Raw genomic sequence first — 61,007 nt, 5'->3', positions numbered from 1 at the left:
CAGCGGGCGGTGCAGCGGGAGCAGGACGGCCGCAGGCGGGGGGGACCCGCCTGGGAGGGACCGAGCCCCGGGCCGTGCCCGGACCCGCCGAGACCCCCGCCCTTGGGGCCGCCGTGGGGGCGGGACCGGGGTCGCGAGGCCCAGAGCGGCGGAGCCTGTTAGAAGAGCTGGTCCCGGGACGAGGGGACCCGCAAATGATTTTCGGTTTGCTTTGCACTCGGTGCTTTTTTGTGGATTTTGGAAGGATCACGTGTAACGTTTTTATTAAGGTGTAAGCACAGTCTGTGAGATGTCCAGGGCCATGACCTGACGGATGCACCCCCGGGCGGCCACCGCCATCGGGTCACCATTAGGGACCAATGGGTCGCAGCAGCCACCGTAGGCGCTGGGTCCTCACCTCTTAGCTCGCCAGTGTAGGCATCTGTAAATAAACGCAGTGTGTCCTCCCAGTGGCTCACTCCGCTGGCTTAACCAAGACCCCCTGGCCGCGGGGTCGTCCCAGGCCTGGCACAGAAGGGCCACCTACCGGGTCGTCCACTCAGCCGGCGTTTGGGGACTCATCCGTGTTGTAGCAGCCGCCACTGCTCCTTTGCGTCGCTGAACAGTATTCCACTGAGTGCAGCCCCCTCGTTTGTCATTCACCTGCTGGACACTGGAGTCAGTTTTAAGTTTTCCATATTACGAATAAAGATGCTTTCAAATTCACCTACCAGCTTTTTTGAGGGCATATTTTCAATTTTTCTCGCGTAGTCCCCTAGAAGGAAAATTGCTGGGAGATGGGTGGGTGTCCTTTGAACTTTCCACAAAGTTGCCAGTCTTCTGGGTGTGTGTGTGTGCGTGTGTGTGTACCATTTATTTTTCCACCCACAGTAAGACGGTTGCTCCACTGCAGCCTCTGTGGGCCCACGGTGGGGTCGCAGCATCTCCCTTGGTTGTTGGCTGACAGCTGCCCCGGTGCTCATCCTCCCAGCACTCCCCACCTGCCTGTGCTGGCTTGAGCACCAGCACCCTCCTGCCGCCAGAGGAAACCCTCAGGAAGGAGCCAGAAGCACTCACGGGAATGACGGGAATGACGGGCACACCAGTGTCTACACAGTGGCAATACGAGACTAGATTTCAGCACAAGAGCCTGGGGTCAGCAGTGTTGCCTCCCCAGGTTCAGACAGTGAGAGCCTTGTGCTGCATTTACAGTGGCCTCCTGGAGGAGGTGGGCTCTGAAGGCTGAGCGGATGCTGGCAGAGAGGAGGGGAGGGGAGGGGAGGGGAGCGGAGGCTGTCCTGGCAACGGCACAACTGGGACCAGCACTGGGCAGCAGCCAGAGCAGACAACCAGTGGAGGCTGAATGTTCAGTTTCCTGATCACAAAGCATGAAAGTCGATCACGATCACCCACTGCCCTAGGTTCCGGGAGGTCTGGGGCGAGGTTCATCCCCAGAGCAAGGGACACGTCCCGGAGCCAAGACCAGAGGGGGGGCCTTCCAAGGATAGGGCAACACGGCAGCTCCTTCCTCCACCTCAAGGCTCTTGCAGTGTCCGGACGACAGGAGAAAGCGTTCGCTGAGCAGAGCAGAATCTGGGTGGTGAAGCTGTGAGTGCTGCAGAACGCGTAGCTACAAATTGGAAACATTCTATTACTCCATCTTTAAAATAAATTTTTTTTATTTATTCATGAGACAGGCAGAGGGAGAAGCAGGCTCCCTCTGGGGAGCCGGATGCAGGACTAGATCCCGGGACCCTGGGCTGAAGGCCGACAGACGCACACCCGCTGGGCCCCCAGGCGGCCCTTTATTACTCCACCTAAACTATTCAGACAATTTGCTTTTCTTTTAGAACCGCCGCCGGCAGTCCATTAATTTTCAGTTACAGTAATAGGATCCTGTCTGTGGTTTCCTCGGGGCAGGGAAGGCCTGGGTGTCATAGGACGACGGGAACTCCTGGGAGCGAGCTGCAGGCCCGTGGGCGCCAGCCCGGCGCACAGGGTGAGCAGGGGCAGGAGTGCAGGTGAAGCGCAGCGGGAGCCGCGTCATCCCGCTACTTCGCCCCAGCCTCCGTTTCCCCAGTGCTGAAGAGAAGTCTGCAGTTAGTTCCCTTTCAGGCCAGGAGCCCACACTTCCCGCCACTCTGCGGACGTCAGGTCCTGGGCTCGAAAGGCAGAGCCTGTTAAGCTGCACAACCACCGCGCATGCTCTGGTATGAACCCATTGCTCAGATTTTCCCGCGGTCCAAAGGGCAGTTTAGAGGGCCAAGGACCCAGCCTCTGTTACAGCCCCTCAGGGGAGAAGCCGGCGCGTGGAGCTGGGCAGCCACGCAGGCAAGCGGGCATGTGTTCGGGTCAGGACGCCCAGCACGAGTCTCAGCGGCCTTGTCTGGGCCCCAGGGCGGGGTCAGCTGGGTCCAGGGGGTCCGGCCAGCTGCCGGCAGCGGTGGCAGAGGCTGAGGAAACAGCTGGAGCTCCACCCGGCTAGTGAGGGCCGTGCGTGTGCACATGTGTAAGTGCACAGGTCTGTGAGCGTGTGTGGGTTTGCACATTTTTGCATCGTGCACTTATGTGCCTGTGATGTGTGTATTGCTGTGTGTGCTTGTGCGTGTAAGGCATGTGCCTTCAAGTGTGTGAGGTGCGTGTGCACACAGATGTGTACGCTTGTGCATATGTGTGCTTTTGGTGTCCATGTGTGCATGTGAGTGTGCACATGTGTGCACGGGTATCGCGTGTATGGGTCTGTGCCTGAAGGCTCCCTGGGCTCAGGCTCATCCGACTTAGTGTCGCGTGTGCAAAGCGGCAGCAGGTGCGGGTCTGGGGTGTCCCCGGGTAGAGCCATGACCAGCTTCCTTCAGAGGCAGGTCCTGCTGTGTCGCCTTTGCACAGCACAGAGGCTGAGACGATCCCGACCCCCGCGCCCGCCATGGCAGCAGCTCTGGGATGTGGTCCGGACAGCTCCGACCCCAGAGTCCCTGGGGGGCGGCCTCATTGGAACGTCCCCAGAGGAGCAAGGGTGCAGCCCCCACACGCGGGGGCACCCCAGCAGCGGCGCCCGGGGCTCCAGGGCGTGGGGAGAGTAAAGGCTGCGTTCCCTCCCAGCGCTTCTCCATGGCGCGTGCTTGGCCCAGACCCGGGGTCTGTGCGGCCCAAAGCCAGCACAGGCGCCAGCGGTTCCCTCGTGCTGTCGCCGGAGGTGGTATGGGGCCTTGCGTGCTCCCACTGAACGCCACATGCACCCCACGTGCTCCCCGATGCGCACTCACGCCATCCTGTGCACTCCCGTGCCAGCCCTTGGGCCGCACGCCTCCCGGGAAGCCCACTACCAGCCTCAAGGCTCAGCCAGCTTGGGGATGGCCAGGAGCCTCAGATGTCCCCGGAGCCCTCTGTCACCCTGGACTCTCGGTGTGGACTTGGCATTCCTGTCGTCCCCGGAACTTGGGCGCTGCCCTGGTGGCTGCCCTGCCCCTGCGTCCTGGGACTCAGGCCTTGCTCCCCGCGCTCCGCTCTCATTCCTCTGGGGCCTCCTCCCTGCCCTGCCCGGCTGCCTCATGGTCTGGGAAGGCCAGCCCCGGTGGCTGGGGGTGAACTCCTAAGGCCCAGCTGCTGGGTCCCACTTTGCCGCCGAGATCACAACAGGTTCAAGCCACGGTGGGCGGGAACGGGCCGAGGCTGGGAGCCCATTTGCCGTGTGGCCGGGCAGTGGCCTCGCAGGGCTGGAAGGACCCGTCCCGCTGCCCCGGGGTGCCAGGCGAGGCCTCCTGGGTCCCAGGGTAGGCCCTCCAGAGCTGGCCACGGCCGCAAGTTTGGGGTGAACCGAACCAGCCTGGTTTTCCCAAAAAGACATACATTCAGACCTGGCTCCGTGGCACTTCGTGTCCTCTGCCTTTACAGCGGGACCTCATTCCTCCTAGCTGCGCGTCCGTGTATAATTTCTCTAGTGACCCCGTATTGTGCACTGGGGTTCTCATCGCCGTTATTGCTTTGTGATTATTTTGCTTCATCTTCATGGTTTAAAGGACATCTGTGTGCAGCGACCTCCCTGCTCGCGTATGTATCGTTACGGCATCGATCCCTGGAAGTGGAAGCACTGGGTACGTTCCGATTATCCCGCCGCTCCCAGAATCTCCGTACCAAGTGCCCTGCCGTGAGCACGCCTGTGTCCCGGGGCCCCTCCCTGCCGTGTTCCTCAGGCGCTCGCCCTGTCCTGCTATAAGCACGTACGCGTGGACACTGCTGCGTTGGTCTTCATTCCGTACTGGTGGCCGGGCCGACGACCGTGAGCGTCCCCTGCTGAGGACCTCCAGGTTTGTTCTCCACCACCAGGACCTCCCTGAAACGGCTTCGTCCTGCCTGGAGAGAAGACCGCGACACTGGTTGGGGTCCGCCCAGGCCCGGGCTGGCCCACCCCGTCTGACTCCCTGGCATTGCCATGACTCGCAGGATGAGCCTAAGCCCGAGGCAGAAGGAGACAGAACACGCGGCTGTGCTAATCTGAGAGGCTGTGCAGATGCTGTTCCTGAAAACCCGGAGCTACCATCCCACTCCCCCCCCCCACAGCTGAGCCGAGCGACACCTGTCCACGCTGGCTCAGGAGACACGGCTAAGAATGTGTGGAGACTGGGCCCGCTCCTCAGGTTGCAGGCCTGATGGCTCAGATCCCGGCGGAGAGTAAGGACCCCACACCTGCCTTAGCTCCTCCCATGCTTATTGTAGGAGTATTTCTAGATGTGAGTTGACAGACACGGAAAATCCAACTCCAAATGGCTTAACAACAAAGCCAAGCTATTGATTCATGCGCTGAAAAGCCCAATCAGCCGGGAACTGGCTTTCGGGCAAGGCTCGGTCCGACGGCTCAACCGTCCTGTCGGAACCGTGTCTGCCCTGCGGTTCCTTCTTTATCCTAAGGCCCCAGGATGCAGCTGCTAAGGCTGCAAGCTCCCTGGTTCACACCCAGCTTTGTACCAGCGTCCCAGGGATGATGCTGGCCTTGCCTCTGATTGGACTAGCTCGCGTCACATGTCTAACGCAAAGCTAAGCACAGGCCCAAAGGATGCTCTGTGCCAACTGTGGCATCTGAGCGCCACGCTCCGGCCCTGGGAGCCCGGGGGAGGTGCGTTCCCTGGGACCTGAAGGACACCCAAGCAGAAGTCGGAGGAGCTGGGGAGCCAGAGGGCAAGGCTGGAGAGCGACGAGTCCATGACCCCGCACCGCCATGCAGCCCGCTTCGGTGCCCTCTGGGGCCCGGGCCAGCTTTCCCCGGGGCCGAGGCTGAGGCAGGGTGTTGTGGCCCCCTTCTGTGTGGCAGGGTGCAGCACGACGCCAGGAGGTGACAGCCAGCGTGGTACAAATGCTGGTGACGGATGGGCGGGGCTCCGCCTGTCTTCTGTTTTCTCAAGGCCAGGCTGCTGCTCGATGGAAGACGGCCGGGGCAGGGGACAGCTGCATCTCAGGAGAGGGGGGAGCTTGGCTGGGGTGGGGGAGGGGGTGTGGGTCCAGATGTGGGCGAGTCCAGTTTGGGGCACCCAGGGAGGCTGGAAGGGAGAGGACGTGCACGCTGGGGGACCCCCAGGAGACAGAGCCGCTAACTGACCCGCGCTGACCCCCAGCCAACAGGACCAGGACCAGTGAGGTGCCGATCAGCAGCACTAAATGAAGACCGGGGGCCCAGGGTGCTCCCCCCAGAGCTGCGCCAGTTGTCACAGAGGGAGCCTGCGAGGGGCAGATCCTCCTCCCGGGCACCCTGTGCCGCTCCTCCCAGCTCCTAGGTGCAGCGGTGAGGAGGCACATACAGAGCTCCTGCTGGAGCCACACCGGCCTGGAGTCAAATCCCACCTCTGCCATTTCACTCAGTTTCCCCATCTGTAAAACGGGGCACCATCTGGCCCTCCCTCTGTGGACCTTGTAGCATTAACAGAGATGGCGGAGGATGAGGGAGGGGGCAGGAGGGAGCCCCGCTGCAGCTCCTCAGTGCACGGAGGGGCCTCCCTGGGCCTCTCGTCACTCATCACCCCCGCACTGGGGGAGACAGAAGCAGGGGCTTCTCCCGGGGGCACGGGGGTTTCTTCCTTGAGTAAATAGAACTAAGGTGGGAAGAGCATGGCAGCTGCGGGGCACTCCGTGCTGCACAGTGAGGGGTGCCGGGGGTCATTCCTGTCCTCCCTGCAGCCCCTGACACTGGCTTGTGCTATTTGGGGAATCATGACCCCACGCCAGAGCCTGCTCTGCGAGAGACAGATGGAGAGACACAGACGAACGGAGACAGAGGGATAGGGGAGAAGGCCCGTGCAGAGGCAGAAGGCTGCTGACCTCAGGGGAGGACAGACAGGCCTGCAGACCTGCTTTCCTTCTCCTTGTGTTTTTCCTGTTTGTTTAATGAGCCACGTGCTTAAGAAAGAAACCCCAGCCCCCTGCCCCCGCCTTGCTTTTCCTCTTTGGTCGCTCAATGGCTGAGAGTAATGATGAGGCCCTGGGGGGACCGGCCGGCGCATCCTCTGGGCTCTCCTGGCCAGGAGGGCCTGGGAGCTGCAGGCCTGGGCTGCAGCAGCCCTGCGTCCAGGTCAGGGCACGTGAGGCCTGTGACAGCAGCCCCCCGCTCCAAACAGGCAGAGACAGCAGCTTGCTTCCTGTGCTCCCATCCGAGTGGCCGTGGGTGGCGGCTCGCCTCCCTGAGACTCCTCTTCCTCTTGTGAAACGCGAAGCATCACCTCCGGGGTTCCCGGAGAGCACGGTAGACGGAGCAGATGGTGGGGCACTGGGTCCCCAACTCATGAGTAAGTTGGTCAGTATGAGCCTATGCCAGCCCAGCTGCACCACGAGTGGCCTGTGATACTGTGACGATGGCACACAGTTGGGGGATCTGAGCTCCAGACTGGGGTTGGGTGGCCCGGAACCCACACCTGCCCGGGGGGCCAAGGGAGGAGCAACAGGAGCCCCAGCCTCTCCCGGGGCCATCGTGTGTGTCAGCAAACGCCCTCTCCAGGTTTGTTGGGAGTTTATGATCCCCCTCTTCCCAGAGGCTGAGAGCTTGCGGGGAAGGGAGGCTCTGGCCAGGCCAGGGAGAGGCTGCACCAGGACCCAGGGGACTGCAAAGCGCCAGAATCGGAGGTCCCGCAGCTCCGGTCTGCCAATAAAACTGTCAGGGACACGGGCTGGGCCAGCCTGAGGTGCAGGGGACACAGGTGGGACAACAGAAGGCTTGGCCAGGACCGGGGCCAAGTCCCCACCATGCCTGGTGCCAGGGGATTGGCCTGGGCCGCTGGGACGGGAGGGGAAGCAGGGGTTTCCAAGGCAAGAGCCCCCAGTCAGGTCAGCGCACGGGGCGGGGGGGGGGGGTGGTGGTGGAGGAGGAGGTGAGCTGAGGTGGGGGTGGGGAGCGTGTGCAAGGGCGCTTCCCAAATTAACAGCCACCCCGCTGGCGAGACGCCCCTCTGTGTGGGCTCACCTCTGTGATGCTGCCCGCCAGCGCCCGGAGCGACGCCCAGGAGCTGAGATGTGCTTCTGTCCGTGCGCCCCCATCTCTTGGGCAGAGACCCGCTGAAGGGGAGGGCAGGGGAGCCGGGCCAGCCGCAGAACCTGCCTGAAGCTCGGGGGCCGGGGGGGCAGGAAGGCCAGGGAGCCCAGGGCGCAGGCTCAGTGCACAGACCAGCACCTGCTGGCTGCGGGGGCCTCGCGGTCAGCTCAGGACCCACAGTCCCGGGTCAGCATCTGATGGGTCACGCTCGGCTGCCCCGGGTGTGAACCAGCCCAGGGGTTGGTACAAATGCTGGTGACGGCATTTGTATCAAGACTCAACCACCTGCTGGGCTGCACCGGCCCGCTGCCTGCTGCAAGCGGTTCTGGGGATCCGCCTCTGTTTCACCCAGTGTTGGTTGATAGAAATTTCTCTCAATTTCATCCAAAAACATTCGTGTGCGTGGCAATCTCCATGGCTCTGGGTGAGTGGGGACATGAAATGTTTTGACAGTGGAGAGCTTCCTCCAGCCCGGGGTGAGCTGACCCCACGCAGGCGCCCAGGGGTGGGGGCTTTCCCTGTCGTTCTGGTGCGGGAAGGGCCAGGCTCTGCTGGCCGGGAGGGGCAGGGGTCCCAGACCCTCCATCCCGCCTCTCCAAGTGGAGCAGCTGAATAGTGGTCCCCAAAACGTGTCCCTAATGCCTGCAACCTGTGGTGTGACCTTTTCAGGAAAAAAGATCTTTGTAGATATGATTGAATTAGGAACCCGGATAGGAGACTGTCTAGGGTTAGCTGGGTGGGACCTAAATGGTGTCACTAGTATTCTTATAAGGGGACACGCAGGGCGGAGACACAGAGGAATGCCACCTGAGGACAGAGGTGGAGGGATACGGCCACAAGCCCGGGGCGCCTGGAGCCACGTGAGCTGGAACTGAGGGATGGTTCCCCACCCCAAGAGGGAGCACGACCCTCCCAACACCTTGATTTTGGACTTTCAGCCCCCAGATCTGTGTGAGAATGAACGTCAGTTGCTTTAAGCCTCCAAGTCTGTACACTGTAAATTGTCACAGCTGCCACAGCAAACACCACACCGGGTCTACGCAGGAAGAGGAAGAAAGAGCGCAGGTGGTCCTGGCCGGAAGAGCTCTGGTGTCCCGCAGCCCCCACCTGAGGCCTCCCCGGAGGAAGAAACAACCCCCGGAAGCCAGGGGCATCCCCCCCACAGTGGCTCCAGCCTGCCCTGCAGCCCCCAGCGCGGGGTTCCCCGACTTCTGTTGGCTGAGCCCGTGGGCAGCGTAGACACCCGCAGCCTGGTCCGGTGACTGCGTCCTCGGCGGGGGTGTCGGGCTCCCGCCTCGTCCCCCAGCCGCCAGCCCCCTGCACGGTCTGGAGCGAGGACTGCGGACAGCCCACCTGTGCCTTGGTTACGACTCACCACACCGCACTTTCCGGGGGCCCCCCGAATGCGACTCGGGCGAGGCCCGTGGGGCCCTGACTGCCGTCTTCTCCTTCGGGCGCCTCCGCGCGGAGTGAGGCTTGGCATCCCTGCGCTTCCCAGAACCGTAGCGCTCAGCCCGAGGCACGTGAAGTGAGGTGCTCTGCAACCCGAGGTGGCCGGGTCCCAACACTGCACGGGGCTGCCCACAGTGTGACCTGGGCCTTCTTACCTCTGAAACGGGTGATTGCACCCTGGGGGTCCCACTGCCCTGCATAGCAGTGTGCACCCCACCATGGCAGGCGGCGTGGGCGTACGCACCCCACCAGTCCCTGCAGACTCCCCATGCCAGAGGTCCGCGTCGCAGCCGCTCTGGGGGCCCCCAGCCCCTCCACCAGGACTGGGACTTCTGCAGCAGGCGGTGGCCGCCAGCCCTGGCACCGCGTGGCGCCAGCAGGAGGAGCCTGGCCCGCTTCCATCCGACCTGGTGTTTGATTTCAGGAGGAAGAGCCGACCGTGGCTGTCTCGCTTCCTGTGACGTTTTCAACGTCCGCGCACGGCATGGGGCGCGTCAGAGCTGGATTCCTACTGATACCGAGGGCCACTCCGCTGTACGGATCTTTTAAAGATCTGCTCATCTGTCCGGGGGCACTTAGGTGTCTCCCCTTTGGGCCCTTGCAGATGACGCGGCTACACACAGGGTGAATGAGCGTCCTCGCGGCCACCCCTTTCCTGCTGCCGTAGGCCTCGGAGCGGAATTGCTGGTTCCTATGGTAACTTTACAGTCAACCTCGGGAGGAGCTTGCCATACGGTTTTCCACGGCATCGGGCGGCTGTTCGGCTCACAACCGCAGCGGCGTGTGCCAGGCTCTGCGCTTGGATTCCTGCCACCCTGGTGGGTGTGAAGGGGTGTCTCACGGTCGTCCTGACGCACATTTCCCTTCCCAGGTGTTTAGCTGGTCTCCTGTGTGGGCCTCGGGCTGTCGGGCCTCTGGCTGCACCTGGGACGGCGACAGCCATTGCCCACACGTCCTGCTGCAGGTGGGACAATGCATCCGGGGGAGACATTCCGAGAAGCCAAGGAACCAAGGACTTGCCTGCTGTCAGGGGGTCACCGGATCTGCCATCCGGCCCCCAGGAGCGTGCATGGAGTTTCCCTTTGATAACCTCGAGACCACATTTCACAGCCGTGACGGCTGTCCCAGGGGACATTCGTGCGTGTCTGGAAACATTCCTGATGGCCATGACTGGTGTGAACGTCGTGGCACCTAGCGGGAAGAGCCCAGGTGTGCTGCTGGACCCCCATAGTGCCCAGGACCCCCACAGCACAGAGTCACTGTCTGCGGTGCTGGTTTTGAGGGGCCCCGTTGCATATAATCTTTTCCCACCTATTCTTTTCACTGAATAATTTTGTATGAACGTCTTCCTAGAAGTCCCCTCATTCTGTGTCCTCTAAAGGTCAGGACTTGCGGGGCACCTGGGAAGCTCAGCGGGTGAGCATCTGCCTTTGGCTCAGGGCGTGATCCCAGGTCAGGGGATCGAGTCCCATGTCGGGCTCGCCGCTGGGAGCCTGCTTCTCCCTCTGCCTGTGTCTCTGCCTCGCTCTCTGTGTCTCTCAGCAATAAATAAATAAAATATTTAAAAAAATAAAGGTCAAGACTTGCAAAGAAGATCAAAGACCTTGGGTGGTGAGTCCAAGCTTCCCAGGCGTAGTCTTGCCGCCAGAGAGCCCCCCACGCAGCCCAAAGCCTGCTGAATCATCCCGTCGGGAATTGGACTTCACATGGCTGGGGGGGCTTCAGAGGCCCCTCCTGGTCCCCGAGCGCAGCCCCACGAAGACTGACCTGTGTGATCTCCAGGGGCCTCCCTGGGCCCATCCTGCATGCTCCCTCCTTCCCATCTGCAAACACCCCCCATCTGGGAATACTCTCCCTTCCACCAAACCTTTCCTCCCAACTTCTCCTGTTTACTGGGGTCTGAGAGCTGCACCCCTCAGCAGAGCCTGCTTAGAGACCTGGTGTGGCTTTCCCCTCATTTGCTGGAGACCTCAGGAGAACTTGAGCTTGCTCTTCTGTTAAGTGGACCATGGGACTTCAACCAACATCAGACAGGTAAAAACCCGGGGTGGTTTGTAAATCCCACGAGTGGGGTCAGGAGTGAGGTCACCTCCGGAAACTGATTTCAGTTCAGCACCCTACAAAGGGGCTACTGACACTGGGGTGCTCCGAGCTCCTAGGAGCCTGTGGGGTGAGTGCTCTGCAGATGCCCCTTTGGCTGGAGGAGCTGCTCAGCCGTGGAAGGCCTTTCCTGTCACTGCCATCACCACGGGGCTGGCACCTCTGGCCCTGGACTGCTGAAGCCAAGGTCAGTGGCCCAAGGCTGAAGTGTCCCTTGCTGTGCCGCCCTGGAGGCGGACCCTCGTCCCCACACCCCCTTGTGCTCTGTTCAGGGACCTCTCTAGGAGCTGACGAGGACCACTTCCCGGCTCCGAGCATGAGATTCACTTCCCGAGGACCCCTTGATCGTGGCCCCTATGACTGAGGGATAAAATCCAAGCCAGAATGTGTGCAAAGCCTCTGCATCGCACCTCACTTGCCTCCCGTCTCCCATCTGCCCCCCACCCTGCTGGGTCCCACCTGCACACCCAGGTGCAGGTCCCACCTGCATAGGGGGCTGTCCCCCAGCCCTCCCTCCAGCACAAGGGACCTAAGCCTCAAGGCTGCCTGCAATGCTGGGAGCTCCCCAGGGTCCCTACCCCTCAGGCCTGACCCTGCCCTGGCCCAGACACAGTGGGAACAGACTTGGTCTCTAAGGGTCCCCACATTCCCTGGGCTGGTGAGCTCTTGACAGACTATCCCATCTGTGCTCCTACCCCTGAGTCCTCCAACCGGGGAGGAGGACCTCTGCATGCCTGGGGGATGGGGTGCCCCTGGGGCTCCAGGAGGGAGGATGCTGATGGGGGACACACTGAGGACCGGGCGCGGGGGGGGGGGGGGGGCGGCGGGGGGCAGGCCCTGGAGGTGCCCAGCGGGAGGTTGTAGGCAGGGAGGGGGCTGCGGATTGTCTTCCGGCCGGTGGGCGAGCAGGCTCCCGGCGCCCGCTGTCCTGGGGCCCCTGCGTGGCCGGCGCAGCTCCAAGCCCCGCCATCGCCCCTTTAAGAAGGGGTCCCGCGTCCCTGCCCAACCGGCACGAAACCCCCAGACGGAGGGAGGGCGGGGCGGCGCTGGGCCGGGGCGGGGCGGGGGACCCGGGGCCGGGGGCGGGGCTGCGCGGGTGGGATGCTGGGCGGCGGCCCAGCATGCGGGGCGGGGATGGGGCGGGGGGCGGGGGTGGGGTGGGGGCGGGGCGGGGCCGGGGCGGGGATGGGGGCGGGGCGGGGCCGGGGGGGCGGGGATGGGGTGGGGTGGGGGCGGGGCGGGGATGGGGCCGGGGGCGGGGCCGGGGGCGGGGATGGGGTGGGGACGGGGATGGGGCCGGGGTCGGGACCGGGGTGGGGATGGGGCCGGGGCGGGGCCGGGGGCGGGGATGGGGCCGGGCCGGGCCGGGGCCTGCGCGGGTGGGATCTGCAGGAGGGCTGCCCTGTATGCGGGGCGGGTCCGGGGACGGGGCCGGCGGCCGCGGGGCGCGGGCACCATGGGCTGCTGCTCGGGCCGCTGCGCGCTCCTCTTTCTCTGCTCCTTCCAGCTGGTGAGTGGCGGCTCGTCCTCGGGCCCGCGGGGGATCCGGCCCGTCGGCTCCAGCCTCGGCGGGGCCCCGCGGGCACGTCCGGAGCCAGCCAGTCGGGTGCCCGGGGTGCGTGCGCTCGTGGGCGAGGGCGCAGCGGCGGGCACCGGGCGGGGGACAGGTGCGGGGCGCGGCTGGAAGGGGCGCGCGAGGAGCGAAGGGCTCGGGCCGGGCGTGGACGGTGCCCTCGCGGCGTCGGGCGGGGGAGGCGCGGGGGCCGGTGTGCGCCGGGGCCGTGTGCGTGTCGTCTGCGCGCTCCTTCCCCAGGGCAGCCTCGGGTGGGGTGTGCCCTGAGGGTGCGGGACTGTGAGGTGCAGTCGGGTGTGCATCTGGGGGCAGGGCCCCCTCGCCCTCCCCAGTCCGGGAGAGATGCGGGGGAGAGAAGAGGGCGCGAGCTGGCGCCCGGACTTGCACTTGGGCCCTTTTGCGTTGCGGATTAACTGGTGCCCTGGACCCAGAACTTTGTCAGAGAACTTGGGCATCTCCCCGCCAAGCTTCCACTTAGCCCTCGGAGCTCCAGGCCGCCTGGCGGTTCCCACGTTCCCGGAGCCCAGAGGCCCTGGGTGGGGGTGGGGAGTGCTAAGCCGAGGTCTGGCCGCAGGGCTGGGGAGGGGATGCTGGTGGGTCCCTGGGCTCCCATCTTAAAAAGGAAATCCTGCTTTGAGACCAGGCCAGGTGCGCTTCCAGCTCAGCGGGGCAGGGGCCTTTCTCCCTCTGAAGCCTGGAGGCCCAGGGAAGACGAAGTTTTAAGCAGAAGCCCTCCCAGGCCTCTGGCCTCCTGTCCTTCGCTTGCCCTCTGTGTGGGGGTGAGGGTTGCTGTCGGTTGGCAGGGGGCTGAGATACCAGGCTGCTGTGTCCCACGTGGAGGAAGGAGGGAGCTTCCAGGGGTTCCCTGTGGGTGCACACCCAGTGCTTTGGGAGCCCGAGGGGGTGGGGTGAAGGGCAGAATGGAGGAGGTGCGGCGTCTGCAGGGTCTGGCTGCACAGGTGAGGCGGGGAGATAGCTCAGGGCTGTGCAGGAGGCTCGGGCTCAAGAGCTCTTCCAGGGGCAACAGGGAGCTCCCGCCACCGTGCAGCGGAGGCGTCCCCGGCTACATTTTGGTAGGAGGCTCCCTCAGTGGAAGCCCCGGGGAGGTGCCTGGGGGTAGGGTGGGGAAGCAGGAAACGGGAAGGGAAGGTCTGAGGGAGAAGGACGCTGAGGAGCCCAGGCTGGTCTGAAGCTCTCCAGCCTGCTGGCGCCTGGAGATCCTAGGGCAGAGTGGCCTTTGGCGGTGGTGGGACTTTGGTTTTCATGTGTTAAGCTTGGTGTGTGGGACGTACTCAGGGTTGACTTGTGACCTGAGGTTCAGGGCCCCAGAAATAGATGTCCCGGGTGAGGGATGTGGCCTCGGGTCTGGAAGGCTCAGGTAGGGTCATGCTGCGTGTTTCACCGCTGCAGCGGACAGTGGACCGTGCGCAGGGGGCACCCCCACAGCCCCTGGAGAAGTTGCTGCGACCAAGGGTGAAGGGTGACCCAGGCAAGTTCCAGAGCCAGGACAGAGCTGTGTCCCGACATGGCCAGCGGGGCCCAGCGGAAGAGCAGCAGAGAGCTTTGAAAGGCCTTTTGTCCTGGGCCCCCAGTGCTTCCTCTGCTGGGGGGAGGGGGCGGCAGAAGGGAGAGCTCTGGTCACCGCGTGTAGGGTGGGGGGGCCGTGGGGGGAGTCCTGGGACTTTTCTTTTGTTGCCGAGCGTGAGAGTTTTCTCGTTATCAAGCTACTGGACAAAGGCCTGAGCACCTCTTCTGGGAGCCTTGTCCCTGGAGAATAGCGTGAACTTGGCCCGCCCTGAGCCAGCGGAGCGTGCTGTGGGGGTTCCCGGGCTGTGCCACGACGTGGACAAGAGGGAAGCCTGCGCTCAGTAGCCGCTCATGTGGGGTGGGCGGGCCCTGCAGCGAAATCTCTCCCTTTTCCCTGCTCGAGCTCTGCCGGGGCGTGCTAAGCCTTCTGGTGCGTGGCTCAGACACGAAAAGGATGCCCCTGCAGCCCAGCACCTGCGCTGGACACTGTGGCCAAGCTGTAGGGTCCCTGGGGAGCACAGCCGTTAGCGGGACGCTCCTCCAGTCCTGGCATGAGCCTGGACCTCGGAGAACGGTGCCAGCGGCGACATGGTGCCGGGAGTGGGGGGAGGTGGCAGGGGAGTCGGGGCCGGCTCATTCCGTCTCCCCTGAGTGCCTGGCACTGGCGGGGGGTGCTGAGGCAGGGCACATACCCCAGCCCCTTGATTAGGGTCATCGGTGCAAAACAGGCGGCCCAGGGCTCACAATGTAACTTCAGTCTGTGTCTAGAACAGGTGGCGCTGGCCAGCTGTGCCCGTGAAGCCTGTGAGGCGCACATGCCTGTGTGCGTGTGGGCGTGTGGGCGTGTGTGCACGTGTGCATTTCTCTTTCTCCTTGCCCCGCAGGGACACCCGTCACCATGTAGGCCTGTCCTGCGTGGGGACCCCCCTCCCCCAGAGCTTTGCCCCTCATGCCAATCCCTCCACTCACCCCCACCACCCCCATCTGAGCTGGGCCAGGGCTTCCTCTGCCCTCCTGGGCGGGAACACCCAGCCCCTGACCCCTCAGTGGCTGGGGGTCCGTGGGGCTGTCCTCCGCCGGGTTGGCCAAGAGCTGCCGATCCTCGGCTGTCCCTTCAGCCTGGGCTCTCCTCCTAGGACAGAGGTAGGGGGAGGCAGGATCTCTGCCCTCTGACGCCGGTCTCTTTCTCCCACATCTCTAACTAAGGAACTAATGTCTGGGGGCCTCCTCTGGGCACCGGGACCCACGCTGGGATGGGGCCTCTGCCCCCTGACCAGCAATGAGGCACATTAAGGGCCGGGCAGTGGGCCCTGCACAGAGACAGACCTGTCCCTGCCGCGGGTCAGCTCCGCTAGCACCTCAGGGGACCCTGGGGAGTGGGCTGCCTGCAGGGGATGTACCCCAGCCCCTTGATTAGGGTCATCGGTGCAAAAGAGGCGGCCCGGGGTCTTTTGGGTGCAGAGCAGGGGCGTAGGCCTGAGGGACAGAGGAGTTGGCCCCGGGACTTCCATCACGCACGCACAGCCATGTGCGGGGTCCCCGTGGGGCAGCAGTGACACGTCTGCAGGGCTTGGGTGGCCGGGCCGCGTGAGTCAGGGGCATCCCTGAAATGGGGCCAGAGAAACACGCGTCCCTCAAGGGGGGGGTGGGGGGCGGTGGTGCCACCTTCTCTGGGACAGAGGCTGCCCTGGCCACAGGCCGGAACGGACTGGAGGGGGCTTGATTTCGGCTTGTGCTCGCCTCGGTCTCCGTTCTCTACCGCGATTCGTAGCCCTACCGCACGCTTCCTTCCGCGAGGGAGCTCAGGAGCCTCCTCCTGTGGGCTCCTCGCCTTGGAAGAGAACGTGGGTGGGAGGAGGGGCAGAGGGAGAGTCTCCCGCAGACTCCGACGCGGGGCTCCATCCCGGGACCCTGAGATCACTGCCTGAGCTGAAGCCAAGCCCCTGGTCCTCCTGCCGGGCGTTGGGAGCAAAGTAGGAAACAGCAGTGAGGGGCTGGGCTGGCCTGGTTCTCCTCGGAGACTGTCCGCCTCTTCGGAGACGATGCCCAGCACCGAGCTGCCCGGCCTCGGGGGGCTGGTCTGGAGCAGGCCACCACGCCGGGCCTGCAGGGTGGGGGGCTGTGGCGTGCAGGAAAGCGGCCCAGAGCCTGGCGAGTGCCCGCTGGACGCTTCCTGGGCCCTGCCCTCGGGCCCGCTCCCGCTCCCCACGCCGCACTCCCAGCTGTCTCCTAGGACGGACCCCGGCCTCTGCAGGGCATACTTGGAATGTCCCCCTGCCAGAGATGTCCTGGAAATAGCTGCCACTCCTCTGGGGCCAAACACAGCAGCTGGCAGTGCCCGGGATGCCCCCACAGCAGCTGTTCCTGGGGCCTGGTCAGGCTCCTGCCAGGAGCCAGCGTGGAGGAAGGACCAGGCGCTCCTGCTGGGGTCGGGGCGTCTGTGAGGTCCACGAAGGCCCGCCCTGCTGGGCACTGGGCTCGTCCATCCCTCTCTGCGGTGCATGCCCAGCTTGCTCGCTCATGGTTCCAGCCCGTGGGAGGGACCCGAGGGGGGCTTGCTTGGAGGGGCTTTCCTTCCTCTTCCACCCTTCAGAGTCCTTCCAAGGCTCAACACAGCTGAGGTTGCTCTGGGTTGGGAACCGGTTCTCAGTGCCAGTGGCGCACTGGTGCGTAGTGGGCCCGCGGTGGAATTGTGGAATGCACCCACGAGCTCCGCCAGGGTGCTGTCCCTTCCCTGCCGGTCTCCCTTCAACCCTTGCTGGACTCGCCTTGTCTCGAACATGGACGGGAAGGTGTCCGGTGCAGCGGATTTGGCCCTATTTTCTCCTGGTATGTGCTCCTGGTTTCTGGGGATGGGCCAGGTCCGCAGAAAGAATGAACGCGTGAGCGCGTGTGTGTGTTCTGGAGTCGAGCTTGAGCTCAGAGCCGGTAGGTTCCCCCACAGACGAAATATCAAGTTCCCGGGGCGCCCAGCTGGCCCAGTCAGTAGAGCGTGTGACTGTTGATCTCAGGGTTGTGAGCCCCACGTTGGGTGTAGAGATTACGGAGGAAGGAAGGAAGGAAGAAGGGAGACCTAAAAAAAATCGGGCCCCTACATGTGCCTGATTGCTCTGGTTGGTTCTCGTCGGCCAAGCCTGCGGGCGAGAGGGCAGGAATGTCCTCCAGGTGGAGAAGCTGCTTTGCCGCCACCAGTCCATGGAGGAGGGGGAGCCCAGTAGACGGGGAGGGTGCTGACCTGCAGGCCACAGAGCCCCAGCCCCACCTCCTGCGGAGAGCACCCCAGAGCCCCGTGACTCGGCCTCGTGCGTCCTGCCCCGTGCGTCCTGCCCCGGGGGTTTGTTGTCGGGCCTTGACCCTGTGCGTCAGGAATGCAGCCCTGGTTCCCACTCTCGGGTTGAGGGAATGGAGGATGGAGGGGCCGCTGCTCGCCCACAGAGAGCCTTTCGACCTTTCGAGGTAGAGGGAGCACCCCAAGGTGAGGTCTGAGGGCCGGGCAGACTCACGTGGAGATTTTGGTCGGAAGATCCAAGACGGTGGCAGATGCTGGACGGTGATGATGAGGCAGGAGAGGCCGGCCTCGGGGGTCTGCTGGCCCTCAGGTGCCCACGCTGCTCCTAGGTCACTGCCCTGGAGCGGCAGGTGTTCGACTTCCTGGGCTACCAGTGGGCACCCATCCTGGCCACCTTTGTCCACATCGTCATGGTCATCCTGGGGCTCTTGGGCACCATCCAGTACCGGCCTCGCTACGTTGTGGTGGTGAGTTCATTCTGCTCCCACACCCTTCCCACGGGCAGGTGGGGGGATGACCGGCTGGGGCCTCCAAGGGCCGAGTGTCCCAGAAACCAGCAGAACCCAGGAATCCAGGGCCCGCGGCTGCACTCCGAGACCTGTCCCTGGGTGGGCTCGGGGGAGCCTCCCTCCAGTGGAGCGTCCTGGCTGCCAGACCCGGGAGCAGACGTCTCCTCCAAGGCGCTACGCGGAAGCAGGTTGCTGAGTTGGCCTCGTCCACCATCCCCCCGCCCCGGCTTTCTAGTACGCTGTGTGGGAGGCCGTCTGGGTCACCTGGAACGTCTTCATTATCTGCTTCTACCTGGAAGTGGGTGGACTCTCAAAGGTGAGTAGAGTCAGTCCAGGGGTTGCGGCCAGGCCACAGTGAGCATTGTACGGCCTGCTTGTCACCATGTACCCCCCCCATGGTCTGTTGCGGCTCTGGCCCTGGCACCCAGAACAGCCCTGGCCCACAGGGGTGACTCAGTAAAGGTCTGGGGAGGACTAGTGACCTGGAGAGGGGCGGTGAGCACTGGCAGGCAGGTGGCCTTGGAGGATGGGCCTGGGAACCAGGGTAGCACCTGGAAGGGGAGGCAGGGCTGGGCGCCAGGGGCAGAGGGACCGGGGCTGCAAGGGGGTGCAGCTGGGAACACCTCTCAGGGGCGCCAGGCGGTCCCCTGAGCCACTCTTTCAAATGCTGGTGAAACCCGCTGGTCTCTCCCGGGGAGGAGGGGACACCACACCCAAGCCGTGTTTGGTTAGGAGCATCGGTGCCATCAAATCCTGAGCGGCTGTTGTGGGCACTTTGGAATGTTTTATTTCAGCGTCGCCTGAAGCGCGGAGCCGGGAATGGGGTCGGGCTTGACTCCAGGCGGGCGCGGGGCGGACTGGCCATTGCCTGGTGGGGCCGCATCTGGGGCTGCAGGGGGCGAGACCTCAAGCAGCAGTGATGGCCAAAGACGTGAAAGAGGGGCCCGGAGCACTGTGAGGACACACCCCAGGGTCTGACCTGGGCACGGAGGCCTTCCTGGAGGAGGGGGTGTGAGCAGGCTCCGGGGCCCGGGCAAGCAGAGGGAGGCCTTCTTGCAGGGCAGTGACTGAGAAGGCCTTGGGGTCCCTGCCTCCCCTGGCTGGAGGGCAGGGCGCCCCTCACCCTTGTCGGGGCCCACACTGGACTGTGGTGGGTGGGTGGGCAGTGTCCCTGTGGCTCACCAGGTCCCGCCCTCCTCCCCAGGACAGCGAGCTCCTGACCTTCAACCTCTCCCCGCACCGCTCCTGGTGGCGTGAGCACGGCCCGGGCTGCCTGCACGATGAGCCAGAGGCTGGCCTTGGGCCCCTGGGTGGCCAGGCCTTGGTGGCAGGCGTCGGCTGTGCCCTGGAGCATGGCTACACCGAGGCCCTGCACAGCGCCCTGCAGATCCTCCTGGCGGTGAGCTGGGGCCTGGGGGAGGGACCGGGCAGGGGTTACCCCGTGGCTGGGCCAGGTCTCCGCCTCCCAGGTCTCAGGGGTCCCCGCCCTGCCTGGCAGGTAAGGACTCCCACCCCGCCCCCACCTGTGCACTTGGGCCACAGGAGCCTCGGTGTCCTGCTGTGTAGAGGGGGCTCGAGCCGGCTCCAGCCCCGGGGTGCGCATGAGGAGCCCGAGGCTCTGCTGATGCTGTGGGGCAGGGGCTGGGGGACAGAAGGAAGGCAGCCCGGAGGCGGGTGGGCAGGGCACAGCCCAGAGCCCCACCACGGCCTCCTCCGAGCAGTGTCCCCCGAGGCTTGTGGTCCCGTGAGCAAGGCCACAGGGCCCCGGCACACCTGAATTTCAGATAAAGGACCAGCGTTAGCGCAGGGTCCCTGCGGCATTTGCGACGCGCTTCTGCCCAGAAACGCTTCCTGTGCGTCCAGACCTCCGCTTTCCGCGCGGCCGTGGACTTGTCCTGCGAGCCCAGGGGAGAGGAGCGATCTGCCGTCGGGCCTGTCTGCAGGCCCCGGGGGCTGCCCTGCACGGGCTGTGGGAGCTGTTCTCCCGGGGACCCACCCGGGGAACCCCGCGGGGACCCAGGACGCTGCCGGCACTGGCTCGGGGAAGCCTGTGAGCCGCTGTGAGCCAACGGTTAGCTTCCTGCGCCCCTGCTCCCTGCCCCGACTCCCACGGGGGCTCTGGGGCCCGATGGGTGGCCAGGAGGGCGGGGGATTGAACCAACAACTGTGTGGGACGGCGGGGGCGAGGGGCGCGCTCTGCTGGGCCCCCCCAGCTCGCAGCTGGACAGGCTCCGCCGTCCGCACTCAGCTCGGAAGCGACTTCCACCCACGTTCACCAAGCCTGTTCTAGGCGGAGAGTGAAACCCGCGGGAGAGCGGTGCCCGGGCCTTGGCGGGTGGGGGCGGCCGTGGGGGGACGCGGGGTGCTGACACATGGTGCGGTTGGCATCACTCACTCGCTCTCCTGTGCCTGCCTTGTGTCCCCAGAGTGTGGACGGGAAAACCAAAGCCCAGGGAGGGAGGCCCACGGAGCCGCAGAGCTGGTGGGCAGCCGTAGCAGCTACATAATATCCTAAAATGTCCCCGCTTGAAACAGTAAAGCTTTGTGCAGGGTGGCAGCGTGGGGGGCTTAGATGGCTGGTTCCGGCTTGAGGTCATGCACGAAGCTACAGTCGGGCCCGACTGGGGCTCCGGGGCCCTGAGGGCCGGTCCGGGCTGCAGGTGCTGCTTCCAAGGAGGCCCCTCCCGTGGTCCTCGCCACATGGACTCTCCCCAGGGCTGCTTGGGTGACCTCACCGCAGGGCAGCTGGTCCTGCAGGGCCAGCAGGTGGGAGGCAGGGGGGCACCCTGCCTTGGACATCACACTTGGTCATTCCTGGAGACTCTCAGCGTTTGCCCAGGTCAAGCCCTAGTCAGGGTGGGAGACGGCCCCCCGGGGCGTGGGGTCAGGGGGAGGCCCCCCAGGACCGCCCGGAGGCTTCTGCAGGGGCACAGGCTCTCCCCGCTGTTGGTCTTTTGCGATGACCAGGCAGGTGGGGCCCAGGTTCCCATCGTCCACCGAGGCCCACTGTCTCTGGACCTGAGCCCTCGGGAGACCCTTCCTCCCCACTGGAGGGGGCTGGCCTGCAGGCTCCCGACCGCCCGCTGCACGCAGCGCGGTCAGCATGAACGTGTCTGGCGGATAATGTGCTTATAGGACGGAGGTTCTGCACCCCGCTGCTGACGCTGGCAAACAGATTCCAGATCTAGGGCCATCCATGGCATGGGGCATCCGCGGCTGCCCACGGCCGACCACGGCATGAGAAACCACAGCAGTTCAGGCGGCCTGCACGCTTCCAGGGTCCCTCCTCTCCAGGGCTACGGACAGTCGGACTTTGGCGCACTTGGGGTGCTGCCCCCATAGCCGGGAGTCAGGGCTGCCCTTCCCTCGGGTCTGAGGACCTAATCCTCCACAGCTCACGACGCAAAATGGGGGCCACAGGCGGTGGGTGCCTTCCTTGAAAGGAGAGAGAACCCACTTGCCGAGGAGACCCCTCGGTGCTTCTGAAGGCATCTACAGAATGTGTAAAAAATGCAACGAAAAGGAAACTGCAAAGGAACAAATTCTTGGTGGGAGTTTCCGACGCGCAGCAGCTGGTTCTGGTGCCGGAGGGGCGCCCCCGGTGTGGAAGGGAGAGGCGGAGCCCCTGGGTTGCCGTCCTCCTTCACCCCCAGGGATGGACATTTCGATCACGAAATGCGCGTCTCTGAATACCCGCCAGCGGGCACCTGCTTTGCCTCCCAGGAGCCCACCCTCTGCTGCTTGTTCTGGGGGCTTGGACGGGCTTAGCGGGCCCTGCAGCCCCGCTGGCGAGGAGAGAACCAGCCGAAGGAGGCAGGGCCGCATGGCTGGTGGGGCGGGGTCTGCAGATCCTGTGGGCCTCTGGGAGCTTCAGGGGGGAGCTGGGGGGAGCCCAGAGGGCCCGTGAGAGGTGGAAGGAGGGGTGAGGCTGTGGGGCGGCCCCCACCCCAGGACCCAGTGGAGAAGGAGCAGTGGGGCGGGGTCAGCACCACGGCCAGCTCAGGGCCCGGCTCCACCCCGCCCTGGGAGGCCCACCGGGGACCACCGAGGACCACTGGGGACCACTGGGGCCACCGGGGGGGGGGGGCAATAGCACAGCAGTGCCCGCCCAGAGGACTGGCCCAGGCTTGCCTTTCCTTCGGGAGGAGGGGTCGGCATAGAGGAGGCCCACCACCTGCTCCCTGGAGGATAGGGGCTTTCAGAGCAGGGCGCAGCACCCTGTGGTCTGTCCCCCGCCACTGGGCCTGATCTGTGGGTGAAGGAACCAAGCCCCAGAGCTTAAGTGAAGGCCTCAGGTCTCCCCGTTGCCGGTGGAGGGCCGGCCACGCCAGGAAGGCTGCTGGGAGCACTCTCCTCCCCGAGGCCCCTCGCTTCCAAGACCACGCTGCTGGCCACCGTCCTACCCCCGTCCCATGTCTCACCCCATCCTGGCCTGTGCTTGCCTCAGGGACGGACCCCACCACCGTCGCTCAGAAGAGCTGCTGTAGCTTCTCCAGAGCAGGTGCCGCTGTGAGGCATCTTTTCTGTTTGTCCCCTGACCCATCAGGGTCCAGCAAGACAGAGATGGTGCACTTAGGTTAAATCCTGGGGGCCGTGGGGTGGCCGTTCCAAGTGGGTGCCCTGCCGGGGACCACACGGTATCCCGTTCCCTGGGCGTAGCCACTGAGCTGCTGCCCTCCCCCACCCCCACCCTCGGCCTGCAGGGGTGTGGGGAGGAGTTACCCCAGGCAGAGTTCTTCCTCCCGCCCCTGGGGGGGCAGCCCTGCAGAGGGGGATACATGCTCTGTTTCCCTCCTTCCCATCTCCTGCTGGGCTCCCCACCGGCAACCCGAGCAGGAGGGTGCTGGAGTCTGGACACCATCCACACTGCAAGGGGTGGAGAATGTGGAGGAGGGTCATGCGGGGCCCCTCCAAGCCCCGCCATCAGACTCTTGCTCCAAGCTGCGTCCGTGGGGTTGAGGCCATGGCTGCCTACGGGAGATGCTCAAAGAGCACCTGGTCCTGAGGACGCAGGTCTGACCTACGGAGCCCGGAGGCCGGAGAGCGTGGTCTCCCCATCCTCGCCGCCTCCCAGGTTCCCAGCATCTGTAGAGGCTGACTTTGCTTCCGTGTGCAAAGCCTCCTGATGAGCTGGGGCTGCCGGCCCCTCCCGAGACCCCGGGAGCACACAGAGCTGAGGGCCTTTCCCGGGAATCTGTGCTGCCCTGTGCCGCCCAGATGTGCTTCGCTGCCAAGTTACAAACTAGCAGTTCTGCTCAGGGACCGCTCTGGCTCTGTGGTCTGGCTGGGAGTCGGGGCTGTTCTCATTCAGGGATGGGGCAGCTCCCCCGTGGCATTGAATGCCGCCCTCAGGAGGTGCTCATCCTCGGTTGGCACTGCCTGGGCCGCGTGAGTGTGGAGAGACTGGGCCACGGGCAGCGCCAGCCCTCACGTCTCAGCTGGAGCCCTTTGTCCCACCATGGCCCTGGTGCGTGGCTGTCCCTGGGCACTTAATGGCAGCCTGCCCTCTCCCCTGAAGCTGAGCGGCCTCCTGTGAGCCTGGCGGGGAGCCTCTGCCCAGCCAGGCCCCTGGCTCCCAGGGCGGCGGCCAGCCCCGTCCGCTCTGCTCTCTGGCTGGGTCCTTGGCACTTGCAGCCGAACCATCCAGCGAGGCTGGCTCCAGCTTCTCCAGCCGGGGCTGCCATCCTAAATCTCCCCAAGGAGGAGAGACCCGGTGGTGGGCTGGTTAACAAGAGGCCCCGGGGGACGTGGTTTGGCTGGACCTGGAGGGGGTTCAGCCTGGGGGTCCCTCGGGCTGAGGGCTTCTCTCTGCATCTCACCCTCCCCTTAAAGCAGGGACTCGGTCATCTTCCCGACTCACTGGTCCATTGGCCAGCCCTTCCCCCTCTCACCCCTCACCCCCGGGGGCCGGGCCAGCCCCACGGAGGAAGCCAGACGCCGTCTGGAACCTCGAAGCTAAAAACGTCACACGAGATCCACTCTCCTTGTTCATTTTACAGACAAGGAAACCGAGGCCGAGGAGGGGCCGTGGCCCACGGGCCTCAAGCTTGCCTGGGTCCTCATCCCGACCTCTCGGTGTCTTTCAGCTCGTGGGCTTCGTCTGTGCCTGCTGTGTGGTCAGCGTTTTCACCGAGGAGGAGGACAGCTGTGAGTGTGCGGCTGCCTGTGAGCGCCCGGCCTGGACGCTCCAGGCAGAGACGGAGGGACAGGGAAGCAGAGGGCTGGCGGGGGTGACTCTGCGTCCTCCCGGCCTGTCGTTGGCAAAGCCTGAGACCTCGCCTCTTGGGTCCCCATGCCCTTGGGGTCCTTGCCTGAGCAGAGGGCTGGATGGGCCCAGCCACCTGAGAAGAGATGAGGAGGGGACGCGGGCTGTGGCACCAGGGGTCGTCTGGCCCCCAAGCCCCCAGGCTCGAGGGCTCCCGTGCTGCAGGGCTGGCCCCTCACAGCAGCTGCGGGTGCAAGGCTGAGCCCTCAGACCTCCAGAGGGATGGGCGCCTCTGCCTCCTGGCAGCTGAGGACCAGGCCCTACTGGCTGTGGTGTCCCCATCTCTGGACCCATCTGAGCGGCATCTTTGTTTTCCGCTCCCAGAGGTGGGTCCCCTTGACCTTCCTCTGTTTTGCAACGTCAATGTTGAGACGCCTCGCCGGCCCTGGCTGCCCCTGGCTCTGACGCGCTTTCCTGGGAAGACCCTGCAGAGGACAAGGCTGGGTGGGTGGGGACCGGGTGCATGCACCTAGGGGGCCACGGCTCCAGTGGACAGAGCTCCCCCTGGGGTCAGAATGGGGATTCAGAGCCTCTGTCTCCGGGAATCAGGTGGCTGTGGGGTTGGGAGTGCACGTGTCCGAATGGCACGCTGTCCTCGGCCCCCTGGCGCCCCGGCTCCTGTGCCGCATGACCCCGACACCGTCTCCCAGACCGCTGTGGCTGGGAGAGAACGAAGCGGAGCTCACCTGCTGGTGAGGATGTTTTAGGAGGGGAGCCAGCCCGGGGGTTGGAGATGCGTTGCTCTGCCCAGCAAGCCCTGCTACCCACTGGCCGTGCAGACACACGGGGGGCAGGTGATTGAGGTTCGTGGATGTGGGGGGCCAGGGGTTGGGTCACAGTGAAGCTCCCTGCAGCTCTGAGGATCCAGGCTGTCCGGGCGTGCTCTGTCCCCCCAGGCCACCCCCCGCCCCACCGCTGAGCTCGTCGGTGTCCACCGGGGAGTCCCACTGTTCGTGCCCTGGAGGGACACGGCCAGCTCTGACCTGGGCCTGGGCTGGTGCCTGCCCTCCCCAGGCCCTCAGGCTCGCGCCGGCCTCTGCCATCACCGCACCAGCGCTCGGGCTTCGGCGTGTGCTCATCTGCCCTCGTTTCCATTGTTTGGGTTTTGTTTTATTTGGGTCTCGATTTCTTTCAGTTGATTTCATTGGTGGATTTGACCCATTTCCTCGCTACCACGTCAGTGAAAAGCCTTCCAACCTCTTGCTCAAGCAGGTGTACGTGTAAGTATGGCCAGCAGAGCATGCCCCGGCTCGGCCTCGCCAGTCGGATTAGCTTCTCTCCCTGTGGAGGCCTCACCAGGCAGCCATCTGTCCGTCCGTCCGTCCACCCGCATCTGTTCGTCCACCCACTCCTTCCTTCTCCAAGATCAGCTCCGTGCGGGCTCTGGGCTTGGCCCCCACCCCCTGGAGCTCCATGCCCAGCAGTATATGGAGTCGGGTCTAAGACAGTTTTGTTCTGGGGGCTGAGGGGGCATGGGGAGGCCACCTCCCAGGAGGGCGGCGTGGCTGTTTTTAGGGGCCTCACTGTGCCAGGAAATTTGGGGTGTTGGCTTCCTATCTTTGGAAAAATCAGACTTTTCTCTTAAAAAGCAGTATCCACGACCCCAGGCTCAGGGTGACAGTGCCTGGGCCGCCAGCCCACCTCTCAAGCAGCCAGCTTTGCCAGGTCCCACACCTAAGCCTGAAGTCTGGGGGGCCCCAGAGGCAGCTGGTGGTCCTCCTCCCGGTAGAGCTGCGCTTCCTTCATCCCACCCAGGCCGTCAGACAGGATCCTGCCCCCGGGCCACACCCATGGCATCCCCTGGGGACCCTGGCCCTCTTGGCAGCCACACCTTTTCCACCCCATAAGAGAAGGCCCACCTCAGCCTAGGGCCGTCTGGGGGAGCAAGCCTGTCCGTCCCGTGACCGGAGGGCGCTCACTCGGGCCCTGCGCCAGGGCGGGGGGTGAGAGCCGACCACCCGGAGCACCACCCAGAGCACGTGCCTCTGAAGGAGTTGGCCAGGCTGGAAGGGCCTCTGGGGGTCTCCCTCCAGCCCTTGGAGCTTGGGTGGCCAGAAGGACCACGGTGGGCCCCTCACCGCCCCCAGCTGCCGGCCCAACGCCTGGGGAGGTGTCTGCAGACACGGGGCTGCGCCCGCCCGGAAACCCTCCCCGCCGCCCACGGGGATGCTGCCCCTTTTGCATCCGGAGCTCTCTGAGGCGAGGGCATGGCAGCTCCTGTCGACTGCTGCCGGGCCCCCCCCCACCCCGCCCCACCAAGGGCTGCTCCCCAGGGGTGCCCTGACCTCTGCCTGCCCCCACCTTCCCCGCAGGCCTGCGTAAGGGAAGAAGCGCCAGTCAGTCCCGCCTGCGCGGCCCCAGATGACCATGACCAGCGAGCCTCCCTGCCCTCGGGGCGTCCCAGGCTGGAGATGCTGCAACTTCTCTCTCTCCCTCACACACACACACACACACACAAAAGAGGAAGGGAAAGAACAGACTGATCTCTGTCACCCGCAGCCGGCCTGGGACTGCTGCACACCCGCTGCTGGGGGAGGGTCGTTGAGATGGGAAAGTGTGAGCTCACCACGAGGGGCGTGTAAACCCACGGTGACAACCCGGCCCCTGAGCAGCACCTGCCACCGGGAGGGGTCTCCGGGCAAGTCCCCGCCCACCCAGCGCCCTGCTGACGGAGCCCCTGGCGGCTCCTGGTCCTGAGTCAGGGGCGCTGTTGTTCACCGAAGGGATTTAAGCCCCGCGAACCACCCCCCACACCAGTGGAAAGTAGAAGGACGCTGCCCCCTGGGCCTCCTTCCTGAGAGGCGGGGGTTTGCTGGGGAGTCCGAGCCCAGTCCCAGAAGGCCTGAGGCTAGGTGGGCGGGGGGGGGGGGGCAGGTGGGGAGCGGCGGCCCTGCTGCCCTGGGGTGAGCCGGCCGCCCATCCTGGCACAGAGGCTGCTGGGCACCGTCCAGGGAAAGCCCAGCACTTTATTGTGAATCTCCAAAAGCACTCAAGCGTCAGTAAAAGCGCCTTTACACCCGCTTCCTTCCACCATGCGCCGTGTCTGGGCACTTGGGACGGCCGGTTCGGGGGCCTGCGCGTGGCCGCAGGGACAGGCTGAGATGGATGGGCGCCCGCGTGACAGCCAGCACTGGAAGCGCCTGGGGGAGGGAGGGATGAGCAGGCTGCTCCCAGTGGGCTTGTCCACCGGCCAGGGACCTCAGCCTGCAGGGAGTCCCCCACCCCCGCCCCGGCCACTTGACCCCCCGGGAGATTCTCAGAGAGATGGTGGGGCACAGAATCCTTTGACAGCCAGGAGGAGGTTCCTGCCATCCGCAAAAATCTAAGTTCACGCTCCCCTCCCTCACCCGCCTGGCCCTGGCTGCCAGGCCAAGGTCCGGCCCAGGCCGGTCCTCATAACAACGCACCTCCGGAGCCATCCTGCCCTGGGCCTGGCTGCAGCCCACGCACCCGGCCGGACAGGGGGCACTATCCCCCCCCATCACTGGGGAAATCAGGGCAGAGATGGCCCCGGTGGGTTAAGGTGCCCGAGCAGAGTGGTAGTGGCCACCAGGGCACAGCGTTGGGAAGGACCCAGAGCCAGTATCTAAGCGTCCAGGGAAGGTAATGGGGTTGATTAGCAACGTCTGCCGGGACCAGGGAGGTGGAGAAGTCAGAAATGCCGCGTCCCGCCGGCCCTGCAGCGCCAGGCAGCCCCACCGGTAAGACGCGGTGACCTGGGCTCACAGCCAGGGCCGTCCTGAGGTCCCTGAGGCCCGGGTGGGGGTTGCCCAGGCCAGGCCAGGCTGGGACATGCCTGTGGGTAGCTCCGAGCACTCACCTGGCTAGGGCAGGAAGGTACGCACACAGCTGCGGATGGGGGCTCTGCAGACGGGGCACAGCTGCAGGGCTGGCGCGCACTCGGCACAGACCAAGTGGCCGCAGGGCACGAAGACGGTGCACACGGTGCGGTCCAGGCACACCTTGCAGACGCGCTCCTCCCGCAGGCGCTGCAGCTGCTCCTCTGCATCCCGGGCTCCTGGGGGTTCAAGAACCCAGCAGCACCCTCTGGGCCTGGGCTCCACCCCCTTGCCTGGACACACGTCCCCCACCACCCCCCGGACCTCCACCTTGTGTACTGGGCTAATGGAAGAGGAGGAGGGCTGGGGCCAGGCCAGGAGCGCCCCCCCAGGATCCGGGGGAGCCGGCCCTGCCCCCGAGTGGGTCCCGCCCTCACCTGGCTCCCTGGCCCCTTCGGACTGGACCTCTCTTCTGGGCGTGGGCAGCTCAGGACTCATGTGGACAGGAGCTGTAGGTGGTGAGAACAGACCAGAGGCCCCAGGGGAAGTGAAACCCCACCCAGAGGGGGCCGCAGGCGGGGTCCCCTCCCGCCCCTCCCACAGCATGCCTGAACCCCCGAGCCCGCTTCCCCGGGACATGCCCCTGCGGCCCCTGAGCAGTGGCCGTGGGAGCTGTGTGCCGGGCACTGGGGGGCAGCGAGGGAGGGCCGGGGGCAGGGGCGCACCTCTGGCCTCCGCGGGGCAGCCCCCGTCCTCTTCCTGGAGCAGGTCAGCCACCAGCTGGGACGCGGATACACTGGCCGGCACCGCCCAGCGGTACTTCTGCTGCACCAGCTGCTGCACCTGACTCCGCCCGAAGCCCATGCGGAGCGCAGCCCGCACCGCCGGGCACTGGCTCCACGCGGACCACTCCTGGCTGCCCCTGGCATCTGCAAGGCAGGGTGAGGGGCGGCCGGCTGGTCCCTGTGGCCCGCCACCAGGGCCACCTCCACACGGGGGCCTCCGCGGCCACTCGGCGGCGCTCCCGTGAGGGCTGTCCCCCGAGCCTTTGTTCAGGGGTGTCATCAACAGCAAAGTGAGCAGAGCCTCATCAGCAAGGCCCTGGAGACGGCCCCCCACCGGGTGCCCGGCGCTGCTCACGTAGACCCGGCTTAGTTCTAAACGGGGTTGGCACCATCGGCTTTCGGGGCTCGGGGAGCAGATGTCCCTCGCCACGCAGTTACAAGAGCCAGGGTCTGAACCCGAACCTGACCGCCCTCAGTGCTGGGCACGGGGTCAGGCGGCACCTCTCCTCTTCGTGCTTCCACTGCCAGCCCTGGGATTGGCGACGCCCACGGTGGCCTCCTCGGAGGTAGCAGGGGACTGCTTTGGCCTCCCCTGAGCACCAGACCCACCGCAGCCCCCTGGGCCCCAAAGCAAGCCCACCCTCACACCTGGCCCCACTGTCCCTATCCCAGGACACGTCACGCATCACAGCTCACCTGACGGGGTGGCAGGGGCCGTGTCTTCTGGTTCTTCTGATGGGTCCTGAAAGGAGCCAGAGGACATCTGTGCCCTGAGTAGACACAGGAGTAGGGGAGGGGGGACCCGCCCGGCCCGAGCCCTGCGGAGAGAGGCAGGACTCACCCAGGAGCCTAGCAGGTGGCAACAAGCCTCCTGGACGCTGCAGACGAAGTCCCGTCCCTTTGTCTGGAGCAGGAATTCGCACCTGGAGAAAGCCAGGGGCGGGGGGCGGTGAGGGGGGAGGCGTCAGGGCAGTGGGCCCGGGCTGCTTTGTGCCCGCGCAGTGCCCCGCAGAGGGCAGCCGGGGCAGCGACGTCAGCACCTGCTGGGGGCCATCCTGGAGACAGCCTCTGCCGAGCATCGAGCATCGGGAAGAGACAGGGAGGAGGCTGTTCCCAGAGGGGCCCCATCCCCAGGAACCACCCCCAGGGAGAGGGAAGCTGGCCGTGCCCAGCGCCAGGAGCGGCCTGCGGGGTCTTTACCTGGGGAACCACTTGGCATGCTCCGTCCAGGGGTCATCCCCTTGCTCCCAGCTCTGCAGACCCCCGTAGCAGAAGAAGCACCTCACTTTGTCTTGCTGGCCTAGGTGGAGCGTGGACGCTGGCCTTGCCCACGCCCAGCCTCCTGGCACCCACCCACTGGGCCAGGCGTGCCCCCGAGGCTGGTTGTGGGGCCCCCTGGTCTCTGCCCCCTTTGCCCTGTATTCTCCTTGGATCTCACAGAAACCCCACTTTCTCCAGGTGAAGTGGGGAGCGTGGAGCCCGGGGAGTGGTGCATGGTTCACTCACAGGAAGGCAGGCGGACAGTTAGGGGTGGGGGCCTGGAGCCCCGAACATTCTGTCCCCAGGATGGATTCCCAGTGATGGAGACGGGTGCCTGCCGGGCTCCTGCCTCCATCGGGACGCGGCGCCTCCCGTCTCTGTCCCCGTAGCCCTCACCCCGGCCTCGCCCTGAGCCTTCAACAGAGGCTGCAGGTCGGGGCTGCTCCAGTAGACCCCGAGAGCCTGTCCTCGGGCCCCGGGGACCCCGTGGGCGCCCGCGCACCCCCCCTTCCCCTGTCACTTGCCACTGTCTGAGGCGCCCGAGGAGGTGGCGGGAGACAGGCCCGGGAAGGCTGCAAGACCCCTGCCCCCGCCCCCTCACGTGGGGCCAGACCCGCCGTGTGGGGTGCAGGGGCTCCCGGGGGCTGCAGAGCTCCATCCAGAAGCCCCCTGAGCGGCGCCCAGGCCCCCGAACTCACCCGTGTGGAAGAAGCCCGCCGCGGCCAGCAGCTCAGGCTGCACCACGGCGGTCAGCGGCCAGGCGGAGAAGGAGGCCAGCCGCAGCTGCTCCGAGCCCATCCCGGGGAAGGCTGGCCTCGGGGGGCCAGCCCGGGGCTCCCCTGCCTCCTCCTCCTCTGCGAGGGGGCGCAGCTGGCCCAGGATCTGCCCGTCCACCCGGTCCCGGCCTCCCCAGCACCGGGCGCAGCGGCCGTCCCGGCCCTCGGTGTGGCCACACGGAGAGAGGCGTCCGCGGCCCAGCTCGGGGCCACGGCACCAGCACTTGGCCCTGTCCTCGGGCCCCATGGAGCCCACACCGGCCCTGGCCAGGCCCGCGGCAGTGACGGGACCCACGGGAGCCAGTCCTAGAATGTGCCCAGCCGGCCCGCCTCACGCCTCCTGACTCCTGGGCCCTGCCTGGGGACGGCAGTGGCCGTTGCCTCCCGCAGCTGGCACAGTCCTGCCCCCGATGCCCCAGGTGGGGGAGCGGCCGGGGGGCCCACTGCCTTCTGGAAGGGGCCAGCGTGGCAGCCAGCATCACGCGCTCTCTGCAGCAGGGCTGTGTCATGGGGCTCCCAGGCAGGGGCCGCGGTGCTGTGAGCCTTGCTCCACGCACAGGCTGCACAGGGGTGGGGGGTGACTCTCGGTGACTCTCAGGAAGGAGAGGGCGGGGCGGGAGCCCGGACACCCCTCCCGAGGCAGCAGGGGCTAGCGTAGGGGGAGGGGGAGAAGGGGCAGGCCATGCCGTGGGTCAGCTCCGCGTTCCTGGGCCAGATGCCAGTGCCAGCCCCTGAGGGCAGAAGGTTCCAGGGGCTCTGACCTGTGCAGCTATGCCCCCCAGGGGGGAGGGCAGCCCCTCCCACAGGGACGACACTGGGCTCCCATGGACGGGGACACCTAGGGAGGGGCAGGCCCCTGGGGCACGTTACCTGCCATCCTGCTCTGAAGCCTGAGCAGAAGGGGGCGTGAGACACGCGTGTGGCTGCTGGGCCAGAGCAGGAGGACCTCCGCGGGTCGCTGTGCAGCTCTGGGCCGTAAGCCATGGAGATCAGGGACACCTGGGCTTGTGCCTCTGCTCTGGGGAAGGGGCTGGGCTCACCTCTGTGACCTCTGTGACCTCCCTGCCCAGCTGGGACGAGGCTGGAGGTGAAGCCACACAGCACAGGCTCAGTTTCCCCATTGGAATTAGAGCCCCCGCGTCCCGGTGACCCAGACAGCAGGGACCTTTGGGGAGGGGTCACAATTCCCACCGCCCGTGCCGGCTGCATCGGGCCAGTCCCGCTGCTGGGCCGACCAGACCAGCCAGCCCACTGCCCGGCCCGGGGCCCCCTGCTCTGCCGCAGAACCGGCCTGCCTCCCCGGGCCTGGCTGGGGCACCCGCCCTGCTGGGTAGGCCTGGGGTGGCCCCACTGCCGGCCAGGGGTCCCAGGCTCCAATACCGCACTCGCCCAGGCCCAGATCAGAACCACTGGCCACGTGGGACCACGTGGGACATGCTCAGAGCTAGTCATGCCACGCGGTCTCCACCAGCCGCTCAAGCCCAGGGCCCCGGGTGCCCCCACCCCAACAGTTAGGGAACGTAAGAGGATGGCTGCACCCCGTTGAGCTGCAGCGCCCAGGTGGGCAGAGCAGGCTCTGATGCGGATGGAGGGACAGAAAGGCTGGATGGGGGGTGGGGGCCGTGTGCCTGCCCCCCACCCCGGCCCTGCGGCCCCAAGCTACTGCCTGCTTCCCGGAGCCAACCTGGCCCTTCTGCCCACCCAGGCCCTAAGCCCTCTCTCATCCCTAACACGCTTTCCCTGGCAGCGCCCAGCTGGTGTCAGCACGTCCGCCCACAGTGCAGCAGCGCTTGCAAAACAACTGTGTGAACAAAGTGAGGAGGGGCACCCGGGGGCTCAGCGGTGAAGCGTCTGCCCTCGGCTCAGGTCATGATCCCGGGGTCCTGGGGTCGAGCCCCATGTCAGGCGCCCTGCTCTGCGGGGCGTCTGCTGCCCCTGCCTCTGCCCCTCCCCTGCTCATGCTCACTCTCTCTCTCCTTCAAATGAATAAATACATTAAAAAAAAGAGTAAAATGAGGAACCAGGCCCTACTGACAGGTGGTAGGGGCTGTAGGGGCTGATCGGGGGCAGGGGGGACTAATGAGGGGCCGGGGGTGCTGACAGTGAGGAGGGAGGGCAGGATGGGGGCGCAGAAGGGGCTGACGGGGGGGGCTGACGGTCGGGGATAGGGCTGCCGGCAGGGAGGGCCATGCCCCAGGGGGGGTCACAGAGGATTGTGAGGAGGTGGAGGGGTCTGGGGTGTAACCCAGGTCAGACCTGGCCAGGTGCCCGTCCCAGGTGCCCTCACTCCCTTCCAAGTAGGGGTGCGTGAACTGGGCCTTGGACCTAGCCCGGGCTCCTATATGCCAGCCTATGCCCCCGTGCCGGGGGTGGGCGCTGGCCCCTCGCCCTTGAGGAAACCCATCACTGTCCTGGCTACACCCGCTGCTCAGCCCCGATGCTGCCAGGGTCCCAGAGTCCCTGAAACCTTCTCCTACCAGAGGCCCAAAGCCACCGGGTTCCCTGCAGGAGATCCCGGGAAAGGGTGTGGCTGGAAACCAGGCAGCAGTGACCAGGGCAGCCGCACCCCCTTCTCTGCGCACCCCATGCCCGCTCCCGAGGGCAGGGTGCCCAGTGGACAGTGGAGAGAGGGACAGGGGGACACCTCAGGGGCAGGGGGGCTGGGCCCATGGGCTGGTCCCAGGATGTCTAGGCCCTTGTCCCTGTCCGTGCCCCACTGCCCAGAATACAGAAGGGTCCTTACCTTTGGCCCCTTCAGCAAACCCCAAGGGCACCTGCCCCAGGGTCCGTCTGGGAGGTTTCCTCAGGGGCGACCCCCCTGCCCCGCGGCACCCCCAGGCTCAGATGGACAGAGAGGTGGGTAGCGAGTCTCTAGCCCGTCCAGCCCCCAGGCCTGCTGTGGGCCCTCTGGACCTGGGGCCGGCCGGGGGCTCCGGGGGTCCCTGGCAGTGGAGGCGGCTCCCCCTGGGGCCTATTCCCTCCCATCCTGCTGCTGGGCGCTGGGACGGAGAGACGGCGGGTCCCTCCCTCATTACAAAGTGGGGGGAAGGCGGCGTCTCCCGATGTGGAATCTCCCCCGAAAGGCAGGTTTGCTGCCCAGGCCGAGGGAGACCCTCCCCTCCGCACCTGGGGCAGGTGTGCCACAGGCCTCCCAGCGCTCATCCGTGCAGAGCTGCCTGCGGGAGCAGAAGCCTGGGCCCTGGGGCGGGGGGGCGGGGGGGGGGGTGGCGGAGCAGGCTGGAGACCGGGCGCCCCTGCGGTGCATCAGAGGGTGGGCGGCCCCAGGGGGAGGAGGGGGAGGCCTGGCGCTCACGGCCTTGCTCATCCGCACCCACATTTGAAATTCTTGAAACGAATTATCTGCGAGTTGCTTATATAATTAAAGAGCAACGGGGACGTCGCAAGGTGTCATCCTGGGACGGGGGGGACCCCTGCTTGCTTCTTTGAACCTCCCTGTGAACCTGTGTTTCAGAACGAGCCGCTCAGGCGCCCAGAGCCTTGCCCACTGAGACAAGCTCGGCCACCACCGCTGCCACCGCCCCGCCACCCACTCCCGGGCCGCCCGGCTTCTCTGCTAACCGGGCAGGTCTCACACACGGAGGGACGTGTGCCGACGCCCCGATGGCTCCCCTCGTTGACTCGGGGCTGCTGTGTCCTTACAGCGAAGTCTTCCCAGATAGGACGATGCCAGACGGGACATGAGCAGACACCCGGGTCACCCCAATCACCTACGGCTGGGGTCTGAAGGGCACTCCGGACCCACGCGATTTGCTCCTGGAGCCCGATGAGACTCCCGCCCTGCCTGAGACATTCAGAGCCAGCTGGGGTTGGACGGGAAGGTCCTGGGGAGGGGGGGGGCTTCTCCCCACCACAGTGAGGGGCTGGCCTGTCGGGTAGGAGAGGGGCCAGCTCAGCATCACCACCCACAGTCCCCCTTCCCGAGCCACACGCCCACCTGAGAAGGTTCTCACACATTAGCTGTGTGACGTGCCCTTCACACAGCGCCGGCTTTCCTTGCAGATGATTGGGGCCAGGCCGGCTGCGGGGTCGGGGCGGGGGGTGTCGACCCACTGGACACACTCCCCGCGGTGAGGCTTCTGAGTCCACAAAAGGGGGGGAATGGAAGTGGAAGGTCAGCCCCTGGCTCTTGGGCGCCCGGGGTTGGGCCTGTTGCCCAGGCCTGGAGGCATCCCACAGACCGCCCTGAGAGGGGCAGGAGGCCCCCCTCCTTGCTGGGAACAGGCTCCGTGAACTCTCCACCCAGGAGCCCCCCCACTGCGGCCACGGAGCGAGGACTCCAGGCGACCACAGGGCAGCAGGCAAGCGCACGAGAGGCCCAGAGAGGCTTTGGGCTTCGGAGGGGCCAAGAGGAGGTGGGTGAGGATGGGGGCTGAGCCCTGGCGCTGGGAGCCTGCGCACACTCCCCCCGCCGTGTCCTCACTGCCGCCCTCCTCACCTCACGGCCCCTGCCCAGTGGCCCGCGCTCCATCTAAGGCCCCCCACGGACCCAGTGCTACAGCCGGGCCCTTTGCTGATGGTGACGGGGACTCTGTCCTCGCAGCTGCCGCCAGCAGAAGTCCCAGCCTCAGCACAGGGAGGCCAAGGCACGGTGGAAGCCAAGGCAGCCTGCACGGGAGGGCGAGAACCACGTCTGGGTGGTTCTCTGTGGGCTCCTCCTGGCCCGGAAGGGTGCCTGGCCAGGGTGCCACGAGGACCTGCGGGAGGAAGGCCAGCCGGGGGTGGGTGGGGAGGGAAGGGAGCCAGGCGGCTGGATTCCACTGTGTCGTCCCCCCAGAGGATGCCTCTGTGTAGCCAACCTCCTTTTTGCTTTTTTAAAGATTTTATTTATTTATTCATGAGAGACACACAGAGGCAGAGACCCAGGCAGAGGGAGAAGCAGGCTCCCTGCAGGGAGCCCGATGCAGGACTCGATCCCAGGACCCCGGGGTCATACCCTGAACCAACGGCAGACGGTCACCCCTAAGCCAGCCCCTGTGCCCCGCCTTCTTCACCCCTGCATCCTGCCTTCGCTCTCCAGTGGACCCTGGGGTATAAGTGCTGGTTGGGGTCACAGCAGGAAGCATAAGGAGGGAGAGGGCAAGTCCTTGATCCTGGGGGTGTTCCTTGGGGGTCACTGCAGCCCTGCTGGGGGCCTTGGGACCTGTGGACCCCATGGCGGGCATGGAGACGAGGGAGTGCGGGGGCGAGGGGCCGCGGGCAGAGCCGCCAGAGGCCAGCAGGTGGCGCGTGGGGAAGCTGAGCCCGGGCCGGCGCCTCCAGCCTCTCCCCGCCTGCCCCGCCGAATCCACTGGACCCACGGGGCTGCCTTGCTGGTGGGGCCCGAATCCCCTCAGGCCCATGGAATCAGATTCTTTCCTGGGCTGCGCGGGCCTGGGCGGGCCGACGGGCTTCAGCACCGCTGAGCCTGGCTTCCTGCTGCTCCCTCCCCAAGCACAGGTGCTCCCCAAAGCTGAGCCCCGAGGATGGGGGACGGACAACGGTGCGCACGAGGCTTGAAGGGGAAGGAGGGATGCGAGCAGCCCGCTGTCCTACCGCAAAGCCTGGGAGGCCCACCGGCCAGACGTCCTCGGGCCAGCTCTGCTCTCGGCAGCCCACTGGCATCATCCGGAACCCTGAGCGGCCCGTATCTGGGCCCAGATCCCAGCCTAGGGGCCCGGAGAATTGTGGGTTCAGCTTCAGGGAGCTCAACCCAGCTTGGGCAGGTAGGGGGCTCCAGGGAAAGCAGAGCTGACAGGTCGCACCAGTAAACGAGCCCCAAATTCCCCAACCCCATGCGGGCAGAGTTCGCGGGCTGAGTGGACCATAGGCCCTCCAGACCTCTTCTGTCTCTCCCTCGCTTTGGATTATCAAACTCACGAGACGCCGAGTCCTGCTTGGGTTGCCCGGTGGCTCAGCGGTTGGGCGTCTGCCTTCAGTCCTGGGCATGACCACGGGGTCCTGGAATCGAGTCCCGCATCGGGCTCCCCGCAGAGAGCCTGCTTCTCCCCCTGCCTGTCTCTGCCTCTCTCTCTGGGTCCCATGGGTAAATAAATAAAATCTTAAAAAAAAAAAAAAAAAAAAAGGTATAGGTCCTGCAGACGAGGGATGACTCGGCTGGGCCCCAAGATCCCCCAGAGTGAGCCTGAGGATCAGACCACCCAGGAGGCCCGGGCAGGCTTGGGAGGGAAGGCGAAGCAGGGCTGAGTGTGCCGGTCAGAGAGCGGGAGGGCATCACGGCAGAGGGCACGAGCCCGCGGCTGGTTGTCGCGAGGACCGGAGGCGCTGGACAGCACAGGACGTGGTGCGGCAGGTCGTGGGTGCCACCGGAGCAGTTAGGCTGACGATGGTAGCCCAGGCTCCGCAGATGCCCTCGTCGGGAGTCTGAGGTCTGGGCCTCGCGTGCTGTGCACGGTCACTGTGGTCAGAGCTCTCCGGGGCAAGTGAGGGAAAGTCAAAGCTTCACAGAAGGGAAATGTATGGGATCCTACGGCCCAAAGCCCAGGGCTGGCCTGCTTCTCCCCTCTGGCTCTGGCCTCGGCGTCGCGTTCCGTCCTGGCCAGCGAGGCCCTGACTCCTGCGCTGCCCGCCTCACACCAGGGGAAGCGTCTCGTCTCCACACCCAGGCCCCACCCTGGGGCTCCCTGGCTCCCGCCGGCAGGCCAGGTGAGGGGCCCACTTCCAAACCCCAGGGACCGAGGTGAGCGTCCGGGAAAGAAGCGCGGACTGCCCTGCTCCACGGGGACGACGCTGGCACGAGAGGAGCCGGCCCGGGGCGCTCCAGGGCCCAGTTCTCTGGCCGCTGGCTCCTGCGGTCCCCCCCCGCCCCCCCCCCCCCCCGCCCCGCTTCCTGAGCCCCTGGCACGTAGTCTTCATGGTACCCTGCGGCCCTGTGACCCGGGCCTGGCCTCAGGGCATTCCACACACTCCACGGGCTGGCACCTGGGGTTTCAAGCTCCGCGGTCACCATCTCGACCTTCTCAATGCTTTTGTCCTCGGACTTGTGAAGTGACATCTGGGGGGATGATGTGGCAAGTGCTGGGGACCCGGGGGTCTCCTTGCTCCCTGCCCCCAGAAGGGACCCTCAGCTGCCCACCGCACGGTCCTCTGCCAGGTGACTGCCACTGCCCCTCACCCCGCGGGGGCCTGGGTGTGAAGGTGGAGGGGCGGCCAGCCACAGGCACGGGCTTGGGGAGCCCAGGAGGGCCTGTGTGCCCCCTCGGAGCATGCTGTGCCCCCGGGAGTGTGACATTACGCAGCCTGCCACGGTGGGCCCACAGAGGGTTCTGAGTGAGCCGGGCATTCACCTGGCGTAGGGCCTGCTGGGCAGAGCGCTGCCCCCCCAGATATCAGGGGCCGTGAGCCCCTCCCTTTGTCACAGCCTTGCATGGCCCCATTGCCAAGGTCAGTGCCCCTTGACACCCCCGTGGCACAGGCCGCCAGCAGGGCGCATCTCTATCCTGCCCCATACCTGGGAGACACCTGCAGAGATGTGTTGGCAAAGTGTGGTTAAGATTCTAAAGGCACAGGGACGGCCCAATGGCTTAGCGGTTTAGCGCCGCCTTCAGCCCAGGGCGTGATCCTGGGGTCCCGGCATCGAGTCCCACGTCGGGCTCCCGGCATGGAGCCTGCTTCTCCCTCGCCTGGGTCTCTGCCTCTCTCTCTCTCTGTGTATCTCTCATGAATAAATAAAATCTTAAAAAAAAAATTCTAAAGGCACAGCTCCCGGAAGAGCCGGGTGCAGCCGACGGGCACAGACGGCCTGGGGGGTGCTGCTGGGCCCTGCGGGGCCGTCACGCAGAGCGGGTGGAGCAAGGGCGCCCGCTGCGGACAGGACCGGCCGCTGGGAGCCAGGGGCTGGTTACAGTCCTCCGGCTGGCCTGGCCGTGGATCCGCTGTGCGGCCTGGCGAGCTCTCTAACTGCGGAGGCTCCGCCGCCCCGGGGGCCCAGACCTGCCGGCCGCACCCCACGTGCTCCCCACTGTCCCCAGGCGCCTCCGCAGCTCAGCTGCCTGGCAGGCAGTGGACGCAGGCCCGGCCCGGCCGCGGGGAGCTGCCCTGTCAGCGGCACGCAGCTCGCGTTGTGCCCCGGCTCCTCGGCCTCCGGGTGAGCAGCTGCCCGCCGGAGCTCAGGGCCGGACGGGCCCCAGAGGCCTTCCTGAGGCCAGACCAGCACCCTGCCTGCTGGCCCTGCTCTAATCCGAGGTGACCTGTTTACGCCCATCGGGTCCCTTCTGGGTCCCAGGGCAGCATCTGGCTCGCTCCGTCCCTGTCCCTGGTTCCCGGGACACAGCAGGTGCTCAATAAAGAAGCTGAGCCACTGTTCAGGCTGTGTCAGTGCTCCCCGCTCCCCTCGCCAGCTCCACAGGGCCGCCCGCTGCGCACCCTCAGCACCCCGCCTAAGCAGGGCGTGCAGCAGGTGCTCAATGAGCATCATGGAACGAGTGGCCCGATGAAATATTTAAAAAGAGGAGGTTTCAGAACGGTAAAATGCTGTGAATCACAGGAGGCGTGCAAGGTTCCTTCCGGGGGTGGGGGCGCCGCATGTCTGGAGAAATGAGCAGGTTTTGTCCCAGACGAAGCAGCCCCCCGGAAGGCAGAGGAGGGGGTCCCAGAAGGAGGTCCCTGATCAGGGATAAACTCCGGGTGTGGCTGAGCAGGTGACCAGGGAGCAACCGGACGCCGGCTGGGCGCTTTCATTACTCCTTGGGTGGACGGGGGTCTTTGTTTGTAGGCCCCCAAGGCCAGCTGTCGGGTGAGCTATGTACCCATGGGTCTGTCTGTCTGTCCCTCACCCCACCGCTCAGCCTGCACACAGCTCTGCACCACACTGATGGTGACAATACCCACCAACGGCTCCCCTCGTCCCGCCCAAGGTCACTCCTGGGCTGTCCAGGCTCTGGTGTCGCTGCAGTGAGCATCCCAGCTCGGGGAGTCGTGTCGGAGGGCACTCAGTGGCCGGGCCGTGACGTCGGGTGTGGGAGATCGCCCCAAGAGGCTGCACAGGTTCATCCCAGTGGGGGAGCGGGGCCTAACGGCAGGCGGCCCTGAGTCCAGGTGACCACTCAGCTGGAGCAAACACTCCCCTGGGTGTTGGACACAGCTCACACCTGTGTGCCATTGAGATAACAGAACAAAAAAAAAAGAACAAAAAAACAAACAAACAAAAAAAGAGATAACAGAACATCGCAACAAGCCTCGAGTAGTGGCGGGGTTTAGAAGACCCCATTCTAGGAGGCACCCGTCTAAGGGCAGTGGACCCAGGATGGGGTGCACGCTCTCTGCCACGGGACACGCACGCAGTGAGGAGCCTGAGCCAACTGCCAGCGTGGACTCGGCTCTTCCCTAAGGCGGAAGGGTGAGCGGGGCCCAGGTGGGGAGGGCAGGAGCAGAGTGTCCCAGGCCATGGGGAGACCCCGTAGCTTGTAGCACGGACCCTGGGGCAGGGCCACCCCTGCTCCGGAGTTTCCTGCACTGCTCCGAAGCCTAAGCTAGTCACTGCCATCAAGGGCCTAAGCCCACCGTGCCAGGGGCTGCCCTGTCCCCAGCCTGCAGGGCCCAAGCCTCTTTGGCCTGAGGAGCTGGTGCGGGAGGGCACAACGGGGGCAGGTTCTCCAACCGCCCTCAGGGTTGGCCCTGGCAGTGGTTCAGCTCCAGACTGTGTCCCGCCACCCCTCCTGGGTCCTCAGGCCTGGCAGAGGGAAAGGCTGGGGTGGCCTAGGGGGCCTCAGCCTTCTGTGCTGGCTGCAGATTCAAGCTGCTCTGGGGCCCACGCTCTGCCCCCCGTCCCCTGTCCCGGGCAGCCATCGCTCCCCCCCCTCACCGAGCCTGGCATGGAACACTTCCAGCGGCCGGGGGCGGGCCTGTGTGGTGGCTGTCAAACCTGTCGCCCCTTTCCTGACCAGCAAGCTGGCACGACTGCGCCTCCTCTAGCCTTCATTCCAGGGCCAGTCCTTCCCCTTTGTGGAGGTAACTCAGCTCAGCCCCTGGACGCTCTTCTCCAAATTTTCCAGTTGATACCAGCTGTGTCCTAAGCTGAAAAGTGCTCCCCCAAATTCGCATCTACCTGGTACCTGTGAATGTGGCCTTATTTGAAAGTAGGATCTTTACAGACAGAATGAACTTGGGAGGACAACTTACTGGATCAAGGTGGGCCCTAAATCCAATGACAGGTGTTCTTTTAAGAGGGAGCCTCAGAGACAAACAAAGGATAAGGCCGTGTGACCCTGGAGGCAGAGAGCTGGGGAAGGCCTCGGGCTGCCAAAGCTGCCAGAGGCGGGAAGGGTCTTCCCCTGGAGGGACTGCGGGCCTGATGACACCGGGAGATAATCAATCTCCTGTGCCGGAAGCCACCCAGTTTGTGGTCCTTCATTACAGCAGCCACGGAAACTCACACGGTCCCCCGGGGGCTTCATCCAAGGCCAGCCGAGCTCCAGCAGCCACTTCCTCCGGAGCCTGTGGCCTCCCACGGCTCCTTAGGCAGATGTGGGGGAGGACGGGGCATAACGGCCAGCTTTTATGGGCCTGCCCTGGCGCTGAAGCTGTGCATCCCTCATCTACTCCTCGTGCTTTACCTGGAAGAGGAGAGTTGTCCTGCCCCAAACAAGGGAGGAATGGAGCATAGGACAGGGAAGGGGCTGGAACTGGCTGTGTGGCCCTACGACGCTGTTGTGACCACCATGCTGTCCTGCCTGAGGGTTGCCAGCTGGAGAAGCAAGGAGCAGGGGCTCCAACAGAGCTGAGCACTGGATTCTCCTGGCTCTGGTCACAGGCGCCCTGCTGTTCTGGGCCCCAGGGAGGAGGATGCTCCAAGTGGTAAGTCCTCACCTACGCAGAGGCAGACAGCAGCAGCAAGACAGCACTAGGTGCCCTGCGCCTCCACGACCTTGCTGGCAACCACAATCTCAATGTGGCTTCCCTGCATCTACCACCTTTCTGGACAGGACTCACCCCAAATGTGTGACTTCACGTTACCATGAGCTGCCCGTGGCCCAAGTGAACCAAAGTCCTGCTGGACCCAGATTCACCTGCAGGGCATCAGATGTTCCTCTGGGTTGTGCCCAGCCTGCCTTTCCCATCCTTACGTCAGGCAGGGCCCCAGGGAGACCTAGTGATGAGCAATTTGGAGCAGTGGATGCCCCCATGGCCCACCCACCTGCCACTGTCAATTCTACCTCCTCCTGCAGCCGTTACAGATGCTGCCTGGTACCCCGCTGCTCCTGTCTCCCCAGTGCGGGTGCCGGCTCTAAGCTGGTCTTGGCGTCCCACCACGATCCTAGCGGTCCCCGTCCCCCTGCTTAGAGCATGGCCCGCCTGCTGGCATCTGCCTTGGCCCTGTTTCGGGGAGTGCTCTTCTTGATGCCCCCCTGCCTGATGCCCCACCCGGAGCCAGCACTCAGCCTCTCCCCTTCCTTCCGCGGAACAAGCGCCCAGACCTGGGGCTTGTGAAGATGTTACAAGAGTGGGCCGCAACGGGCTGGGAAGGGGGAAAAGATTCCCCCGCACCTGGGAGCCAGGGTGGGAAGTGGCTGCAGGGGCTCTGGAGCTGGGAGCAGGGTCCAGGGTGAGCGTGGAATAGAACCGCACTCCTTCCAGGAGGTCACGCTCAAGAAGCGGCTGTCCATCCTTAAACAGAGACCAAAAGGCCCCTTGCCCTGCCGGACTAGGGGGACTAGGGGGACTAGGGCACAGGCCGGGCTGACCTCTCTGCCCCCCCGCGGTGAAATCTGCAGCGGACGCCGTCACGTGCAATCTGGTGCTGAACTGGGGGGCGGCCCTGGAGGCCCAGGACAGCGCTGGACAAGCAGGACGCTCAGCGAGGCCGCAGATCAGGGCTCCCCGGGACGGCGGCTGCAGAAGGCGAGCGCAGACAAAGCCTAGGACCCCGCAGGTGCGGCCCCAGCGACCGCGGCGCTCGCACCCAGGCCGCCCCTCGGAGGGCCGGGGGACGTCTGCGGGCGGGGGTCCGGCCTGCTCTCGGTGGCTTAGCTGGGGGCCGCACGCGCCGGCTGACCTCCAGACCTCGGGGCTGCGCCCGGGCGCCCCGGGCCGAGGCCGGGCAGGTGCGCGTCCCAGCAGGCCCGCCGCAGCCCCGCCGCTCGGCCGCCGCCGCCCACGTGACTTCCCGGGCGCGCTCCGCCCCCGCCGCGCGATACCGGGACCCGCGGCGCGAGATCCGTCCCGCCCGGCGGAGGCGCGCAGGCGCGGCGCGTGGCGGCCCGTCGGCGCTCCCGGCCTGCCCCGCGCGCGCTGACGTCGCGCAGCCTCGTCCCCGCCGTCGCCGCCGCCGCCGCCGCCATTGGAGTCGGCGCCTCGTCCGTGCGTCCCGTCCAGGCTCGTCGCCCCGCGAGCGCCCCGCGCGCCCGGTAGTCGCCGCCGCCGCCGCCGCCCGGCCGGCGCCCGGGGAGGAGGCGGCGGGCCCGGGGCCGCGAGAGCGCGGGGGACAGGCCCGGCCTCGCGGGGAGGCCCGAGCCGGCGGGCGCCCCGGCCCCGCGCCGCGCCGCGCCGTTCATGAAGCATGTCGGCCACCAGCGTGGACCCCCAGGTGGCTGCCGGGGCGGGCGCGGGCGCGGGCGCGGGGGCGGGCGCGGGGGGAGGGCGCCGGCGGGGGGCGGGGCGGCCGGGCCGGGCCGGGCGGGGGGCGGGGGGCGGGGCGGGGCCGCGCGCCCGGGACCGGTCCTCGTGGGTAACTCTGTGTCTCCCTCCCGCCCGCCCGGCTGCGCGCCCTCCCGGCCCCTGCGGCCACGCAGAGAACAAAAGGACAAGACACTAAAGGTGAGCCGCGTGGGCCCGGGCTGCGCGGGGCCCCCGACCGGCGGCGGGCCGTGGGGCGGGGGCGGGGGGGCAGGTCCAGGAAGGGCATCTGGAACCGGAAACTTTGCTCCCGTGTGCTTCCGGGAGATAACCCCGAGGCTGCGGGAGCCGAGGTCGGGCGGCGGAGCGCGGGGCTCCTGCGGGTGCTCAGGGACCCTCGGCCGGATGGGGACGGGGACGGGGAGGGAGGGGAGGAGAGGAGGGGAGGGGAGGGGCCGCCCGCCCGCCGCCCGCCCGCCCGCTCCCCACCCCCCACCCCTCGGCCCCCTGCATCGCCCGGGATGTTGTGGCTCCGGACAAACCCCCAGAACGCGATCTGGGGAGAACCCGTAAGTGACACTTGCTTGTTTACTTGGAAGACGCTTTTTTTTTTTTTTTTTTTTTTTTAAACTCGGGTGTAACCAAATATGGTTCATCACGTTTTAAGATTGGAAGAGGCTCAACGCTTTATTTACCTTTTCTTTCTTTCTTTCTTTTTTTTTTTTTTTCTTGGCTGAGCCATGGTAACAGTGGGAAGTAAGTGGAGAGCCGGACAACGGCGAGCTCAGAGCTCAGAAGCTTCCCCGGCTGCCCTGCGCTGAAAGCCGCGGCGGGGGTCCCCGGCCTGCACGCACCCTGGGCCCGCTGACCTCCGCTTGGTCGTCTTAACCAGGACCCAGTTACTAGTTCCTTGTGTTACTCTGTCTGCACCTGCGTCTTGCCGACTTCTATCGAATTATGATTAGCTTTGCGTCAAAAACGTAAAGTTACTGGAAGTTGCGCATCACCGCGTTAATTACTTGTGTACCTATTAGTTGGATGCTGGTTGTCTTCCTTTTTAAATAAAGGCAGGTTCTAGGAGTTGATGGGTGTAGACTTTATTTTTTTTAAAGATTTTATGTATTTACGAGAGACACACAGAGGGAGAGAGAGGCAGAGACACGGGCAGAGGGAGAAGCAGGCTCCATGCAGGGAGCCCGACGCAGGACTCGATCCGGGTCTCCAGGATCACGCCCTTGGCTGAAGGCGGTGCCAAACCGCTGAGCCACCTGGGCTGCCCTAGACTTGACTACTTTTGATCTTAGTGCATCAAAGCAACTTTTTAAGATTCAAAAATTATATTTTTCCTTTTTTTTTTTTTTTTTTGTTCTAGTACAAAATGGTTCTTTGCATCAGAAGGATACAGTCCATGACAATGACTTTGAGCCCTACCTTTCTGGACAGTCAAATCAGGTGAGTTTATTTTATGGCCTATATCTTTATGTTCATTTTTGTTGAGTTTTGTAACACATTTTTGTTGTTAACAGTTTTTCACCTTATTCTCCTGAACGATCAAGAAGCGCAGTATAAAGTACTAGCAGTAGAGAGCGTACTGACCACTTGCTTGGTTGACTGTCCTTGAGTTACACGTAGGGCATGAGCGCAGTGTAGCGGGTGTGCTCTCGGAGGAAGTGGTGTCCCACGGGGGCTGCATGCAGGTGGGCTTCTGCTGGCCTCACATGGATGGCTCAGTGATGCACTGTTTTTGATGGAGTGGAAATGTGTGCGGTTTTCTGAAATTTTCTGGTGATTTATTTTACCTCTGGGCAATTAGAATAGGTGGCCTAGGAGAGCATCTAAGAACTGAGCTCTGGAGCCAGACTTTGGTCTCATGTTTGAATCTTCACTCTACCACTGACTCCCTGCCCCTTCCTTAGAGGACTTGCCTTCTCTCTACCTCTCTTCCTGTTCGGTAGACCCGGTTGTAGTGACTGCCCACAGAATTGTGGGGATGGTAACAGCAGGTGGCTCACGTGAAGCTCAAACTGGTACCTGTGCAGGGCCAGAAAGGTCACAGCTGCCCATTTTTCTTGGGTGCTTCAGAGTTTGTCAACCTTGGCACTATAGATGTTTTGCACTGAAACATTCTTTGGGGGGCTGCGCTGTATGTTGTAGGATGTTTAGCAGCTTCTCTGGCCTTTATCCATGAGATGCCAGTAGTAACGGACTCCCCTGCACACACACCAGTGTGACAACAAAAAATGTGTTGGTGGTGTCTCCTGGGGGCCAGCTTGCCCTGGTTCAGTCCGCTGGGCTAGTGCAGTATAGGCTTAAGCATGATGTCTACCAGGTTTTAAATGTATTACATATGTTTGCTTTAGGATAAAACCAAGCTTTGCCTTTTTTTTTTTTTTTTTAATTTTTATTTATTTATGATGGTCACACAGAGAGAGAGACAGAGAGAGGCAGAGACACAGGCAGAGGGAGAAGCAGGCTCCATGCACCGGGAGCCTGACGTGGGATTCGATCCCGGGTCTCCAGGATCGCGCCCTGGGCCAAAGGCAGGCGCTAAACCGCTGCGCCACCCAGGGATCCCAACTTTGCCTTTTCTTGCAGTGGAGTAAAGTTAGTTTGTTCCTTTTCTTCCTAGTCTGCTCTTGTCTAAAGAGTCTTAAAGTTTCTTAGAACTTTTCTCCAGTTTTCTCCTTTTTATTGCATTGAGCAGCTCAGCAGCAGAGGCACCAAGGAGACCCTTTATAGAGCCTCCCTGGACCCAGCCCCAGCCCTCCTCTGCACAGGACCTGGAGCTGCAGAGTAGAACTGGCCTGGCTGCAGTGATGCATTGTTAGAGCTAATGGCAAGAAGTGAAACAGACTTAATTTCATTTTGGTATTTTGTTTTTTCCTTATGTGACTTGAATATAGCAGAAGTGTATTCTAAATTTCAACCAGAGAAAATTGGAGGGGGTTGCTTCACTACTCTTGAAATACGTTTTTATAAGGCAGGAGCTTTCATGTTATTTGGGAGGACTGCTTTGGAAGTGGAGCAGATGATTTTCTGTCAGGAGGGTAGTTACAGCTGTTTCTCCCTGGGGAAGCTGGCTGTGAAGACCATTGTAGGTTGACATTCCCATGAACAGCCTTAAAACAGCTGCGTTATCTTGGCCGTTAGGGTGTGTGCTTTTCAGCAAGATGGTTAATCAGCACGCTCCTTAAGAGTAAATGCATGCTCTTGATTGAGAACAGATTTTCCAGAAACACCTAACTGTTGGGAGTGTAGGAAGCAGGTAACAGGAGAGCTTTTAGATCCTCATGTTCCTGGTCCTCTTGTTTTGTGGATGAAAAAGTGGGACTGGAGAGGCCTGGTTGCCCAGGTGGTGGAGCCAGTTTGGCAGCTGGTTCCCCACTGATTGGGGGGAGGGGGCCGGGGATGCGTGTCCATGGCAAGGGCTCCTATTGTGCTTGTGTTTGTCACTTCTTTATTCAATGGGGAGTGGGGGCACCATGCAGTGTGGCCTCCTTGCTGATAAGCCCCTGGGAATTGATGACACCCCTGGTTTTGGACTCTGCTGGCGAAGATCCCTGTTGAGGAAAGCTCTTGTGTCTTGGTCCTCCAGGTCTCAGGCTGAGGGTACACCATGGTGTCCAGGCAGCCAGAGTGCTGGTGAGTCAGTGAGAGAGTGGTTTGTGTGGCCTGGAGCAGCACTTCCAGTTGTCAGTTGAGGTATTGTTGACGTGCCGGGCTGCACGTGTGTGAAGGGTGCAGCCTCATGAGTGACTCTGTGTGCCTGTGTTTGGCCACAGAGAGGGTGGGGGTAGAGCTGTCAGCCCCGTGGTTGCTACTTTGTGGCTGTTTTAGCCCACATGTTCCTAGTAGCAAGCTCTTTCTGTTTCTGTGTTTGAGGTTCTCATACCTGGGATGATTAGGAAACTGTTTCAAAGCAGGACTTTCAAGTTAATGTAACTTGTAACATGCTGTGAAGGAACTGTTGTCCTTGGGGTAGGTGATTTTTTTTCCCCCCAGAAAGGTCTCGGGACACTGCTTCTCGGGTGCATTTTTTCCTTCCTAGTCTCCCCCCACCCCCCCACCCCCCCCCAGGACCATCTTGATGGTCTGGGCCCCTTGTGTGACTTGGAATACATGTTAGCTTTAGGGAATGGGGCAGGCGGGAGGGGGGGAGCGCTGGGGAGCAGAGGGGCTCTGGGTGAGGGGCTCTGGAGGGGTTCTAGGTAAGGGGCTCCCTGGGGATTTTGGATGAGGGTCTCTTAGGTTCTGAGTGGGGTTCTGGAGGGGCTCTAGATGGGGATTCTGGGTGGGGTTCTGGGTGAGGGGCCGGCCAGTGCGGGCAGCTACGACCATACTCAGAATACATTCAGTTATCGACACACTTGTTTTCCTGGTCACATCTGATGGGACAGGAAGGAACAGGAATAAACTTTCCTAGTTTCTTTTCAATCCTTCAGTCTGTGTAATAGGGCACGTTCACTTTATGGGAATGATGTGTAAACTCTTCAGTTCCGAGATTCAGTGCTGATTTGTCGTAGTCTCTTCTGTAGCCTAATCTTGCCCTGAAGATGTGTCCGTCTTCCTTTCTTGAGGTCCTGTGTCTCCCACAGGCTGTGATTAGAAGTCTGTGTATGTGAGAGCATCAGTCAGGGTGGTGGTTTTACCTGCATTGTCCTTAAGGGGATTTGTCGTGTGCTATGCCTTGTGTGGCCAACATGCTGAGGGAAAGCTCAGCATGTGTGTCCACCACCCAGCATACGCACCTGTGTCCCAGGTATGTTGGCTGCTCGTTGGTGGCCCTGGGTGCACAATGGGCTGAAGAGTGGTCAGGTGGCAGTACATCCGTTGGCAGCAAGTGCTCCAGGCAGGCTGCGTCTGGCTTTGTCCAGGATGAGGCATGTCAGTGGGGTCACATTCCAGTTCACCCTTAAGTGAGTAGAATGTCAGTTTTGCTGGAAGATCAGGCCACAGCAGTCAGCCCCTACACACTGTAGATGGGTGGACAGACGGACTGGGGGGTTTCACTCCCAGCACAGCCGGGGGAGGAGGGCGTGGGTCCCAGTAGCAAGTGAGGGGTAAACGCACCCTTGTCTCTTTACAGGACAAATGACCCACTTCACAAGTTTTGCAGACTGATTTGTTGCTTGGCTTTTGGAGCTTTGAAAGAAAGGTGGCTGACGTAGCAGGAAAAAGCTGCCAGTGAGATATTGGGGTAAAGACGTAAGGTAGACTCGCGGCACACAGCCTGGCAGGCAGCAGGGTGCCCCTCGTGCCCCAGTGAAGAGGGATGGCAGTGGGAGGAGTGTGCAGGGCTGGCCTGGAGCCCGGCTCCTGGGTGTAGGTAGTGGGCTGGTTGGGGGGGTGGGGGGGTTCCAGGCCCTGTGTGGAGGAGGACAGCGTGAATGATAGTGCAGGGTGGGGCACAGTGCACAGTGGGACAGCTGCTGGGGGACCTGTAGCCACTGGTCAGGACACTCACTGACGGACAGCTCCATTTGGGAGCTGGAAGTGAGGAGTCTTCGCTTCTTTTATTGTGAGAATTTAGTGCCCAAGGAACAGCTGTAGTCAAAATTGTTTTGTGACTTGTCAGCAAGCTGCAGCTCCACCAGTGCTCGCTGTACCGTGACCCGCCTACATTGGCAGACCACAGGAAGAGAGGGTTAAGTCCTCTCAGGGCTACCACCGGGGCTGACCCTCCTCTTCCAGATGCCCCCCGACTAGGTCTGCTTTCTGAGCAGAGATGCGGGGTTCAGGAGATGTCAGCTGGGTTGCTTCATCATTGCACAGGATAGTCCTGATTGGAGGCAGCGGAGAGTTGCGTGTCTGCATGGTGGGGTCCGCGGGACTGGAATGCTAGGTTTGTAAGTGGTGAACGTGATGGGTGTCATCTTGTGTCTTAAATTATTTCCTGTTATGGTTAAGATTTAAGTGTAAGTCACAAGTGAGGTCCTGGCCTCGTGGGAGTCCGGTGCACCAGAGCACCTGGTGTCTTATCGAACCATCTTTGGGTGCTGAGGTCAGGCACCGGGGGTGGGGGGATGGCTGCCCTTTGCCTTGCAGAGCACGTCCCCTGCCCAGACCTAGTGATGGGCTCTCCCCTTTTGACTGGTGCCCTGAAGAGGCTCTTCTGAGGGCTGAGGTTGGGTGCAGGCGGGCTGAGGGAGAGGTTACAAGAAAGGGGCCGGAGTCGTGGACGTCTTTTCAAGGGAGGGTAGTGCTAGCTGTTTCCAGGCTTGTAGAACATGGATGGTGGCTGTTTGTTGTCTGGGTTTGATTGTTTCGTTTAATTAATTAATTAATTAATTTTACTTCCTGAGCATTCAAGGATTTTTTGCAATAGGGAAATAGTATTGCATTTAAAAACGTGATTCTGGAATAGTTTGCCATCAACGGGAAGAGCACATAGGAACTGTGATGCCTGAAACCCCATGAATCTTAGACGGGACAGGGAGGCAGGATGTGGCTCTGGAGCCTGGCAGCCAGGAGGCTGGGTCACCATAGCTATGTGTTGGGCAGGGACTGCTGAGGGAGCAGCCCGTTCTCCTTAGGGTCCTCTGGAGAGTTATTCTGCATTCTCATTGTAGGGAGGCAGAGATGCTTGCATGTCTGGTACTCTAGCCCTCCCTGGCTGCCACCTTGGCAGGTCCTGGGCCTGAAGGTGGCACCGAGGGCACCAGACACCCTGTGCAGCCAGGGTAGCTGGTCTTCTCACCTGAAGATAGGTGTGGGGTTGGAGGAGGAAGTCTCTAGCCAGTGTTCTCCATATAGAACTTCTTGGTTATTTGAGGTGGAAGGTAGGGGAAAGGATGAGGACCGCTGAGTAGTCAGAAGATGGTGTCACAGACTTAAAAGCTTGCTGTTGCTCCCTATTCTTGTTTTCCTTACAGCCTTTTTCACTCTTAGGTCAGCTGCCCTGGGCGGGGAAAGCCTCTACCCCTTTTCTGTATCCCTCAACACCCCCCAGCACTCACGCTCCCTACAATACCATTTAAGTCACCCAACAGTGGCATGGCCTCTGGGGCCCAGATCTGGCCAGATTCCTGGTGACTCTTTCCCCAGGGAGACCCTTTGCCAGAACTGCTGATCCCAGGTATAAATCTGCACCCTGGGCTGACTTCTAGAGTCTCCTGAGATGAGTTCCTGCCTCGACGGGCGGTACAGCCACTGAAAACCCCTTTCTGAGGGTTTGGCTGCCACACAGGTATTTTCTCAGTGATATACTCAGTTGAGGCTGGAGCCCGTTGTGAGGGCTTCTCTACCCCAGAGAGCAGGCAGGACAAGGAGTCTTGGTGAAGGAGCTGGTCTGACCCTCCATGCTGCCAGAGCCACTGTGAGAGCCCAAGGCAATGCCCAGGACAGGGTGGATGTGGGCTGCGAAGCCCCTTTGGACTCAGAAGAGGGTGTGGGCTATCAGGAGAGGTGTGGGGAAGGGCACTCTGAAGTGGCCCTTGCTGGGTGGGGAGGAGTCTGGTGGGAAAGGGTGTTGCAGATGAGGTGGGACGCCCAGGCATGTTGAGCCATCAGACAGCTTGACACCAGATTGCGGGGCAAGCTGCCCCGTCACCCTGAGCGCCCCAGTTTGTCCTGTGGCTCGAAACCTCTCCTTGCCTTTTTAAGATGTTTTCACCTGCTGCCATGCTGCCTGTGCTGTTGGTGTGCAGATGAGCAGCACTGCCAGTTTGATGGGTTCAAACAGTCTGCTCCATGAGGGGAGAGAGGGAGCTGCCAGGTAGATTGCTGATGGCCTGGTTGTGTCACCCAGGTCCAGGACATTGCAGGTGGCCACCTGCCTTCTCTCAGTCCTTGCTTTGTTGCCGCTCGGTGCTCTTTGCCTTCCCGTGAGCAGTGATGGCGCTCTGTGGTCAGCCTCTACCTAATAAGCAGGAAGTTCCTCCAGCTTGTGTCTTGGAAGCAGTCTAACTCATCCGTGCTTGTTTCCCCAGAGTAACAGTTATCCCTCCATGGCGGATCCTTACCTGTCCAGCTATTACCCACCGTCCATCGGATTTCCTTACTCCCTCAATGAGGCACCCTGGTCTACCGGAGGGGACCCTCCGATCCCATACCTCACCACTTACGGACAGCTCAGTAACGGAGACCATCATTTTATGCATGATGCTGTGTTTGGGCAGCCCGGGGGTCTGGGGAACAACATCTATCAGCACAGGTTTAATTTCTTCCCTGAAAACCCTGCCTTCTCAGCCTGGGGGACGAGTGGGTCTCAGGGGCAGCAGGCTCAGAGCTCGGCATATGGGAGCAGCTACACTTACCCACCAAGCTCCCTGGGTGGCACAATTGTGGACGGGCAGACAGGCTTTCACAGCGAGACTCTCAACAAGGCCCCTGGGATGAACAGCCTGGAGCAGGGCATGGTGGGTCTGAAGATTGGGGACGTCACCACCTCTGCCGTCAAAACTGTGGGGTCGGTCGTTAGCAGTGTGGCGATGACTGGTGTCCTTTCTGGCAACGGTGGGACAAACGTCAATATGCCAGTTTCAAAGCCAACCTCGTGGGCTGCCATTGCCAGCAAGCCAGCAAAACCACAGCCGAAAATGAAAGCAAAAAGCGGACCTGTAATTGGGGCCGCCCTGCCCCCTCCACCGATAAAGCATAACATGGACATTGGCACGTGGGACAACCAGGGGCCCGTGCCCAAGGCTCCGGCCCCGCAGCAGGCTCCGGCCCCCCAGTCTGCCCCACAGCCTCAGCCAGTTGTGCAGCCTCTTCCTACTCAGCCTCCCCCTTTGGCCCAACCACAGTATCCAAGCCCTCAGCAGCCACCCCAAACCCGCTGGGTCGCCCCTCGTAATAGAAATGCGGCATTTGGGCAGAGCGGAGGGACCAGCAGTGATGGTAACTCGCCTGGAAATACCCAGCCTAGTTCTGCCCCCACCGTGGAGTCCCACCCGGTTCTTGAAAAACTGAAAGCTGCCCACAGCTATAACCCTAAAGAGTTTGATTGGAATCTTAAAAGTGGACGCGTGTTCATAATAAAAAGCTACTCTGAGGACGACATCCACCGCTCCATTAAGTACTCCATCTGGTGCAGCACAGAGCACGGCAACAAGCGCCTGGATGGGGCATTTCGCGCTGCGAGCAGCAAGGGGCCTGTGTACCTGCTCTTCAGCGTCAACGGGAGTGGGCACTTCTGCGGGGTGGCTGAGATGAAGTCACCCGTGGACTACGGCACAAGCGCTGGCGTCTGGTCTCAGGACAAGTGGAAAGGCAAGTTTGACGTGAAGTGGATTTTTGTGAAGGACGTGCCCAATAACCAGCTCCGGCACATCAGGCTGGAGAATAATGACAACAAGCCGGTCACCAACTCCCGCGACACCCAGGAGGTGCCCTTAGAAAAAGCAAAGCAAGTGCTGAAAATTATCGCTTCCTACAAGCACACAACCTCCATCTTTGACGACTTTTCTCACTATGAGAAGCGCCAGGAGGAGGAGGAGGTGGTGCGCAAGGTGAGTGACTCTCAGACCCGTGCTGTAGATGGGTCCGGGCAGGGCTGAGGCTGAAAGCCGCGGTCCTGGGAGGGTGTGGGCCGTATCACCTGGGCTTTACCAAGCGTGGTCATTAGGGCAATGATGAAGTGGATGTCACTACGTAACTTTTCCATTTTGGGCGGCCCGGGTGGCTCAGTGGTTTAGCATCTGCCTTCGGCCCAGGGCCTGATCCTGGGGCCCCAGGATTGAGTCCCACATCAGGCTCCCTGCATGGAGCCTGCGTCTCCCTCTGCCTGTGTCTCTCCTCTCTCTCTCTTTCCCTGTGTCTCTCGTGGATAAATAAAATCTTTAAAAAAAAAAAAAAAACCCAACTTTTCCATTTTTAAGGAATGTAATGATTGGGACCACTGTGCAGAAATTCTATCAGGAACACTCAGAAGTGACACTCTGGCAGTGGGGTAGACCAGCGAGGCCGCGGGGGCTGCAGGCCCTGCCCTCAGCACGTGGGAAGCCCCAGTCTAGAGGCCCCTTGAAAACCCAATGTATTCAACTTGAACTCTGCACCGGTGGTAAAGAGGAGCTGGGCCTGGGGCAGGGCTGGAGTGCAGACATTTGAACCCAGAGTGCAAGCCTCGAGGTGGGCTGTGAGGTCATCTCCGTTTCCTGTCCCACTACCGGGAGCGTCCCGAGCCAGAGCTGGCACAGCCCCTGGAGTGAAGTGCGTGCAGAGCCTGTGACCTGGCCCAGAAATGGAAAGATAGGACAGCGTAACACACTTCTTTAAGCTGGTATGTCTGGGAGACTTCATCCCGAGATTTGTTCTGCTGATATTAAAACATCCTTTTTATTTTTATTTTTTTAAAGATTTTATTTATTCATGAGAGACACAGAGGGGGAGAGAGAGAGAGAGGGGCAGAGACCCAGGCAGAGGGAGAAGCAGGCTCCATGCAGGGAGCCCGATGTGGGACTCGATCCCGGGTCTCCAGGATCAGGCCCTGGATTGAAGGCGGCACTAAACCACTGAGCCACCCGGGCTGCCCCTTTTTTACTTTCTTAAAGTTTTATTTATCATGAGAGGCAGAGAGACAGGTCGAGGGAGAAGCAGGCTCCCTGTGGGGAGCCTGATGGGGGACTCGATCCCAGGACCCCGGGGTCATGTGCTGAGCCAAAGGGAGATGCTCAGAGGTTGAGCCACCCAGGTGCCCCAAAAACATCCTTTTTAAATTAAATGTTAGTTGGCAATACGTGGGTTTGCAGCCCTTTTTAGCTTCCCATGTTGAGAAAAGCGTTACCCATCTGTGAATGGCAAATGTCCTAAAGAATTTTTAGCTGAAAGGCATGTAACGGGGCACGTAGATGATAGTGCTGTTGGCAGTTTAGAAGCTACACCTGTTCTAACAGCCCAGCTTGTCACGCTGAGAATGAGCTGGTCCCTCTTTCATCTGTGTGGGAAAGAGAGGGGCTTGTCATTTCAGTTACTGAAATTCTGTGTTTGAACTCTTCTAGGTATAAAATAAAGTACTGAATTGTTGACTTCACAGGGATAAAGCAGAGGTCATAGGTCATGAAGCTGAAGGCCCTTGGTGGGTTTCAGGCTGGCAGCTGGCTGTGCATGTGGCTATGGTTTATTTTAGTTCCGTGGCACTTGGGTCTTTTCTTGAAGCTCACTAGGTTCTGGAAGTTGTGGGGAGGTTAGGGACAAATTTCTGCCCGTGACTCAGTTGGTGTTTAAGGTTCCTGAGTCCTAAACGTAGTTAGCAAGTGGGGCTTGGGAAGAGAGACCCTTGAGTCGGTCCAGGGGGTACCTGCCTGCAGGCCAATGGGGGCTGCTCGTGGCTTGGAGCTGTCCTCCGTGAGCCCGAGAGATTGGAAATGCGGCCAGAACACAGCGGTGGGCCGCTGCTTGGACTGTCCCCGCGTCTCGGGCTGCGTTTAGCTGCCCCGTGGTAAGGACGGACTGACGTGGCTTCTGAGCCTGTTGACGAGAAGCCAGCCAGGTAGACGTGGGGAGAGGTGGGAGCCACCCCTGGCCAGAAGCCTTGCCTGGAGCAGGGGGTGCTTGGCTGGGTGGTGCTCAGGCCCGGGCCGCGTGCCGGCCGGGTGCACAGGCCAGGGCGGGCCTCGGTCTTGACGGGTGTGTGGGGCAGGTTCACCCGGTTTGTTAGACTCTGTCCCTTCTCTTTTTCAGGAACGGCAGAATCGAAACAAACCATAAGGACGAACCAGTTTCCTCGATGTGCTGACGTTTGAAAAGGTTTAAGAGAACATGTGCTTGGTGCTGTTGTCTTGTGCAGGGCCCGACTCGTTGCATCTTACGCTCTTTGTCTTTTATTTTTGCCCAGATGGATCTGCGTTCATTTGTATTTTTCTATGTATTCTAGGGTTACAGAGCTCACTAATAAAGAAGTGTGTTTTGTCCACTCATAAGTCAGACGTAACGTGAAACACAAGTACCCTCACGACAGAACAGAAAACCTAATACACCCCGAAGCTTCCGTTGTGGTGGTTTGGCAGAGGTTATGTTCTTACTCAGAGTCACTGTCCTTTAACATCTTTACGTGGGACTTATTTTTCACCCTTTTATTGCTTTATTAGCGACACGAGAAACCATGACTTCTTTTGTCATTTACTGTGTTCTGTTAAGTACTTTTCAAAATGCTGAAATCAACAGGTTAATGATCACCTCGTTCAGCCGGTTTGTCATTTTGATTGCCCGTTATCTGTCTAAAATACTTGTCTGTCCACTTGATTTTTCTACTAGACAGATTTGAGTTTTTCAGATTCGGGAGCATGCTGTGTTGGTGCAGAGCGTCAGGCCCCACAGCGGCCGCCGCGGCCCTCGCAGCTCCTCCACCCAGCGGGGCGGATGCAGGGCTGCTGGCGGAGGGCTGGGCTCAGCGGTCAGCCGTGCTCACCTGCGTGCAGATCATCCTAAATACCGCCCCCCTTCACTTGTGAGTCCCAGTGCCGTTCTGAGTTGTTTGCCCGCGATGCTGAGCTTCACACGTAGGGTCTGCTCGTACAGATGGTGCCACAATTGTTACTTCCACCGTGTGCGTCGGATTTCATTTTCCTGTCGAATGGGTTAAAAAAAAAAAAAAAAAGCAAACCTTTTAGAAACTGAATCTGCTGTCCTGTGTTGTGGAATGGGGGACCTGGAGGAACTCGCTGCCACCCGGAGTCTGAGTCTCAGCATGAAAATGGTGCTCACGCCTGTCGCTCTGGCACAGTCTGCACGCGCCCATTGTAGGGGATCTTACTGTTTAGAGAGCAAATACTTTCCAAAAACTATTTACTCCAAAAGACCCTCTGAGTTTAAGCTGTATTATTTAGACTTGTATTGAGAACGTGTCACTCTCTGAACTGTTACTGCCTGTATGGAGTCACGGACAACATCGGATAAATTTTCCTCTGGAGAATACAAGCCTTAATAAACAATACTATTTAGCAAATCTGGCATCCTGTCATTATTCACCCCTGTTCTACGGGTGATGGCATTTTTAGCTGCACAGCCCGTTGGGGGTGTCCCTGCCCCAAAGCTGTTGTGTGTTTATCGTCTGCCCCACGGAGCCAGTGATCCGAGACAGTATCCTAACTTCACTCACCCTGCATTATGGTTTGTGGAAAAGATCGGAGGGGTCTTTTTCTTTTTCTTTTTCTTTTATTCTTCTTCAGTTTCCTCCAGTCCAACATGGGGCTTGAATTCAGGACCTTGAGATTGAGTTGCATCCTTGGGATGCCTGGGTGGCTCAGTGGTTAAGCCGCCTTTGGCTCAGGGCATGCCCCCAGGGTCCTGGGGTCGAGCTCCCTGCATGGAGCCTGCTTCTCCCGCTGCCTATGTCTCTGCCTGTCTCTGTGTGTCTCATGAATAAATAAATAAAATCTTTAAAAAAAAAAAATTGGGTGCTCTACTGACTGGGGAGCCAGCACTGCCTAGAGGAACTTTTTAAAGATCAGTTGTAACTCAGTTTGTAGGGATCCCTGGGTGGCGTAGCGGTTTAGCGCCTGCCTTTGGCCCAGGGCGCGATCCTGGAGACCCAGGATCGAATCCCACGTCGGGCTCCTGGTGCATGGAGCCTGCTTCTCCCTCTGCCTGTGTCTCTGCCTCTCTCTCTCTCACTGTGTGCCTATCATAAGTAAATTAAAAAAAAAACAAAAACAAAACAAAAAAAAAAGTAACTCAGTTTGTAGTTCCCCCAACATAATGCAGGCCTTTCAGCTGTGAATATACTGTGTGTGGGCGTCCTGCATCCACTGCCCGGATGCCAGCACCGCTTGCTTATCAGCCACAGATTCCCTCATGCTCTCCCTAAGTCCGCATGGGCATCAGAAGTCTCATGTCTCATGGGGGGCCTGGATGGCTCAGGGTCCCTGTGTTGGAGCTGCTCAGCAGGGACACCCCTCCCCCTGCTTGTGCTTGCTCTCGCACTCTCGGTGGCTATCTCTGTCTCAAGTAGAATCTTTAAAAAAAAAAAAAAAAAGTTTAATGCTTGTTGAGTTTTACTGTTGGAGTAAAATTTACAGACCTGCACAAACCTTAAGAGTTTTAAAGTTTGAGATAAAGACACAGGACATCAGCACCCCAGCAGGTTTGCTCACGTGCAGGTTTCCTGGGCGTGTGTCCCGCCAGGACCCAGTTATCTGAGGGCACTTGAACACAGGAAGCCCAGCCCTGCCCCCAACTGGTCCAACTGGGGATTTTGCACTCCCCACCCGGTGAGTATTCTGGCCAGAAGATGTAGCTCAGAATGATTTCTCTGATTTTATTTTGGAAGGTGCTCATGAGGCCGTGGGTGTGGGTTCCTGCAGTGCCATTCGCTTCCCTGTGCTTGCTCACCCGGCTTCCTTAGAGATTAAATGATCCCTAGCTTGCAAAATGGCTGGCTCAGCGGTGCCCCCACCTTGGGTTGGGGCCGAAGCAAGAGGGCCCTGGGCTTTCATAGGCTTGTGGGGAGGGGCCGGGTGTTGGTTACCAAGGAGCAGAGGCCGGGCGACCAGTCGGGTGGTGTACCAGTTCCCATCTGGCGGGTGCCTAGTCCTTCGATGTCTCCTTGTCTGAGGCTCGCTCCACACCCCGCCAGCCGGGCCAGCCCCTGGGAGCAGAGGTCAGGGGTTGGCTTGCGCACTGGCACTTGAGGCTAACCCCATCCGAGGAAGGAAAGACCATATGTGTTGGAAAGGATTATAGGGATGCTTGCAGTTCAGAACAGGACAGGTTTTGTGTATAAAGGGCTGCATGACACCAGTATCTGCCTCCCCAGTAGCCAACCAAGTCAGCTCTGGTTGTTACCCAAAAGCATGACACTCACAGGTGGCTCTTGTGTGTGGGCATTTCGCTGAGGGAGTCCCGGAGACGTTGCTGGCTGGACCTGCCTGTGCCGCCTCGGGCTCCTCATGGCCTGCCATGGGTCGTGCAGATTCACTTCCACCACCCCCAACCCCATTGGGCTCTCCCTGCCTGTGCCCACGTGGCCCATCACCTCTCGCTCAGCTTGGAGTTAAGATTTGGGGTGTTCAGGTGTTTTTCCCAAAACCAATGTTAGAAAACGAACAGTTGTCCTGCGTTGGCATTTCTACTACTCTGTGGATGAGAGTCACAGTGAATTTTTTTGGAGCTAAGAACACGCAGAGGACTGAGAGTCCATCTTTGTTTACTGGGAAGCGCCCCCCACCCCTGGAAGAGGATCCGGGTAAAGGTATGACCGAAGTAGCCACACGCTGGGAGGTAACTGTTCAGAACCCTCCTTCCTCAGCTGCCGGGGACAGGCTTTGGTGCCTGCCAGATGTGCACCCAGATGAGGGCTCCCTCTTGCACCACCTGCCCTTGTCCGAGAGGAGCCAGTAACAGGCTTTACCCCTGCCAAGTGGCCTTCCTGCAGGACAGCTCTGGGAGTGACCCAGGAAGTGCCCCTACCTGCCAGCACCCGTTGCAGCACAGGGTTCTCCAGGCCATGCGAGGCCACGGTCTTGATCGCCTGCAGGATGTTGGTGGCCTCCCTCCGAGAGTGCAGTCTGCTCGGAGTCAGTGACCCACCTCTGCCACCAGCTGGATGCAGCTCAAGGCTCATGGGTGATGTCACATGTCTTCTGGATACATGCCAAGTGCCACTGTTGTGCAGCCGTGACCCTGCCACCTCGTCCCCTTCCTGCCAGCTCCAGGACAGACTTAGGCTGTCCAAGATTGACCTGTGAGCTGTAAGTGGACATGGAGATGGATAGGGCACCCCGAGGCTGTGGTGTCCATGCAAGGGTTAACCCGAACACCCAGGTGCCATGCCCCTGGGAGAGGGCATTCCTGCCAAGTAGAGGGCGCCCGTACCGAAGGCCTGGCCAGCTGAGTGTGGGTGCAGAAGCTGGGGAGCCAGTTGTTTTCAAAAAAATTTTTTTTAAAGATTTTATTTATTCATGAGAGACACAGAGAGAGACAGAGGCAGAGGGAGAAGCAGGCTCCCTGTGGGGACCCCGATGCAGGACTCAATCCCAGGACCCCGGGGTCACGCCCTGAGCCAAAGGCAGATGCTCAACCACTGAGCCACCCAGGTGCCCCGGATTTTCTCTTTGGAATAACAAGGTTACAGAAGAGTTGCAAGAGCAACTTTTTAAAAATCTGGATTTGCCTGTTAACACTTTGCCCCATTTCCTTGGTCCTGTGCTTGCTGTGTACATGCATGTGGGTATGTGTGTGTGTGTGTGTGTGTGGTTTGTATCGTACATGTGACTATGCATGTTTATGTGTGTATATGTGAGTTGTGTATGTATATGTGTGTGCATGTGTGGTACACGTCTGTATGCAGGGTTCTGTGTATACAAATGTGTGTGCAAATGTTCGTGTGTGTATGCAGGTGTGTGTGCATGCAGGAGTACGAGTGTGTAGAGTTGTGTGCAGGTGTGCATGTGTGCAGTGTGTAGGCATTGTGTGCAGATGTGCGTGCAGGGTTATGTGGGTATACTGCAGGGTTGTGTGTGTGAAGTGAATGCAGGTGTGTATATATGCAGGCATATTTGCAGGGTGTGTGCTGGTCTGCATGATTGTGCATGCAGGTGTGTGCAGATGTGCGTGTGTGCGTGTTTCGTGCACTACTTGAGGTCTGCAGTGCATCTTTCACCCACATACTCCAGGGTGTTTTTGACCGCAGGGGGTCAGGCTCTTCAGTGAGGGGGACAGGGCCGTGACCCGAGGCACCCCCTGATTCCAGTTTGATCGTTAGCAGTGTCCTTTGGAGCGTTCTGGGGAGGTGAGAAGGCTTTCTCGCCCAGGTCTTACCCCGTGTCTGGAGGAAGCCTCAAGGCCGACACTCCACGGACCATCCCCGCCCCTCTGGCAGGCCTAACTGACAGGCCCAAGGGACGGGCCACCCTTCGCAGTGTCCCTTGGGTGGGCTTCTCGGCCGATGGAGGTAGGGGCTGCTGGTGACTGCTGAGTATGTCTCTGGCCAGGGAAGCCCTACACAGTAGCCTCTGGAAGTGGAAGTGGGTTTAGCCTGGGGGCCGGCACAGAGAGGCGGCGCGTGCCAGCAGAGGTAGGTGTCAGGGGCCCCAGGGCTGGGCTGCCTCGGTGCTGATGCCCCCTCCTTTTGACCTGGGCACTCAGGAGGTTGCTGCTTCCCTGGCAGCTGCAGCACCATAGGCCCTTCCTGCCGCTGGGGGTGGTTAACGCAGAGGTCCCCTAGCTCACCGTGACACCAACCACCAGCTCATGGGAGCCATCACCCGAGTGGTGTCCTGAGTGACGGCGGACATCTGCACCCCCCCGCCCCACTGTGGGTTTCAGTGATGCAGCGTGGACAGAATGGCTCCTTCCCGCCCTGTGTCCAGGTGGGTGCCAGTGAAGGTTCTCATGCGGCCCTGGCAGGAGGAGGTCCCTGTGCTTCATGCCCGAGTCCTGTGATAGTCCCGCCAAGGCCAGAGGCACTGGTGCCTGTGGTGCATCCCTTTTGGTCGGCTGAGTGGCACCCTTTGCCCTGGGCTGGTGTCTGGGTTTCCTTCCTGCGCAGGCACCTGAATCCTGTCACTATTCCTTCCTGCAGCGCTTCCCACTCCCCCACCCCCCAAGCCCTAAAGTCACTGGAAACTGGAACTCAGCCTCTGCGACTCTGGTCCTTGGCTACCTTGAAGGGAACAGAGCTTGGTGACACAGTCCCTTGCCACCGAGGGCCCCTGGGCCAGCTGGGGGGTGAGCCACTCCCAGGGATCACTGTGTGT

At 62.3% G+C, this 61,007-nt stretch overlaps 5 protein-coding genes across 11 annotated transcripts in view; 2 read left to right on the top strand and 3 right to left on the bottom strand.

Annotated features, from left to right (window-relative positions):
- Window positions 1–12,463: 12,463 nt before the first annotated feature.
- On the top strand, window positions 12,464–27,225 carry NKAIN4 (sodium/potassium transporting ATPase interacting 4). 2 transcript variants are annotated; one of them, XM_025470665.3, is made up of 7 exons: window positions 12,464–12,551; window positions 17,760–17,897; window positions 18,175–18,255; window positions 19,144–19,338; window positions 24,026–24,086; window positions 25,340–25,424; window positions 26,517–27,225. In XM_025470665.3, exons 1-7 carry the CDS (start codon window positions 12,498–12,500, stop codon window positions 26,524–26,526), a joined length of 624 nt encoding a protein of 207 aa, XP_025326450.3. In that variant the 5' UTR covers window positions 12,464–12,497; the 3' UTR covers window positions 26,527–27,225. The 2 variants fall into 2 exon arrangements, with proteins under 2 accessions (XP_025326450.3, XP_035561503.2); XM_035705610.2 differs by lacking the exons at window positions 25,340–25,424; window positions 26,517–27,225 and having other exon boundaries at window positions 24,026–25,293.
- BIRC7 (baculoviral IAP repeat containing 7) lies at window positions 27,135–33,949 on the bottom strand. Of its 3 annotated transcripts, none has more exons than XM_049100402.1 (8): window positions 30,275–33,949; window positions 29,969–30,068; window positions 29,610–29,691; window positions 29,465–29,531; window positions 28,709–28,912; window positions 28,421–28,492; window positions 28,025–28,222; window positions 27,135–27,344 (listed from the first exon to the last, which is right to left on the bottom strand). In XM_049100402.1, exons 1-7 carry the CDS (start codon window positions 30,684–30,686, stop codon window positions 28,029–28,031), a joined length of 1,131 nt encoding a protein of 376 aa, XP_048956359.1. In that variant the 5' UTR covers window positions 30,687–33,949; the 3' UTR covers window positions 27,135–27,344; window positions 28,025–28,028. The 3 variants fall into 3 exon arrangements, with proteins under 3 accessions (XP_048956359.1, XP_025326449.1, XP_048956360.1); XM_025470664.3 differs by having other exon boundaries at window positions 29,465–29,510; window positions 30,727–33,948; XM_049100403.1 differs by having other exon boundaries at window positions 29,465–29,510; window positions 30,275–33,942.
- A 5,297-nt stretch (window positions 33,950–39,246) lies between these two features.
- On the bottom strand, window positions 39,247–43,320 carry LOC112673336 (collagen alpha-1(I) chain-like). The gene is made up of 3 exons (XM_049100388.1): window positions 43,250–43,320; window positions 41,196–43,135; window positions 39,247–39,911 (listed from the first exon to the last, which is right to left on the bottom strand). Exons 1-2 carry the CDS (start codon window positions 43,318–43,320, stop codon window positions 41,887–41,889), a joined length of 1,320 nt encoding a protein of 439 aa, XP_048956345.1. The 3' UTR covers window positions 39,247–39,911; window positions 41,196–41,886.
- Window positions 43,058–56,257, top strand: YTHDF1 (YTH N6-methyladenosine RNA binding protein 1). Of its 3 annotated transcripts, XM_025470660.3 has the most exons (5): window positions 43,058–43,345; window positions 43,551–43,575; window positions 44,747–44,826; window positions 51,303–52,823; window positions 54,994–56,257. In XM_025470660.3, the coding sequence occupies exons 1-5, from the start codon at window positions 43,319–43,321 to the stop codon at window positions 55,018–55,020; spliced, it is 1,680 nt and encodes a 559-aa protein (XP_025326445.1). In that variant the 5' UTR covers window positions 43,058–43,318; the 3' UTR covers window positions 55,021–56,257. The 3 variants fall into 3 exon arrangements, with proteins under 3 accessions (XP_025326445.1, XP_025326446.1, XP_035561502.1); XM_025470661.3 differs by lacking the exons at window positions 43,058–43,345; window positions 43,551–43,575; window positions 44,747–44,826 and adding an exon at window positions 46,970–47,076; XM_035705609.2 differs by lacking the exons at window positions 43,058–43,345; window positions 43,551–43,575; window positions 44,747–44,826 and adding an exon at window positions 50,419–50,560.
- Window positions 56,258–60,797: 4,540 nt separating this feature from the next.
- LOC112674255 (nascent polypeptide-associated complex subunit alpha, muscle-specific form-like) overlaps window positions 60,798–61,007 on the bottom strand; it is a 5,263-nt gene continuing 5,053 nt past the window's right edge. For both annotated transcript variants that reach the window (XM_035705608.2, XM_025470659.3), the window contains exon 2: window positions 60,798–61,007. This exon is cut by the window's right edge. The gene's annotated coding sequence lies outside the window, so the exon portion shown is untranslated.

Source organism: Canis lupus, chromosome 24, assembly GCF_003254725.2.
Source record: "Canis lupus dingo isolate Sandy chromosome 24, ASM325472v2, whole genome shotgun sequence".
Classification (NCBI taxonomy): Eukaryota; Metazoa; Chordata; class Mammalia; order Carnivora; family Canidae; genus Canis; species Canis lupus.
The sequence above is the reverse complement of the archived record's forward strand: the minus strand, read 5'-3'. Positions and strand labels throughout refer to the sequence as shown.

Excerpts from the sequence above, each read along its gene's own strand:
- BIRC7 (XM_049100402.1), bottom strand. The coding sequence starts at position 30,686 with ATGGAGCTCTGCAGCCCCCGGGAGCCCCTGCACCCCACACGGCGGGTC. Across the intron at positions 29,532-29,609 it reads GCCACCTGCTAGGCTCCTGG|ATGTCCTCTGGCTCCTTTCA; the intron begins GTGAGTCCTGCC and ends CTCAGGGCACAG. Across the intron at positions 28,913-29,464 it reads GGCCCCTGCCACCCCGTCAG|ATGCCAGGGGCAGCCAGGAG; the intron begins GTGAGCTGTGAT and ends CCTGCCTTGCAG.
- LOC112673336 (XM_049100388.1), bottom strand. The coding sequence starts at position 43,320 with ATGCTTCATGAACGGCGCGGCGCGGCGCGGGGCCGGGGCGCCCGCCGG. Across the intron at positions 43,136-43,249 it reads GGGCCTCCCCGCGAGGCCGG|CCTGGACGGGACGCACGGAC; the intron begins GCCTGTCCCCCG and ends CGGGGCGACGAG.
- YTHDF1 (XM_025470660.3), top strand. The coding sequence starts at position 43,319 with ATGTCGGCCACCAGCGTGGACCCCCAG. Across the intron at positions 43,576-44,746 it reads AAAAGGACAAGACACTAAAG|TACAAAATGGTTCTTTGCAT; the intron begins GTGAGCCGCGTG and ends TTTTTGTTCTAG. Across the intron at positions 52,824-54,993 it reads AGGAGGAGGTGGTGCGCAAG|GAACGGCAGAATCGAAACAA; the intron begins GTGAGTGACTCT and ends TCTCTTTTTCAG.
- NKAIN4 (XM_035705610.2), top strand. The coding sequence starts at position 12,498 with ATGGGCTGCTGCTCGGGCCGCTGCGCGCTCCTCTTTCTCTGCTCCTTC. Across the intron at positions 18,256-19,143 it reads AAGTGGGTGGACTCTCAAAG|GACAGCGAGCTCCTGACCTT; the intron begins GTGAGTAGAGTC and ends CCTCCTCCCCAG. Across the intron at positions 19,339-24,025 it reads CCCTGCAGATCCTCCTGGCG|CTCGTGGGCTTCGTCTGTGC; the intron begins GTGAGCTGGGGC and ends GGTGTCTTTCAG.